A 52,504-nucleotide genomic window follows, 5' to 3' on the forward strand; every position below is an offset into this window, starting at 1 on the left:
CTCATTTGAGCTCACTGAGACAAAATTAAATCCATAAAATGCTCATGTGAAGAACGAGATCATTTGCTGTCTTCCATCCTGAGGCACAAACAGAAATGTAAGTGACAGCAGGGAGGCTGTCTAGAGCTAAATTTGTCTTCACTAAGTCATCAGCGACCTTGAACAAAAGATTTTGAAGGAAACAAGAGCCCAAGAAGAGATTCTGCTGAAAAGGATGGGGGAAGTAAATTGTGCTCTGACTCAGTTCCTGTTACTCAGGATCACATGGGCACAAACTACAAAAAATTTAAACAAGTGAAAAAGCTTATTTTGCTTTAAAGAATGGTCAGACCCTGGCATTTCTTGCCCATAGAGGCTGGGTATCCTCCACCCCGGGTAACACATAAAACTTGAGGAGACATCACTGTGGGCTAGCAGATCTGGGTGACCCTGCTCACCTTTCATGCCCTGGAGCCCTTTTCCTCCTATGCAGCCCTGCGAGTCATGGCTTGTGCTGTGGGCCTGATGGCTGGGCCCTGCAGCTTGACATGACTGGGTCAGTTTGGTGTGCTCAGTGCCCACTGTGGGGCACACACCAGGCACCCACACCAGCAGCACGGCTCAGCTACCCTGACATCTCAGGGCTGCAAGAACCATAGGTTTAGATTAGATATCAGGAAGAAAGTCTTTACTGTCAGGGTGGTGAAGCACTGGAACAGATTGCCCAGACAATGGATGGATGTGGATGTCCCAACCCTGGAAGTGTTCAAGGCCATCTTGGATGGGGCTCTGAGCAACTTGGTCTAGTGGAAGGTGTCTCTGCCCATGGCATGAGTGTTAAAGCTATATGATCTTTAAGGTCCCTTCCAACCTAACCCATCCAAGGACATTATCCTTTCCAACCCAAATAATTCAAGGACGTTGCCATGCTGGAGCATGTCCAGAGAAGGGCAGCAAGGCTTGTAAAGGGTCTAGAAACATGTCTTATGAGGAATGGCTGAAGGAGCTGGGTTTCTTTAGTCTAGAGAAAAGGTGGCCCAGAGGATACCTCATTGCCTTCTGCCTGAAAAGATGTAATGAGGTGGGGACTGGTCTCTTCTCCTGTGCCTGCACTGACAGGACATGGGGAAATGGCCTTAAGCTGAGACAGGAGAGATCCAGGTTAGATATTAGAAAAAAAATTTACTGTTAGGGTGGTCAGGCATTGGAATAGGTTGCCCAGGAAAGTGGTGGAATCAAGAGGCATCAGGATGTGGCTCTGGGTGACATGGTTTAGTGGTTTAGGGCTTACAGTGGTAGTGCTACTGGATGATCTGGTTGAGGGGGTTGAGTTTACACTTTGTAAATCCACAGGACAAAAAGTTGGGTGTGAGTGTTGAGTGCTGGGTTCTACACTTTGGCCACAACAATCCCATTCAGTGCTACAGGCTGGGGGAAAGGTGGATGGAAAGAGGCCCAGTGGCAGGGGACCTCTGGAAAGATGGAAAGAGGCCCAGTGGCAGGTGGTGCTGGTTGACAGCAGCAGAACACGAGCCAGTGTGTGCCCAGGTGGCCAAAAAGGCCGATGGCATCCTGCCTGTACCACTAATAGCGTGTTCAGCAGGACTGGGGCAGTGACTGCACCTCTGTACTTGGCACTGGTGAGGCTGCTCTTTGACTTCAGTGACCAGTTCTGAGCTTCTCTGTTCACAAAGGACATTGAGGTGCTGGAGTGTGTCCAGAGAAGGGTAGTGGAGCTGGTGAAGGGTCTGGAGCATAAGTCCTGGGAGGGGCAGCTGAGGGAGCTGGCAGTGTTTAGCCTGGAGGAGTCTCAGGGGGAACGCCACTACTCCTCTCCACAACTGCCTGAAAGGAGGCTGTAGCCAGGTGGGGTCAGCCTATTCTTCCAGGCAACCAGTGACAGGATGAGAGGAAATGGCCTCAATCTGCGCCAGGGAAAGTTTAGATTGGACATTTAAAGGATTTTCATCACAGGAAGGGTGCATGGACATTGGATTGGGCTGCCTAGGGAAGTGGTGGAGTCACTGTCTCTGGAGGCGTTTAAGAAAAGACTGGACGTGGCACTCAATGCCAGGACGTAAGTGCCATGGTGGCGTTCAGTCACAGGTTGGGCCCGATGGTCCCAGTGGCGTTTTCCAACCCATCCGCCCGCGTGGCTCCCGCTCGTCCCCGCAGAACCTGGGCACGCCGGCTCCGAGGGCCGCGCCCCACACGCCGCCCGCAGTGCCGCCCGGAGCCCTCCAGAGGGCGCTGCGGCGGCGGCCGCGCTCGGCGGTGCCGCGCTGGCCGAGGGGGCGGTGCGAGCGCCGGGCCTGGCATGGAGGCCAAGATGAACCTGCCGCGGGGCCCCGAGAACCTCTGCTTCGACAAGGACGAGTTCATGAAGGTGCGCGGGGACCGCCGGGGCCGCAGGGTTGTGGAGGGACGAGGGGCCTCCTGAGGATGGGCGTGGCGGGTTCCCTGCGGGAGAGAGCGGCCCGGAGCCTGGGTCGGGATTTTACGGCTCAGCCACGGCCGGGGGCTGGGAGAGGCGCCGTGTCCGTGACAGGGGGATCCGGGAGGCGGCCGTGTCCAGGTAGGGCCGGGCTCAGACTGGCCGGAGCGAGAGGCCTCGCTGCCTGGAGAGAGTGGAGTAGTTCTCAGTACTGAATTTCGACTCTTCGCAGTTGTTTCGTGGTTTGTTCGTTTTTTTAAGTCTCCTATATTTTGGCGAGCTGGTCTTTGGATATTCAGCCCCACGACGCTCTGTGCTTTTCAGCCTAAAACCCGAGAGTTTAACTACAGTGTTAAGAAGCCTTTTGCCCCCTAGGGCTTTAGTTTTATCAACTCACAGGCATATGGAGTACTTTATTTCGGGTGTGTTCCTTGTGTGAACTGTTTGCTTACATCCTTCTCTCCTGTTTCAGGCGGATTTTGATGTTGATCACTTTGTGTCAGACTGCAGGAAACGTGTGCAGCTGGAAGAGCTCAGAGAGGATCTGGAGCTCTATTACAAACTCCTTAAAACTGCCATGGTAGAACTCATAAATAAGGACTATGCAGATTTTGTTAATCTGTCAACAAATCTAGTAAGTGTTACTGGTTGTACTGTGTAGTTCACGCTTAGTGTGGTTCAGTGGGATTTTTATTTTTCATATGAAAAGTACATGGCTTTTATTTTGGCATTTTATGATTTAATGCATCGTAAACTGAGGTCTCTAATCCTTGCACTGAGACACCATTCCTGCAGAATTTACAGGATTGCTGTACAGAATTGCTGTTGGCCTGTAGTAAATGTTTTAGATGTACGCATTTTGTCTTGAAAAGCTGATTTGTTAGGGAGTTAGACTCAGGGCAAACTTTTTTTCAAACTGTCAGCACTTTTAAAATTGAAGGAAATAAATTATTAAAATAGAATAGCAATGATAAAAGTAAGGCTATTCTGAAGGATTCTTTTAGGAATCTTTAAACTATTTGTACAGTCAAAGTATCTTAAAAATCCCTAACTTTGTGTCTGAAAATTGTAATTTTTCCAATTATACTGATTCAAAGACTGAGACTTAACATTATTCTGAGAGGAAAACTTTCCATAGGAGGAAATTTTGTTTATTCTTCGGCTTTATATGAAAGCAGTCTTACATCTTTATGCTTGTATTTGAGATAACATATTTTTGTATTCAATTAAAAACTGGAAATTAAAAAGGAAGTTATGTTTACTCAGTTCTCTTTCACTATCTGTAAAATGATAGGTTTTGTCAGTATTTCACATATGATCTTATCAAAAAAGTAATAAATGTGTTTGTGGTAATTTCTTTAGGTTGGCATGGACAAGGCTCTCAATCAGCTTTCAGTACCCTTGGGACAGTTAAGGGAAGAAGTTATGGTAAGTTCAAAACAATCATTGTCAACAGCTTGGTAAATTCAGTTTGCTGTCATATGATGTACAGAATGTCTTCTACACAAGTTAATATTTGTTACAATCAAAAAATTGTAAAAATTTGTAATAAAAAAAAAAACTCTTTGAAAATTGATGACTTAGATTGCTAATAGGAGAAGCATTGTTTTCAGAAACTTGTATTGCAGTAAATTTATGTTTCTTATAGTGCATTTCAACCAAGAGATAAGGAGTTTCTAAAATTTGACAAGTGAATAGACTCTTGCAAGACGAGTCTATGGAGATATCTTGGAGCTGTTTAACTATTTGAATAACTTAAACATGATAGAAAAATTCAGATGAGACACAGTCCCTTTATGGACTTACTTTGCTCAGTGTGTGGTTTAACCATAAAACCTCACCCTCTTGGAGGTGGATCTTATTCTGGCTCCTCCACACTGACTTGGTATTTATAGGAAGTGGCAATTTTTTATCATCTTGGCAGCCAGTTCAAAGGGATGCTTGCTGCGTAAAGTGCCTTCAAAATGTCACACCCTTCTTGTCTAACAGAAAACAGAGTCAGCTAGTATAGAGAAATCTTTGTTACATGAAAAATATTATTTAAAACTGATTTATAACTTCAATTGCAAGACATAAAAACATAGTGGGTTGATAGCCTGTTTTTAGGCAAAGGTCATTTGTTCTCTTAAAGAGAGAGAATAAAAGAAGGGTTATGGTGGAAATAATTATATTTGCAGTGGCAATACTGAAGGAGCAGATTCTACTTTCAGTTATTTAGTTGTATTTATGGCTTTTTCACTTGATGTACTGTAGCTTTTATTAGTCCCATGATCTTATTAATCTGTGTCTTAAGTTTAGATTTATTTTTATTAGGTTTTTTCCAACCCTTAAATGGGAAGCAAGCTTTACATACTGACTTTTTCTCTCACAGAGTCTTAAGTCTTGTGTCAGTGAAGGAATTCAAGCAGTAGATGACCGAATGACTAAACAAGAAGACATTAGAAGAAAAAAGGTACAACAGATAAATTACTACCTTTAAAAGATCCATCCTTAGGATGACTTTGATTTTGCCATTAACCCAGAGAAAATGAAATTAAGGAAGTTCTATGCTGTCTAGATGCACACTGTGCAGGATTTTGTACTTGTAAAATGTATTGACATTTTGGTTGACAGACTTCATATTTTACACTGTCTAGTTGATCATAAATCTTTGTTTTACTGTAGTGCCCAAAAGATATGTTTGATTTAGTTGGAATTTTTTTTCAGTATAGTTGCTCTTGTTTCTGACTGTAGTAGCATATAAACTTATTATGAATGGAATTGAAGTACAGCAGTTTGATTTTTATGGGCAGGGGACACACTAACATTTGTCTTTGTGCTTGACTTTAAAAAACATCAGGGATAGGAACAGCTGTCCTACATCTGTGGCAAACATTTATTTGTGGTGTTTTATGGACAAATGTGAGCAATACTTTAACTGAGACATGACTCAAGTGTTAAGATAAAGGGAGAAAACTTAAACCAGAAAAAACCCAAAGAGCTAAGAAACCATCTAAAATATTTTCTTTAGGTGATGTCAGTTGGGATTGGGGTTAGACACGAAAAACATTTCTTTAATTACAGATGTGTGTCCTGAGACTTATTCATGTTATTCAGTCTGTTGAGAAAATTGAAAAGATTCTACATTCCCAAGGAACTAAAGAATTGTCCTCATTAGAGGGAAACAGGTAAGAAATTGTAATGTTTGGTTTTGTTTGTTGTTGATGGGACTAACTTAATTTCATGGTGTTGTTGAGGGTGAATTTACAAGCAGTGGGTTGTATCTTTAGAAATGTAACTCTGATGGAATAAATTACTATAATTTTAGTATTTTCTTGGTTTTAGTTTTCTACAAGCCAGTCATTCACAGAAATGTGTAACTCAGACTCCAAAGTTCCAAATTACTTGTGGTGCTTTCAGTAAGCAAGCTTTGTGAAGTTAGTGTGCAGTTATTTTATTTTACTTTATTTTATTAGAAGTCACTAATCCTCTCATGTCTGAAATACTCTCTATAGTTTATTCCAATGTCATTTGTAAGTGAAAAAAAATAGTTTTTCTTGTTTTCCCTGCTTATGTGTAAGTGGAAGGACTGCTGCAAGAATAGCTGAAGGCAGGCAAGGCAAACCTAGTACAAGTAAGGTTTGTGACAAATTCCAGTCAAACCTCTTCCTCTGCCTTTGCTGAGGATTGCAGGATGTCGTTCAGCCAGTTTTGGAACTGATGTACCAGTCATGCACTTGAAAGTCTTGATGCACTTGGGATGCAAGTACAATTTAAGCTGGAGGGAAGACACAGTGAGACTGTCTCTTCAGCTTAGTGTGCTGGATCACATGGTAGTGGGGGGTAGGTGTACCAGAAAGTAGGTTGATACCTAGAGGGACAAAAGCAGATGTTTTCAGTCAGGTGAGGCACTTTGCAGAATTACGTTTGCAGTTGAGGTCATACTTGAACAACTGAAAATTCGGCTCTTTATTGGGATTGCGTGGACTTGAGAAGGGCAGGACTGTTTCTCTAGAGATAACTATCATTAGTTTTACTCTATGACAGAGTAAGAAAGAAACAAATGTGGATGGTGAAGGTCACCTGGTGCAGTTTCTGAGCTCTCTTAAGACTGACTTTTTATGTGATGATAAAACTGCCATCTAGAAGAAAGTGCTTCATACTGCTGAGGCAAGAGCTTGTGTTCCTCTCAGCTTCTGCTTCACCCACTTCATGTTAGAGCTGCAAAGCAGCGCTAATCATGTAGCATGCTTCAGATCATTATTGCTTGATTGCAATAATTATAGTAGTACCTGTCAGAATTCAAAATATTTAAACTACAAAAAATTGAGGGAGAGCTCTGTCTATCTGTTACAGATGAGAGTGAGTTGGTTTAAAAGGATCTAACTGTGTATTCTCTTTTTGTATCATCTCTCTTCTAGTCCACTTCTAACTGGACAAGTTTTAGAGAGAATTGCCACAGAATTTAATCAACTACAATTTCATGCAGTACAAAGCAAAGGAATGCCCCTTTTAGACAAAGTGAGACCAGTAAGTATTGCATGACACTTAACACTTGCACAGTCAAGCAAAACCAGTATAATTGGAAGACAAATGCCTGTTTCCACAGTGTTTTATTGAAATAATTTATGGAGAAAAATGGGTTTTATGAGGTCATTTTTATCAGTTGACTAGAACTACTGCTTTTTCTGAGGATGTATGCCCTTTTTGCTTGCTTCTTTAGGATAAATTACTGAGAATAAGAGTAGGAAATACGACAGATGTTTTTGCCAGCCTAATGTATCTTGCAGTTCGTCTGCTTACTGATACTGAGGCCTCGTTCTAGAGATTTATGTTGGCTTTGTTAGCTGCAGTGTACAGACCAGAATATAAATGGAATGTGCCTACATAGTGGCTGACTTGAATATATTCAAGTTTTTCTTCTCATGAAATTATGCTGGCCATTACTAATCTCCCAGTATACTCTTTTATCTACTGTAAAAGATTAATTGATGTTTTGGTGGGACTTTTTTTCTTCTATTCATTCAGTGGGGAGAGGGAATAAATGAAAACTTGTGCTAAAAGAAAGCTGTGAATATAGAGATGGGGTAATGCTTTAAGCTGATTCTCATGAGGGGGGTCATTCTTAATGGCTTTCAAGCTATTAGGTAGTTCAGAGTTCCATTTTGTGCCTCTGCCTGTTGGCAATATAAACTTGTTTCGGCTCTGGATATCCATGGGATCATGTTGTTACATAGACAGTTTACAAGACTCGTCTGGCCACTGAGCTGGATATCAAACTTGGATACTAGCAGCAGTGAGCATAAACAGCGGAGTAGTGTATGGGGTGGGAGAACATTTGTCACGTGGCTTCCTTAATGGTGTTTGCCACATCTTTGTTCCTGTACCTGTTGTTCCTAAGGCTCATCAGAATGTAGCTTTCATGATTAGTCACCAGTTGGGTTCCTGACTTTGCATGTTCATTACAAATTCTGTGAATCATTTCAGGATGGATGGACACAATACAGCATGTAAAAAGGGACAGAAGAAATTTTCCTGGCAATATTCATGGTTCAGCTCTGAAAACCTTAATGTCTGTTGCTGAACTTCCTTCAAATGCAGAGTTATAGAGCCAGAAGTATATCTGCAGGTAGTGTAGCAATGGACTCATTGCTACACTAGTCAGATCTAGTAGAAAAGATGTCATGGGAGATCAGGAAAAATGGTTTGCAAAAGGTAGAATATATGTAGACTGAAGAAGCTGTTTGGCAGAAGCCAGAAGGAATCTAATTTCTTTGGTGTTTGCTAGTGTCACTCAGTGTCATTGGTTTGTGGTAATTTGACAAGTAGTGGTGGGTACATGCTGTTTGTTTAGTCTCTGACAGTGAGGGATAAATGCTACAATTGTTATCCCTGGTCACTTATTGTAAATCTTTTGTTTATTGTCACATACTGGTTCAGTTGAACAAGGAACAATTATTGAATTATTTCCTCAGGATAATGCAGACGTGATATAACTTACTATATAACTTACAACATATAGAAGATAATATTTGCCTTTAGCTTTATTATAGTAAATCCTGTGTTACATATCATTGGTAGCCCATTAAGTTTGTGTTAATGGTCGTTCAGCACTGGCAGTTATCAAATTGTACTTTTCAAGTCAGGATAGAAAGCTGAGTTAGGCACATCTGGGTGAATTTACTTTAACAATGATAACAGGCTTTGATTTTGGCTTTTTATGATTATATTTTTCTCTCTCTTTGTAGCGTATAGCTGGAATAACAGCCATGCTGCAGCAGTCTCTGGAAGGGCTGCTCTTGGAAGGCCTTCAAACGTCAAATGTTGACATAATACGCCACTGTCTACGCACTTATGCAACAATTGACAAAACACGAGATGCAGAGGCATTAGTCGGCCAAGTGCTTGTAAAACCTTATGTAGATGAGGTAAGACAACGTTAAAAAATTCCATTTGTTTTCCAAACATGCTTATTTTTCCTGTGAACCTCCAGCTTTTGTTAGCAGCTTCAAAATATCTTTGTGGAGAGAGCAGGAGAACTGAGATGCAGTAAAATATCAATTTGGTTGTTGTTGCTCTTTAAGAAAAAAGGATGGAGGAATTCTCTTACCTCCCTGTCACCAATTTCAGGTTATATCCAGTGTGGATTCTCTTTCTTACCTCCGTTTTTCTTGGGCTAAAGAATCAAAAAACCAAACCTCTCCCATTTAGGACAGGTTTTCATTGGGTGTCTGCTGAGTGCTGTAACAGCTGCTACAGTGTGGGATATGTCACTTTCCCCTCAGTTTTCTCAGGGTCTATTCTTTCACCACTTCTGCACCATTCCAGTTGTTTATGTAGCAAAAGGCAAATGTGTTCAGACATGTGGAAGAATACCAAGAAACAAGCTGCTGTTGTTTTTCTACTGTCTTCCTTCTCTTTATGGCAGAGATTTTCCCTTTTCACTGAGTATGAGGCACTGTCCAGACAAACTGATTTGCTAGCTGCATTAAAGGCTTAGCAATGTCATAGAAGATGCTTTGCTTTGGCTTGCCTGTATTTGGGATTGGACCAAGCACCTCAACTTTTAGAAGGAATTTTTACTTTATTCTGAGTTGGATTAGCTTTTACCAGTGGCCTGTTTAACTTGGCAGTCTGCTTCAAATGACAGTGACGTGGCAGTGGGTTGGGAGCCAGACACAGTGGCTCACATTTAAAAGAAAGGATCTCCTTCCCATTTTTGGGGCCAGTCTTGGCCATTAAGAGTGCTGCTTTAAAGGAAGTAATAATTCAAGCTAGCAAGTTATACTTGGAAAATATAATGAAAAAAAAGTAATATGCTGACTATCCCAGTATTTGAGGTTATAGTGTTAAGAGTTTTGTGAGTCTTGCATTACAGCATATTTTATATTCATTTATCTGGTATTTAACACTGAGCTGTTCCTGGCAGATGATGGTGGAGCAGTATGTGCAATCCCACCCCAATGGCCTCCAGGCTATGTACAATAGGCTGTTGGAGTTTGTTCCTCATCATTGCCGTCTCCTGCGGGAAGTAACAGGGGGAGCAATTTCCAGGTAAATATCTTGGGCTTCTCAGCTGCACTGAAGTTAAAACAGGTACCACATGCTTTGAAATCCTTTGCATTATCAGCTTTCATGCTCTAATGACTTACCTGGCATTTCCTGAAGATTCATAGTGAAATTTGATTTGTATCTCACGCCTCTGTTTTTCAAAACAAAACAGTGAACAGACTTTCCTGGTGTTGCTGCCTAGACCTTCAGAGGAAGCAAAGACAGTCCTGTATTTCAGTAGTAGAAGTGAGTCCTGTGCATAATACAATGTGTCAGATAACTTGCTTTTTTGAACCCATTAAATATGATTGTACACTTCATCCAAGGAGAAGAGCATAATAAAGCTATTAAAATATAAGTTCAGAAGTTATTGAGTTGTTAGCGCACATCAGAAAAGTGGGGATGGTCCTCAGAGGTTTGACTGATTTATTGCATGTACCAAAACTACAGGTTTAATTTATTTGTGCTTCCACTGTGTTCTAAAATAGTGCTTAATTCCTTTTGCAATTAAATTGCCAGTTTTTCAAACTTAAATAATTCAAGTCTGCTGAATTGTATCCATGTATTCATCTGTTTGCAGGATGGTTAATATAGGAGACTGCTGTAATTAACAGAACTATGGATGTAGCCCCTAGGGACTGCAGAATTACTTTTCTAATTAGTCATCCATTGCTGAGCTTTTTATGACTCCTAAGTTTTACTAATATTTTAATTCTTTTAATCCCTCAGCAAGTTTTAATCATTCTTCTTAATAATGGAATATTTCTACTTTGTAGTGTGGTGTACTAAATTGAAATTGAATGCTTTTATCTCTTCTGCTCTGAATTTTTAAGCTTTCAAAATCAAGGTAGCTTTTAATCTTTTGATCAAACACAATATGTATAAATACAGTTTGGCACAATTAGGAAAAGGTTCTCTTTTTCATTACATTAGTCACATTAGTCCTACTTGGTAGGTCTTGGAAGTTTGGAGCTATTAAAACTTGAATTATACCTAGGATTTCTCAGCTGAAATGCACTCATTTTCCTGTGCACACTTGCAAAATATGTATCTGATAAATTTTTAAAACACTTTGAGAGTTACAAAAAAATACCTTGGGTATGATGAGACTGTGGAATCAGATAAGGAATCTTCAAAAGAAGAACAGTTTAGGGAATCAGTATAAATATGTAAAAAAAATTCATTGCATTTTGTCTCGTGCATTGCATCTATTTTTTAGTGATTCCTGCTTCGAAATAGAAGCCTGGTGGTAAAATGTAACAATGGAATAATTGCAATTTTTTTTCAGTGAAAAAGCAGATATTGTTCCTGGATATGATTTCTTAGTGAATTCGGTGTGGCCAGAAATAGTACGTGGTTTGGAAGAGAAATTACCATCACTTTTTAACCCTGGTAACCCAGATGTGTTTCATGAGGTAATTAAATTTCATTTTTCCCATTTCTAATTTCTGTGACAGACACAAGAATTGAAAGAGTCTAGCTTCTTCCCCCCTGCTGCTTTTGTCTAAATTCATGTTGTTGCATGGCTTGAAAGGGGAGGTTATCTCAAACCGCTTGGTTCAGTTTTCATAGGAATTAATTCTCCCTCAGGTTTGTTAGGGGAGCTCATACAGAAGTTATTGGACACCATTTAGTCAGATGAATTAGTGTTTATTTTGGGAGTAGAATTGCAATGTTATTGAAGGTGGGAGTAGATGATTCCAGTGTTCACTCAAGTCTAGATCTTCTATATAGCAGGATTTAATTAAATTAAGTAATTTAAAATTAATATTAATTTAATTCAGTTAAATTATTCAGTTAAATTAATATTAATTTAATATTAATTAAATACCTCGGTTGCAACTTATTTTTTACTATGGAAAGATTTAAAAAATTCGTTGTTTCACTTGCTTGTTTTAGCTTTTGCTCTCTTGAAGTACTGCAGATTATGTTGTGATTATAAATACAAGTCAACTAAAACCTGAAAATATTTGGCAGTGCCATCAGGTTTAGAAAACAGAGATAATATTTCTCTGGTATCACAAGCTTGCATTAAATAATGAATTTAAAGTACTTGTCACTCTTGTATTTTCTTCATTGGTAGTGCTGCTCTGTCCATCTTTTACTAATGGTGAAATAGATTTCTTGGTCTAATACGAAGATTGGCTCTGGCAGTGCTTTACAGTATGTCACAAGTAGAAAATATGAACTCTGCTTTTCCTCATGTCCTGTCTACTTGTGTTTAACTATGATTACTGAAAAATTGGATTTCTTTCCCCTGGCAATTTGACTTGTGATTAGTGTGAAACATTTTATTTTCAAGATAGAGATGGGAGGCAGGGATAAATTGTCTGAAGGTAGGCCTTGTTGGTGTATCAGGACACATGACTTAAGGAAATCCTGGCATGCCAGTGGAGGTTTATAAGGCATGTGATTCTTCATGTGTTCCTGCAAAACTGCTTTTACTAAACACTTTGATTTTTTTTTTCTTGGAGTTTAAGATCTCTTTTGTACAGATAGATTGAATAAGTGAAAGCAGGTAGGCATGACTGAGCGTGTTTGCAGTGCTGTCTCTGAATAAGAAGCAAATTACATGCATGTTGAAGAAAGCTGTGGTAGTGCCATGCAAGTGACACTGTAATGTGTCCTCCCTCATAAGAATTCTTAGTTTACCATGAAGTTTTAGTCACTGTTCAAGCTTTCGCCATATGCCCTACATACTGCAGATTGTGAGCCTTGTTGGGCCTTTGCTGCACTGTGCTACATGATGTACAGGAGTGTATTGTGTCTTCAAAAAAGCTGGGTTTGCTTAAAAGGCCTGTCTTACGTTACACTGCTACTGGCCAACAAAGGTATTGCCTTTATTTAAAAAACACCCAGCAATCCAAAAAAACCCCATAAAAACCCAGCACTCACCCATGACTTCCAGCTAAATCACGTAGTAAGTCCAAAGTACTTTTCAGACTCACAGTCATTAAAATCATTAAAATATTTTGCTTTAAAATCAATACAAAGTTGAAATGCCAGGTGTAAAAATGCTATTACACTTATCTAAAGACTAATAGTTCTAATTGACAGGGAGGGAAAAACTCTTTAAAATTGTTTTGCACTGATGATGAGCCAAGTAGTGCTACACAAATTTTAGACAGTAATCTTTTGTCTCCATTTTCTTGATAGAAATGCAGAACAGTTTTTTTCTCCGTGTTTATTTGCATATGTACCTATGTATAGGCTTAACGCTGAAAAGTTTAAATATGCAGTGTTTTCTCGTAAGGGTTTTAAGGTGTAGAGGAGAGAGGGGGATTGAAAGATTTATTTTAAATCCTTTAAAAATCAGATTGGCAATGTTAAGTGTGTTAAAATAATAAGCGTTTGTGCGAGGTGGCTTTTTAAAATATTTTCAGTTTGATGTGCCTTTATTTGAGTGAGATGTGTAGATTTATGGGTATTTGAAAAGAATACTTCTTTTGTCCCTAAACATTTATTTAAGATTAAGTTTATATTTCTCTGTTTGAAAATTGCTCCATTTTGATTCCTGATTTTACTTCTCTTAAATAACTGTGCAGTCAACAATCCAATCTTAGAAGCTGAGATAGGAACCAGTCTTGCAGTTAATTCACTCTCCTGGATATAATGTTCTCAATATTGAGATAAATGTCTCTTGAGGTGCCTTCTATTTTGAAAGTGATAGGTCTTTACAGTGTGTTTGGTTTATATCTTTTACTTACACTTAGGGTAGCAGAGCATTAACAGCTTGTTTGCCTTTCTACAGTGCCGGGTTTATTATCTAAGAAAGGAGGCCTGAAAGAGAACTAATCTGTCATTCAGTCTGGGTCTAACTCCCATACCTTTTATGGGTTCATTGTGTTATAAATACAACCAGGTTAGGAGAAAAAGCTTTTGTATGCATTTTTCAGAATACTGTCTTGACACTGAAACTACTGCGTCACAATAAAGGTATTCCGTAATTATATCTTTAGCAGAAAGTTATGAACTTACTGAGATACACAATACAAAAACATCCCTGTGGCAGTTCGTGTCCTGTGTTCACAGGAGAGTTTTTGAGAGCAGGCCCTCTAGGCAGCAACACAGGGGCTTCTCCTGATAATGTTTTACTGCTTCACAAGAGGCAAAATCACATTGCTCCCACAGTGCTCTGGCTTGTGGATTGAACCCTAACCCTGCAGTGAAGTCAGAAGCACTAAGAGATTGTCGGGTTTATTTCATTAATTCAGTAGTGGATTTATGAGAATATATGATAGGTTTTATAGCTGTTTCCTAATATTTTTTTTTAATAGAAGAAACTTGCACAGACACCAAACTAGTTTTCAGTTCACAGAAGTAATTTTAACTGCAGCTGTGTTTTAATTTTAAATTTATTTACATAAGTTTTGTGATCTGTTAGCAAGGTCTACTTTGTATGAAATAACTTTTTTTGTACTGTTTTACTTCTGGTTTTCATCAAGTGTTTGGCTTTCTGCTTTGTGCATGATTTAATTTATTATTTCATTTTTTTCAGTGTTCTTATACTATTGAGACCAAATCCACAGTATGTTTAGGGATTAATGTAATTTTTTTTTGCTTGCAACCAGCTTTATCCTGTTCATAAACACCTTATTAGAAGTATACACTGGATGAAGTTAGTTTATCTGAAATTGTTTGAAGTTCTTCTGCATATATTTGATATTTACAAAACATTTTTAGGGAAACAGCTCTAGAAATTCTTATAATACAGGTCCTGTGTAACAGATAAAAACATTGTGCATACATTCTCGTGTGCAGTTGTCTATGTGTACTTCTGAGTTTCATTCCTCATTATTTCTCCTTGTTGTGTAGTTTTATCTGCTGCACCTGATTCTGTTAGTACTGTGCAGTACCACCCCAGTGACTGAGCTCAGAAATAGTCAGGAATCTCTGATCAGTTTTGCTTGATCAGCGTGCTTGGACAGTTTTATGCTTTTTAGAAGTGTCCTTACCACAGAGTAACACTTTCAGGTTAATTTGGTTTTGCTTTCTCTGCAGTCCAGGCTTCTAGCCTTGTGTGATTAGGTGATGAGGGGCAGTGTCAGCCCATCCTGAACCTCGAGCTTAGTTGTAGCATGATCCAAGGGTTCTGCTGAATGGGTGGTGGCCTTCCTTGTTTGCTGGGAGCCTGTGTGTGACCAGAATGTTCCTTCTCTTCCTTCAGAAATACACCACCAGTATGGATTTCGTACGGAAATTTGAACGGCAGTGTGGCTCCCAGGCCAGTGTGAAGAGGTTAAGAGCTCATCCCTCTTACCACAGCTTTAACAACAAATGGAATTTGCCTGTATATTTTCAAATAAGGTCAGAATGTCTTTTTCTGTTCACTCTTTCAAAAGTAGAGGTTAGTCATGGCAAGATGATCTGGCTTAAGGTCACACCTCCTCATTGTTCAAAGTCTCAATTATCAACAAATCGTATGGAAATCAAACTAAGAATTTAATTACATCAGGTAACTTTTATAACTCTTTCAAGAACTTAGCAAAAAACCACATAACTACTCTTCAGTATGTACTGTGTTTTTACACCAGATGTGATAAGCTACTCATAAGAGTTTCAGGAACAGATCTAAATAAGTCTTGAATTCTTGTTTAATATTATTTTTCTCTGGTGTCCCTGAAAATAAGCTGTATGTTGAATGCTGCTTATGCAAATCCAGAGGAATGCTTACTGTGAGGGAAGAAATCTTTTTTCTTAGAGGTATAGAACTAAAGGACTTAAGAACTTTCAGCTTTTCCAGACCTAGCTGTGTTTCTGACATTCTTTTTGTCTCACAGGATGTACTCTTAAATTGCAGTGTTGCCTTCCCAAAGATTGTCCTCCTATTCCCTGTTCCTGAGGAGCTAAGTAGTAACTTCTAGGATGTTTTAGTAGCAGGTCTGATGTATCTGTAATATTTTCTTTTATAGACTTGGCAGCTAGAAAAGAGAGACCCAATAAAGCCCTTTTTAAATTCTAGTAATGTTAGAATTTTAATGAACAAAATAGAATATAAAACTGTATTTTTAGAAAGGGCAGTGTACATGTCTCATTGTAGGGCTGGAGAGCAACCCTCCAAGCAAGGAACAGAACCATTGATGAAGTCTGCTATGACCCAGCTGTGCCATGCGTAAACTCTCTTGGTCCAAAGCCTTCTGAGAGCCTCTTAAAAAACCCCAAACAAACAAAAAGTGGAATTTCCAAAAGAGGGGGAAGAAAAAATGATGTTTATTTTTAACCTGTATCACTTAGTGGCCTTTCTTATTGCACAATTCTGTAATTTGCTATAATACCAGCACAGTCACATTTATACAGTTTCTTTAATCCAGGGTGAATCTACTCTTGTGCTGAAAAATTCAATCCAGGAATCTTGTGAGTGGTAGAGTTAATATAAGTGACAAGAACATGGGGCTGGGAGCTGCATATTCAGATTGTGGTGGTTCATGGTATTTTGTAAAACTATAGTCACAACATCTGATACCCTAATTTTAGGTTTTTTGCTTGCACATCTGTTCCTGCAGTTGTGTAATGAACTGATAAGGACCTGTTACTCGGGGCAGAAAAAAAACCTGATTTTCAGCTCCAGTCAATTTCCCCAAACCACTTAACTGTATAAATATTAATGCTGGCCTAAGGGAAGGGGCAGGAATATTCACTACATAGTGGTGCACAGACTAAGTGTCTGTGGAACTGCAGCCATTATGAACGTTTGAACAGAGATGTGTCATTAATTACCCTTTTTGTTTCAAGTCCAACTTCTCTAGTAGGAGACCAATTGATCAAACTTTGATCATCTTGCGCATAAAATTGAAATGTAGCTTCAGGAGATTTCTCTTCAAAAATGTTTCCCATTAGGTATTTTGAGCTCTGATTGATTAAAACACTTGGAAAATAATTTTGCTTTAATCCAAGATTACTGTAAGTCTAAGTAGTGTACTATTTTGAGAAATGTTTGTATAACAGCAGCTTATTCATCTTTAATGATGGTATTCCTTTATACGGAATAATCTAACTTTGGAAATGAATTCTTCAGTGCATAATTGTGAAAATAATACAACATATTAATTATATATATCAGGGAAGCTTTCTCTTGATGTGTGTTAATATCCTTTAAGTCATACAAGATTTTTTTGAACTATTATCTCACGCTTCGGCATTTTTAGTTAAGATTGTTTGGTGTTTTCTTTTTTCAATTTTAGAAATTCCCCTGAAAAATCAGCCATTACTAAAGCCTTTAGAAACGATCCTTTGAGGAACAGATGGATGCTCAGGCATTTCTTCTGTAGCAGTGCTGGCACAAACAGCACCAGTAACTCTTTCCCCTGTTTCATTCTTTCGGTTAGGTCAATACAATTGTGCTGTACACTGGGGAAATGATTTCCTATTAAGACATACTCAGCAAAAATTACATCGCCATTAAAAACCTTACTCTGTTCTCTAATCCTTTTCACCACAAGACTTAAAGACACTGCTCTGTTGATGAAAGCAGTGCAGAGGTAAAACTGAGGTTTTGAAGCCATTTCACAAACATGTTTAGTTGCTAAACTTCCATCTTAGTCCATTAGGAGTTTGAGCAAAAAAAGCTATGTGGGCTCCTGTCCTGATCTGGAAATGATAGTTAAGACTTTTAAGAGAAACCCTACAGGTTTATAATTAGTAAGTTTGATAGAAAGACTTACAGAGTTACTATGTTGTACATAAAAGCAAAAAAGAGGAAACCAGTGACAACAGAACTTCCTGCAGGGGAGCTTAAAGTGATGCAAGTATGGAAAAGTATCAGAGGTTTTAATAACTTCTGCTGTTATACCTAAAAAAATGGAACTATTGATTCTTATTAGGTACAGAATTGTTTGCAGAACCTTATGCTGCTGCTTATTAACAAACATGTAGAAAGCTGGAGCTCCAGTATCACGTGACATACCTGAAGGTTAAAGAAAGTATGTGTCAATTTGTTTGCTTTTAGTTTAAAAACAATAACAAAACACAAAACTTCCCTCCTCGAAAAGCTGAGGACTTGTCACTCTGTGAGCTATCATTTTGATAATGTTTGCAACTATGACTTTAATAATATCCCAAAGTATAAGCTTTGTATCTGCCTGCAAAATGTCAAAGGTTCTCCTTCAAGTTTTTGAATGCTGGTGTTAAGTTGGGCAAAAATAACCCCAGGTTTAAAATCTGTTTATGTCCATTGATAGCACATTGAAGTAATACTAAAGTAAACATTGAAAAATGTTTAGGCATCAATATAAGCAACTGTTGAATTGTGATATTCAAAATTTTTCTTTCAGATTCAGAGAAATAGCAGGGGCCTTAGAAGAAGCACTTTCAGATACACTAGAGGAAGCACCAGGTAAGCTTTTATTGCAAAAAATATTTCTTGCAAAGGAATCCATTGTATAAATAGCAGTGATCACTCTGTCTCTTGAGTATTCAGTAACATACATCCCGTGGTTCATATGAGCTTTTTATTTCTGATTAACTGTTCAAACAGTATAAAACATTGTTACAGAGATGGCAGTGTGACTTTGGTTACTAAAAACCCCCTCTTTACCAGCTGTCACTGACATACTTATGAAACCATCCCCTCAGTGCAAGAAGGAGTTGTTAGCATTTGACATCTTCTAAGTGACAACCAAAAGGCTATGCTGTGTTATTGGGGCATATTTTTCTTAATGTGGTAGCACTGTGTAGAGGTGAAAATGGCTGTCTGATGGCAGCATTTAGGCTTGCTGTCATTCATAGTGTTGGTGTCTGCTCCAAAAATATACATTGATTTATGAGGAGATGAGGAGGTATGCCCAGGAAGAATAAGAGTGGAAGAGTATAACCTGATACATGCGTTAGAAGCGTACTGTAATCAGAAGAACTAATTTCAGCTAACAGAGTGAATACTTATGAAGAAGGTATCTATGGGCCACCTAAATGTCCGTATGTATGTATCCAGACATGCCCTCTGAAGCAAACCAGGAGAAAAAAATCCTAATGGAGACAAAATATATAAATCTTACCACTTCAAGGTGTAGGCCTGGAACTTGCGGACACATTCCTTATCTTTCTAATTGTATTCTCTAAAATGTTAAAACTGTGTAAAGTATTTTGTTTAAATATGGATATTTGTACAGTGTTTTAAATAAATATTTATAGCAAATATCTCATATAACTGAGTGAGGAGCAATAGTTTAGTGCTAAGGGAGTATTATATTATGGCTGGCAGGAATATCTAATGTAACTTCTTCAAGAGACTGCCAAAATTATTTTGGATATGTTATTTCCTGAAGTGGAGTAATTGGCCAAGCTGTTTCTGCCTTTATTGCAGGCAAATTCTCATTTCTTGCTTTTGCCTGCACAGCTACAGCAAGACTTTAGTGGAATTTGAAATCTAAAGCATTGAGGAGATAGTATTTTTAGAGTTTGTTTCAGGTAATGCTTAATACATTTCTATCTGATTATTGTATATTTTAGGAAAGATCTTGGGTAAATCTTGGGTAATGCAATTACACTGATGTTGCATCTTTTAAAAACATGCTTAGAACTTGACCTTTGTTGCCTAATTGTAGCTGGGAGCTCGTTCTGTCTCTTGGCCACTCACATGGTCTGGACGAGTCTAGTGAAGTGCTGGTCAGATCAGATGTTTCTGCCGCTCTTAGCGCACCGCCTGTGGAAGCTCAGCCTGCAGATCTTGGCACGCTACTCCGTGTTCATCAGCGAGGTGAGAGAGCAGTCTACTTTAAGGGGTTGGTGATGGGGTATGTCCATCAAAAAGAGACTCTTCAAAGCAAAATATGTGACCCCTTTTTAAGAGTTCTTTTGTGAAGTTAATGATTTTAGCCTTCAAGCAGTTAATGAGTTTGGCTTATAAAAAGTATTACTGCAAAATACGTGATCAGTCACAAATACCAGTACTGTTGCAGTGCTGCTGTCTGGTGGTTGCCAAAGCTGTACTTCATGCTGCTTTTTTCTGCCTCTGCCACTGAAACAAGAAGCCAAAATCTTAGTTTTCTTCTGTTTTTGTGTTGTTGATTGAGTGAATGAAGTTGTGAAACAGCCAGGAAAAAAACAACCCTGCAGATAAGAAGGAGTGATATAATCTGGATCACTTGTTTAGTATTGAGAATGCAAAACCACTTTCCTGGACAGCTGACTCAGCATCAGTGATCACTGCTTCTGAGCAGAGAAACTGCTTTGCTATTTTACTGCCTGTTCCCAGCCGTACAAGTGAGCCCCTGTTTCTTGTGCCATAGAGAGACAGTACAATAGAATAATTTGAAGAGATTTCTCTGGTAGTCATTTGGTCCCAATTCCTACTCAAAATAGCTTATATGAGGTTGTGCAGAGCCTCTTAAGTTGAATTTTGAGTATATCCAAAGATGGTGATTGCACTCTTACCTGGGAACCCTGCTCCAATGACAGATTGCTTTTTCTTCCTGTTCGATCAGAATTTCTCTTGCTACAGTACATATCCATTGCCTATTACTCTGTCACTGTATCTCAGGGAAAAATCTGATTCTGTCTTCTCTGTGCATGCCCCTTCGGTAGTTGAAGACAGCAGTAAGATCTACCTTTATAATTTCTTTCGTGACTCAGTGACTTAGTTCTCTCAGCTAAATCAGCTCATTCAAAGTACTGATAAGTACCAGAGTTAAAACAGAGTAGTCAGGGGAAGCACTTGCCTGACAGCAGAGAGCTTGAGGAGGCACGGGAGAAAGTTGTTAGACAGCAGGACTGGACTGCCCTCTATTAACCTTGGTTAGACAAATTTGTTCTAAATCATCCAACTTTGTAGTGCACTCCAATTTTTTTAACATTTACTTTTTACGTGTTTTAGTAGTGGTATTTGGTAATAAACCTTGAAAAGTGTGGCATTCGAATGCTGAAGTCTTACAAGTCCTTTATATACTGTTTCAGTTTGTCTACCTTTTACTGCCTTCACTGTTGCTAGGGTTCACACTTCAATTTAATGTTTCAGGTTTATGTAAGGCCCATTTCCAGTGAGAGTACAAAGGAAAGCAAAAAACCTGTGCCAGTTGGTAGAAAGGAATCTTCTTTAAGCCTCAACCCCAGTGAGGACCAAGGGAGTGGATCTTCTCCAGAAAGTCTGCCATTGTCTTCTATATCTAGCACTCAACTGATATATGTTGCTGCAGATCTGGACAAACTGCAGGACCGGGTTTGTGCTTTTGATTTTACTTAGAAAGAATCTTCACTGATGTTTTTAGCATCTTGTAAGGGCATTCAATTGTTTAAAATAATGTACTATAATTTTTTTTAAATCTTAAATGCTAAAACTTGGGGTGTCTGATACCTGAAATACATGGCCTACTCTGTGCTTATTTGGAATGGCAGATTATGGGCAAACCACTTCAGGTATTTAAATTATTTTTATCAGTAGCTGCTGGAATTAACTCCTAAAATAATATATTTCTACCATTTTTGGTGTGAAGTGTCACTCTGCCAATCTTACCTTTTCTAGTGAAGTCTCTGTTGCAGTTTGGAGTGTGGTGCAACATTCAGCTTTAATGTTATCTTCTCTTTTAGGTGTTTGCTGGTTTTAGTCTTGGAGGTTGGAAAAGGTTTTATCATCATGATTATACTTGATTAATGATCCAGAATCTTGAGGAGATATGTGTATTGTTAATTGTCTCCCAGTAGAGATGATTCCTGTGTATTTATTTTCAGTAAGGCCGAATTTTCTGTTATTTGTGAAGTTGCAAATTGCAGGAGAGTTTTGTTAATTCTAAATTATTTCCTCTGAGTACAATAGTAAGGTAGAGGATTTAGTGTGTAAGCCTAAATTGCTATGCATATTGTTAAATTCTAGTATAGATTGCACAGAAATACAGTAAAACTATAGAAATTGAGGGTGTTTTGTGATGCACTGCAAACTTACAGGATGTAGGAAAAGTAATTAAATTTTTTATAACATGACTATATCTCTCTCGGTTTTGGGTTGTTTTTTTGCAGATTCCTGACATCTTAGACATGATTAAACCAAAGCTTGAAATGATTGGCTTCAAGAATATATCTTGCATTGCAGGTAAAGCTGAGAGGCTCCTTCCCCTTTCTCCCAAATCCCCTCTGCTAAAAAAATGAAATCAACTTTTACAGTTTCATTATTTAGGATGAAAATACTTAATGAAACTTGCCTTCTGTTTAAATAGTTAAATAGAAACAATCTTGAACAGACCTGTTGAGTCTGGAAAATGTTTAACAATTAAAATTGAATGAGTCTAAAGTGCTTTTAGGACTTTTTCCAGAAAGTGAGGACTTTATCCTAGAAGATTCATATCATTAAACTTTTGAAAGAACTGGGGAGGAAGACATAAGGAGAGGCTCCATTATCCAGTGGAAACTAAAGTGTTTTTCTAAAATGGCTGTTCTCTCTCAGGCCTGATGAGTCATTTGAGGCAGAGGGTTATCAAAGTATCATAGTTAAATACCTTAACCTGAGAAGGTAGAAGCAGTTCAGTATTTTACCCTCCTTTTTTCTTCCTGGGTTTTTGTTTTGGGTTGGTTTGGTTTTTAGATTTGTCTCTTTGGTTAATTTGATTGTATTTTTTCATCTGATGATTCTTTATGTGAAGTATGAAGTTTGATTTTAATAATTAAAGCTAGACATGTAGCTGCATGAGTGAACTAGTCCCTGTCTGCAAGCATAGCCAGGAGTTCTGCATCATGAATTCCACTGAAATCGCCAAATCAAAACTACTGGTAGATGTCCAAGTCTATTAGAGATGTAGGAACTTGTGCACATCCCCTGCTCAGTAGATGGTCTGTTGCCAATCACAGCTTTGAGATGAACATATTCCAGTCATTCCATAGGGAATTTATTTTTTTTTGGAAGGTGATTGAAGCCCTTGCTTCATTGGTAATACTAGAAAAACTTTGAACCTGAAGAATGCTCCTTTACTCCACTTGTCTCTCCTTGCCTCTGTCTGTGTTTCTGGCTGAGGAATGGTTGGTGTTACTGGCAGTGTTTTATAAGTGGCTGGTGTGTAATATCCTGTACTTGACACCAGGTAATGAGTGGGATTAGGAGGCTGAGGGGATTCACATAATTATGTTGTGTTTGGGCAGGGTAGCTCAGTTTAAACTTCAGCATTTTTACTTTAATAGGAGCCTTGGAAGATTCAAAGACTTCTCTATCAGCCTGTGTGCCTACCTTGAATAACAGGATTATCCAGGATCTCAGTGAGTCCTCCTTTGCATACCTGAAGAGTGCACTGGAAGTTCCAAGATTATATAGGAGAACCAACAAGGTCAGTGCTGCTCAAAAATGAAAAAATAAATCTCAGAAGGACCTCTGCTGAGACTATTGAGAGTTCTTCAAACCTGTCCATATCTGCTTGACAGAGCCCATAACAGTGTCTTCAACCTAGTGAAGTATAGTACAAAGCTGTAGGTATTTTAACAAAGGTGCAATAGTCTGTTTTGGGCACTGAGTCTGCTCAGCTTTGTCTGGAATCAGCATGAGCAGAAAGAGCACTCAGGATCATACCCTGGTAATAGGAATGCTGGCACATGCATCTCTGAAGAAGCTTTGGGCATTTTGAACCTTGTTGTATATTATATCACACTGTATAGTGCTACTGAATAATTTTGTGATGGTGTCTTTCCTGTGTATAATGATCTCTTCATTGACTTGTCCTAAGTGGCTTTATATATATCTCTTTGCTTAGGTACAAGATTAGCATTTTTTACACTTGCTAGATTGGGTGTTGATACTTTCAGTAAGTAAATGACTGGTTCCTTCTTCCCCTGCTTCCCTGTCATCTGCCAGGAGGTGCCAACTAAAGCTTCACCTTATGTTGACAGTGCTCTTAAGCCCTTCTACCGACTGCAGAATGACTACAGAGATGCCTTGAAGCAGCCCATGATTCATCAGTGGTTGGAAGGTGCTCTCTCTGAAAGCACACAGAAGTAAGAGAACCATACAGAACGTTATTTACCTTAGTTTAAAAACTCCATTGTCTGTTGAACAGGCACAGAAAAAAAACCAAAACGCTATAAATTAACACAACTGAAAAGAAAGCCAAAATACAGCACTCTTTAGGCGGGATATATTTCCTTGGATTTACTCTTGTGTTGCGTGTTCAGCAGATGAAGAGCTGGGCAGGGAATCCAAAGACCTGGCTCCTGCTCAGATCTGAAAACCATGACAAGGTGGATAGGGCATTTGAAAAATTGGTTAGTTCTGGGAATGCAGCAGTGAACTAAAGATGTGCATTTTGTATCAGAATTGATATAAGACCTTAATCTCATTGCTTTCAGGGAAAGTTACTAACCTTGTTACTTTCACCAAACAGTGGTTGAATTTTCAAGAACTTGCGTTCTACTGTCCTTTGACTTCTTTAATGTATGTAATGATTATCCAACTTTTTAGTGGTTTAAAAAAAAGCTTTGGGCCTTTTAAATGGCTGAAGAGCTAATTGTTCACAGTTTTAATAAGGCAGTCATAAAGCAATACTTTCTTTAGCAGATCTTCTGTTTCCTATTTAGCATCTTGACAGCTTTTGAACATGAGTAGTCATATGCATTAGGTTCCTTAATGGGTTTTTTTTCCATTTGTCTAGCTGTATTTTAAATTCTTTCTGGGCAGGGATGTTGCATTTTTGAGTTCGGCCAGTTAAAGCATGTAACGTGAGAGAGCGATACTTGCTTTTGTTTGAAAGTTCTGCCTGAATATTTCACAGGATACCCCATACTTTTTGTGTTGTGGACAATTTACTCTTCGTGTTAGCTGTATTTTTTTCTTATCTCAAACCTTGCCTAATACTAAAGAGTCACCTTAGCTTATTTGGATGTTTTTTTTTTTCTTTTCCCATCTTTATAGTTTTACTTTGTTCGTTTTCTTTGACCTTTCTGACCATAGATGATAATATCAGAAGAATCCATGCAGGTTAAAATATAATTTGTGCTTTCTGTCTGTCCTTACATGGTTTTTCCCAATAATTCTTTGCCTATTATATTTTCTGTTGGCTGTGGCTGAGCATAGATTGATTTTTATTTTTTTTTCCCCTGAGATTTAACCACATAGTAATACTGAGGTTTTAAATCACAGTCAGAACACGAGTTTTTCCTTGTCCTTTGCCTCCTTATGCCTCCCTAGTCTTCCCCTTCTGGTACCTTTCAGAATAGACTTAAAATTTTAAGACAATTTTACACCTTCACCAACCATTCTGAAAATTTTTCTTAAGTATTTTGGACTGGGCTAAGCTTAGGTTGATCTTGACTGCACGGGTCGTTTTCAGTTAGCACAAAACCTCTTTTTTCAAGCTCATTGTCTCTTTACCAATTTTTAGTGCATAGAAAGAAGCTTATTGTTATTTGTTAAGTAACATTGCTGAAGAACTGCAAAGATTCCTGGAATCTCAAGCCACTCAAGGTTATTGAGCTAAAATATCTTAGGGTGAATTCTTGTTTGTCTCTCTACATCTGTGTGGCTGGTTAGTCTTGCTTTTAAAGCTTCAGTAAATCTGGTGACACCATGCAAAGTAGCTGTTTTGTAGTTCCTTGGACCCAACCAGAGCTTTTTTGCCTCCCAAAAAGCAGTACTTCACTTTCCAAAAGTTAGGTTAAACATGGTGGCAGTGGTTAAACCAGTAGGACTGGCAGGTTCATTTCTTAATTCCTTAGAATTTTCTGTCCAATTCTGTTTTCGTGGTTTGTTGCTATTATTTTCATAATTTTATTTTAAAATATCTTATCCTCACTAACAAGTAACAAGTCAAAGGAACTGAATTTATTACACGGAGGAATATTGCAGTTTCTTTATTGAGAATACAGATGCAAATAATTAATTTCTTGCTGTGATAATACATTCTTGCATCCAAATGAAAAAAACAGAAAAGAGCATAAACTAGTTAAAAATCAATGGGGGCTAAATTTGCTTAAATGGCAGAAGGATTTAGGAGTACAACAGAAATAGGAGTTAATCACAAGTGAGTGGGACTAGGAAATACCAAGATATGAAAAGAGGACATGACTGACTTTTACTAGAATGCTTTTGCTTTTCATAGAATGCTATTGTGAAACAAGTTTCCATGGCATTGGCAAGCACTTTTTCTTTAGCCATCCCTATCTAATTACCCTTTTAAAAAGCTTGTCTGCTTTCTGTTGCCTCCTTGTTTAAAAGCAATCATCAGGAAGATTGTTTCAACTCTTAATTCTTAGAGTAATATTTTTCATAGAGAGGCTCTTTGAAAGTTAGGTATTTTAGCAAATTACAGAACATCGCTCAATCTGGTAATTTCTCTCATGGATCTTTTAATTTCCCATTGTTGCTCTGTTTTCTCTTCTTATTGTTAACTCACTGTCCTGGGCATCTGTTAATTTGTATTGTATGCTCTTCCCACTTATGCATGGGATTTCAGTCCATAAGGCTTTTTGAACTTTTGTTAGTAGTTGATGTTTGATTCTATGGTTTCTTTAATGTGGATTCTTTCTCCGTGGACAGTGGTGTTTTATTTTATCTCTGCCATTTCTAAATTAGGGTTAGGGTTCTTCTGTTTTTTCCTGCCAGCTTCCTGAGACTCCTGTTTAAATCACTTTCTTCATTTTAGAAATAGGCATTTCTGACTGGTGTGCACATGTGTGCTCTCATATACACTTTTATAACTTGCCTAAAAATATGTGGGTTTTAGTCTGTCAGGCTGTTATTCCTGTCCTGTTTGTAAAATTGAGTATTACTCAATAGTCTATTGATTGTAAAGAGGGGCTGATTTTGACTGTTTAAAGTTGATCAGTTGCATTCCTTGGTCACTATTGAGTACAGACGTCTTGAACAAGTCAAAAATGTTGTGATGAGGAGTCTTCAAGACTGAATAGCAATCTTTAGATTAACCTCTGGAACTAATAATGGACATACTGGTTAATTGATAGTGCTAATAAGTAGCTTCTTTGCAAGGGAAGCCATTCCTTCTGGCATTGTTCAGCAGGGCCAGTGATGTACCTCTGTGTATGAAGCAGGCTCTTCTGTAAAGTGGATTTTTTTTCTTTCTCATTCACCTTCCTTAATTCAGGTATTATGAAACTGTATCTGATGTACTCAGTTCTGTTAAGAAAATGGAAGAGAGTCTAAAAAGGTTGAAGCAAGCCAGAAGAAGTGCAACTTCAAACCCTGTTGGTACAAATGGGGGCATGAGTGATGATAACAAAATCCGACTGCAGCTGGCCTTAGACGTTGAGTATTTTGGAGAACAAGTAAGTTATTACAAATGAGTTTTTTTATTATTATTAATAGTTTTGGAAGGGAGATGGAAGAGGAAGGGGAAGCTTGACTCTGATTTTGGTCTTGAAAGCTTTGTTGGTGTGGGTTTGTGTTTTTGTTTTGTGTTTTCACATTTGTATAAAGGAGATGATTTCAGACCTTGGTGATTATAGATACCACTTCAGCAATGCATACTTTCCTGTCCTTTCTTACACAAATGCAAAGCTTGTATTTCTTACTACTCAAAATTCAAGTACTGCTCAATGCTTGGAAGCATTAAGAAGAAGCACTGTCTTTGCAGATGGGAGGGCAGGGACCTGACTTAGGTCTGATAGAAACTTCTTTATGGCCCTTCTTTTGTTTGTGTTCTGTCGGGGTGTTTCCAGCCCTGACTTTCTGCATGGTCAGGGTCTGTTCCCAAGAGCTGTGAGGATGTCAGCCTGATTTTTTGTGCTGCATAACTGTAAGTGCTTTTCAATGGAAAATACGAAATTTTAAATAGCAAAACATAGAAGAAAATATTCCAGGAAATGTACGCAGTAGCTGCATTAAATTGTATAAACATACTGTTTTGTACTCCTTTATTTCTAAGAATCATATCTCTTCCAGCTAAGAGTCAAATCATATCTATTCCAACTACGATATTCTATCATAGCTATTCCAATTACAAGTCTATATCATTATTTGCCAAGGAATTGTCTGATCTTGTTTATGAGCAGCTGCTGTTGATGCATTCTAACAGGTAGTTTAAGTCTGCTTGTGTGTGAGCAGATGCTTTTCTCAGATATGAGACTAATCACAATTGGGTGGAACTGTGGAAATCTTACTAACAAAAACTATTATTTGTCAGCTTTTGCCTGGGGTTGAGCTTTTGTTGTTCTTCTCCATCACTGCAGTGTGAATTTAAGCTGAACTGGGACAGATTATTCATAATCATTTGAGAGATGTTTTGGTACATGTGACTATTACAAAGAGGTCCAGCAGCAAACACCTTTTCAGAATCACTTCATTATGGTTTTACGTAGATCCAGATTTTTCTACTTCACTGCACTCAGTTTTTTCATGGCCATATTTTTCTTATTGTCAGAGCAAGAGATTTCCTGGCTAAGAAATTACTTGCAGCAACCTCTATAATTGTAGAGTTGTTTTTGTCTCCCAGGAAGTTCAAGGCTAGAGCCATAGGCTCTTGCAGCCTATTCAAATGCTTTCACCGTCATGCTGTTGGCTATTCTAGGATGTATTCACGTTGATCTTTAAGGTATTGCCCAGAAACTTCATTTGAAGTTGGAAAAAAAAGAATCAGTGGAAATCAATGCATTAAAACCAACTACTGCCTTCTCTTTCTGATTGCTTCACTGGGAAACTTCCAGTTTGCTTTAGTAACAAGTTGCCTAGAAGATGGTGAAGTATTTCCCTGCAAGACACTTCTGTAACTGGAGAGACTTAACTGAGCAAAGTTGGATGCAAATTTTATCATTTGCAGTATATGCAGTTGTGTTTTTTGCCACATGTCAGTGCAGGACAAAACATACGCTTCACTAAATGTCTTAACTAGAATAACTAGTGGGTTTTTAATGTTTTAAAGAAAATTAATGGGTTTTCTGTATATTTTTAGATACAAAAGATGGGACTGGAAACAAGCAGCATAAAAAGCTTTTCAGCCCTTGCAGAGCTGGTTCTAACTGCCAAGGATCAGGCTACATTGGAACCATCCTAGGTATTTTTGAAAGCATGTGATTGAAGATAAACAATGTCCCTAAAAGAAAGAGAGAGAATTCAACTCTTTGTTTTACCAAATAAATAGCAATGAAGTGCTTCCTAAAGTATCTCAAGCAGCAAATCAGTGTATCTTCTGCCTCAATGAACTTGCTTCACCAAAAGAATGAGACTTTATCAGTTATCCATTATATGGAAAGCAATCAAAGTTCTAAACTTTCTATTGTAGAATAAAAGCAGAAGAAAATGTTTTTCTTATTTTTGTTGTACAACTTGAAATGTACAAGAACAAAGTTCTATGTTAAAAATAATATGTAATAAATTGTCTTCCTAACTTCTGATGTCCCATATGTTTTTGAATTAAATGTATTGATTGATGGCTGTGTTGCAACCCACTCCAGAGGCAAAGTAACTGAGGTTGTTGTTAACAGAACCCTTGATTAGAGTGAAAGGACACTGTGTGACCACAGTTTATGTATCTATACACATAAATATATAGAGAGAACTCTATCTATCTATCTATCTATCTATCTATCTATCTATCTATCTATCTATCTCAGGTTTATTTTAGAGCAGTTTGGTTGCAATGGAAGAAAGGTATGTAGCTGTTTTGGTTATTGTCTATAGAAATAGAACTGTATGAAAGTATAAAGATATCACTTAAGAAAATATGTAGGGAAAAGAAAGAAAGAGAAAATATATGAGTACATAGTAGAGATGAAAGTTAGCACCATCCACAGATCCAAGATGACTTGATTGTTGCCATTTTAGATGTTTGTTGGTCAAAGTGATGGTTACAATCATGATCCATCAGGGGTGGGGGAAGCCCATGAAACAAAGAGGGTTCATACATGGGTTCAATGGGTTCATACATGTTTTGGTTCAGGTGGGAATGCCCTGGTACCTCCGCTGGAGGGGAGTTCTATGCTGTCTGATGTTAACACTGTGAATCACATGCACTCCTCTGGTGGGAGGCCCCAGAAATGAGTCTGGGGCACATCGGGGTTGGTGGTGATCACAGACTCCATCTCTCCCATAACTTAAGGGGATCTTGAGCAGTGATATGAGTATGAGCACTTGCTTTCTCTCCCACAGTTTGCCAGAGAATTTTTGTCTGGATGCATTAACCAGATCTCAGCACTGACAGGTCTGGAATCAGCACCTTCCTGTCACAAATTCCTCCCTTCTGTGCTTATCTCAAGTTCCTGCTGTGGTGGCTTATCTTACAGCATGTTCTGTCTGTGGCCTTGACAGCGTTTGAGAGAGGCAGCTGTCTGCTTTAACTCTTTACAGGGTGTCAAAAACTTCCAAATGTTATTCCAGCTCTCCTGGGATAAAGTACTCGCAGGAACAGGATTGTGCTATTTCTCATTACTGCTTTGCACTTATCAGCCCTCCTTCACCATGGATATGGTTAGCTCTTGTTTGGGTTTTGAATGTTTGCATTTAACTGATGTGGTTTTTTATCACAGACCATGTTGGTGCGAAGGGCTGTGTGACAAAAGCTTATAAAGTACTTTAAATGTTTAAAATAATTTCTAATACAAGTATCTGACTTAAAGCTTATTACATGCAGACTACCTTCTGCATGTTTTCCTTCCGCATGTTTTCCTTCAAATTAAAATTTAATTCACTAAGCTAGAATTTATTCAAGGCTGGTGTATTTCTGATGATCTGCCTACTGATGCATCTCTTTCACATGTGAAGGACAGGCAACATAGTCTGAGCACAGTAGGAGTTGAATTTAAGGCTTTAAAGTAAAAAAATGCCCTGGTTTTGTTTGTGTTTTGTTTTTTGATTTTTTTTAACCTTTTTATTTATTTTTTTTACCTTGTGAAAATTTAACACTGGCATTCTAGTTCCCGATTATTAATTAAAAATACCAATTTCTGCCTAAAATATTGTGAGAGCTTGGGGCTTAATGCCCAGATTATGCAGATTTTCCAAGTACTTAGAGACATGAAGTTTGTAGCACATGGCTGTAGTGTGAAGTAAAGCTGTAGTGAGCAAGCCTTTCACAGCTTGAGGGCTTTCATTCCTCACTGTTGGAAACTGATCACATTTTAGTTGAGAAGACACAACCATGTGATCATGGTGCTTTTGAAGCAATTAGGAAAGGTGGCTGTTATGACTTTTCTAATACCAATTTTTTTAAGGGAGGCAGTGAGGAAAGCCCTGCTGGTTAAAATCATGTGGTGATGCTTGCATTCAGTCTTGAGTAGTGGAGAACAGGATTTGGCTTTTCTAATTTGCTTAGCATCTCTCCGTTCATGGCACGTACACAATTGAAGGAGCACCCAAGTTGCTGAAGAAGGAAACAGCAAAGTGAACCAGCTTGTCAGATGACAGATCTGTTTTGTTTCCTTCAGGCACGTGGAAATCCTCAGCCTTAGGCACGCACCACTTAGTGGATGTAACTCTTTACTGCTTATGAACAAGAAGTTTGTGTACATATTACATTTTTCCAGGCTTCTAATAGATGAACACAGAAAGCTTGTTCTCCCCACACCTCTTAATTTTCTTAAGAGTCAGGAGTAGAAACATCTTCCTAGTTCTAGCTACTGTTGTTTTCAGCAATGTTTTCTTATTATAAAATGGATGTGTAAGTTGTAGCTTGAGACTGAGATTGTAGGATTTTAAATGCACTGTGCAACTGCTCACTTCAGCAGGTCTGCATCTCTATACCACTACATTTCTGCAACTGCTGTCACCAGAGAAGCAGATTGTGAGATCTGTGCAGACTAGTGGTTGAAAATAGAACAGCTTTGTTTGTATCCTCCAAAACTGAGGAAAAGGATGTAGTCTGTGTACCAAACCAAAAAGGCACGGAGAGAATGCACTTGAGTTGCAAGTGATTTTCCACATCTTCTTGCAATAACAACGCTTCCTACTTGTCTTCATCAACTTTCTGATGATTTATGCTGAATTCTGTTCTTTTCCATTGAAGACCAGCTTTAATTTCAGGGCAGGAAATAACAATGTGTAGCAAATCAAAATTACTGAATGGTCCAATGATTGCTTTAAATGTCTGTATCACTGGTTCTATGTCAATTCCCCATCTTTTATTTTTGTTCACTTGAATAGGGTTGAATTTTCTTTCAGTGGAATAATACATCAGTTAAGAATTTGTGTGATACGCCCATTGAAAGAAAGGTATGAATTAACTTCGGTAAACTGAATTTTAGCATTTTCAAACACTGTGGATCATTGAGGAGATGATCTACCATGTAAGTGTTCCAATGGGAGATGTCTTCTACTAATCCTATTTTTCTATTCCTTAATGCAGTTTTGATTTTGTGCCTTTTTCTTCTTCCATTCTAGAACCTTTAGAAAACTTGCTATGCCTTTCTAATCTTGGAAGGAATTTAGCTGGAAGAGGTTTTTACAATATTGAGGAGAGAAAGAGCAGTGGCATGTCTCCTCTAAAATGGTAACTGGGTTCTCAACTTGGTAGGTTATACCAGAAGTGGACCAGACTGTTCTAACCTCATTGTCTAAAGATAACTAGCACTATGTGCATTTGGCTGGTCCACTCGAGGAATATTTACTCTTTTTTCCATCAACCATTGTATTTTCAAGGTCAAACTGGAGGGATGAGGAAGCAAACTGCAGTTTTCTTAAAAGTTGTTGTGTTTTTTAAGCTGTCAGTAAATTATCTGCTATGCTCAGAGATAAACTGTGCTGTTTGATGAAACCTAAAGAGCTCATCCTTGCCTTTGTTCTCTTTCTCCAAATTCTCCACCTTTTAGAGCCTAAGTGCTTCATTCACTAGATTATTAGGCTGTAGATTGCATTTGAGATCTCAGTATGTAAGTGGTGTCTAGGATGCTTGGAATGTGCATCATGGTGTGTCTGACAGAGGAATTTGGTAAAATTGGAGGAGAGTGAAGAGTAAAAAATGCCATAAAATTTTTACATGTAAAATTGATGTCAGAAACAAGTCTCAGGACTTGTTGAGACATTGTTGAGGAAGCAGAGACTTAGTTGGGAATTGGGTGTGGGTGGGGTTTTTTTTTTTAGTTGTTTCTTACCATTTGAATATGTAGGAGAATGGATATCTGTACAGACAGCTTATCTTATTGGTATTGTAGCATTTGCTCCCGCACTTCTCTCTGTGCAGTCCTTATTCTGGTCAGTTTACTTTTAGTTAACTGTCTCTGCCCTTTCCTTCTTCCTTTTGTCTCCAGGGTGTCAGTGGAGAGGTGCTCTCCACCACAAAATTTCTTTTCTGAAAAGTTTGTTTGATGGGTTTGTTTTGTTTTTCTGCCTGTAACCACTGAAGAGGGATATGGAGTTCCATGGAGCATGTGGCCCCCCCTGTGAATAAAGGCATCTTTCCCTAAACTTTGTCTGTGTACCCAGAACTTATTTATGGACAAAATAAGCCAGAACTCATTTATGGACAAAAGCCCAACTGAACTGTGGCAAAGAAACTTGGAAGTGAGTTTATTTGCATCTTTCTATCTCTGCATGTTCATACTTAATTACGCCTGTATATAATACAAGTACAGTATTTAGATGTTAGAGCATCTGGAGTCCATACAGTATAAATGGATAAGTACATGGATCCTGTATCCTCGTATTCTTGAGGGTTATTTTATTTATGATGTTACAGCATTTTCCATGAAGCTACAGGGATGTGTCACACATCCACATCAGTGATATCAAGCTGCTGGCATTAGTGCATTTAGATTAGATACACATTTGGGCCACTGTGGATGCTAATGAGCTGCTGTGGACTGTAGGATACATGTCTTGCATGATCTGCCAAAGAGGTTGGCAGTTATTTTTAAGTGCCATCAGTGCTAACAATAAATCTAGAGATGAGAGGTGGAAATCCTTGTTCCAGGTTTTTCTTAGTGCCAAGGTTTGTCTCCCAATTCCTCACTTCAAAGAGTCATCTAATAATCTGTTGTTCCACTTTAATGTTTCAAATTTTTATGACTGTTAAGGGTTGGACTGGACTGTAATAATTTTATTCACAAGTAGCAGCACCACATCCACTATTTATACTAACATATATTATTGCCATTAATGCTATTTTTAAAGAACATATGGTTTAAAGTTTACAAAATTGAACTCTAACCAGTAATGTCCTTCTCTGCTATAAGGCTGTAAGAAATGCCTCATAAGTTATAAAGTAATCCAAGAAATGGAATTGTGTTGCAAGAGTAGACCTTGTGGGATCTTTTTCCTAAAAAAATTCAGAGACAATTCTGTCAGGCTCTGAGAATTTATCCATCACAGTTCATTAATACTACCAAACCCTATTTTTAGCATTTCCATAGAGTTAAGAAGTGAACATATCCATCTGGGCTGCAGAAAAAGAAACTTCCTCTAAGCATGTTTTTGCTTCCAAAGCAGAAAAATCCTGTCTCAGTGGGACAAGTGGAGCCTGCCTGTGCTGTTGGCAGCATTTTAGAGGGAAATGTTGCTGATGAAGCTAAAAATCTCTGTGGATAGTTGTAAAACCTTCACTGTAAAATAAAAGGGAGTCTCTCTTGCAAAACTACCATACAATTAAAAAAGCTTTTTAAAGAATGAAGAGGTCCTTTTCTATAGTAAATAAAAATACTATAGTAAAAGCTGCTTATCTATTTTTTCAAGTTGATGCTTTGCGTCGAAACACTGCCCTGCCCCACTGCATCCAAAAAGGGAACTAGGAGCAAAAGAGAGACAAAGAATAAAATGGAAGCTGGAGGAAGGATGTGAGTCACATGAAAAAGATGAACGAGGATGAAATGTTGCAAGGTGTTAGCTTTCAAAAAGCTGTATTTTGAACACTAACTGCTTCATCTCAAAGCTAAGTAGAGCACTCAACGACATCACAAAAATATCTGATGAATAAGAAAAAGGTGATGGAAAATGTGCATAATTCCACTCCTTTCTTATCCTCTATGTTTGCATTTAATCCTCGTGCAGAGGGTTTACTACTCTGCCAAGAAAAAGCATTGCCCTTGACTGCTTTTCAAAAACAGCAAAAAGGAATGGCTTATTTAGTGTTACATCCAGGTACACCCCATCTTCCTTCTGTGCTGCAGGATCTTCTGGCTGATCTGTTCCATCACTGGCCAGTTTGAAAAAGGCTTTATTTATTACCTGTAAGGAAAAACATATGAGTAACTCTGGAGTCATCAGAGCACAATCATGATGGGACAAATGAGAGTCTGAGTAAATGATGAAGCACATTGTACTCCATAGATGTTTAAAAAAGATGTTGGAGTACTTGTCCATAATGTGTAAAAGCTGTGTAACTGCTTTTACACTGGGCTGGTCTGTAATCCTGTTACCCTTGTGTCATGGTTTAACCCCAGCCAGCAGCTAGGTACCACACAGCTGCTCGCTCATTCCTCCCATGGCTTGCCAACAACTAAAACTCTGTGTTACCAGCATTATTCTCCTACTGAATCCAAAACATACACTGTATGTAATACTCAGTCCCTAATAAGCATATCCCCAACATGGCTCTGACTGCTTAGTTCTAGGTAAATTTATTCTGTTTAGGAGGCTGAAATTGTACCGGAAACTTTTTTTTTTTTTTTTAATGCCAGTGATATGTACTGTACCTTTCCAAGTGTTAGGCTGGCATTGCTTATCTTACTGAAGTCTGCTCCCTTCCCCAGCAGTGCAGGCAGTTCCATATCTGCAAGAAGCTCCTGTAGATCACAGCTGTCTTCTAGTGTTAATGCTGGCAGTGTTAATTTAATTTCTCTGCAGAGAGAGGGAGAGAGAGAGGCAAGTGAGTGCGTGTTCACTGCGAAAGCATCATGGTTGGGCAGTCCTGGGGAATGGGCATGTGAAAACAACTGCAACAAGTGCTTGGTGTGGGCACAAACAGAGTGGGTGCCTGTTACTGTTTCCAAGTGTGAACTCACCCAGACTTCACGCAGGGTCTACTGCTAAACCCGAGATCATCCCACTTAATGGGTGGAATGCTCGTTTTCTTGAAATGCCCCCAGATAAAAAGCTGATCCCACCAAAGTGGAGCTCCTTTGAAGTGAGTCCCCTGGCTGTGCAGGGGTTTCTCTTTGTGCAGGGCAGTAAAGCCTCTCTGGCAGAATCTGAGCCCAGGTGAGGGGCAGGCCCGTGTGGCTCACCCCATCCCATCCATCCCTTCTATGGGAGGGTGCACATGCCCCTTCCCTACCTTGGGGACAGCCGCTGGAGCCAGGCTGAGGACTGCCACGGCAGCTGGGACTCCAGGCGCTCCAGGTCGCTGCCGTTGATGGGCTGCAGCAGCACCAGCAGCGCCGTCTGGCTGATGGGGACTTCCATAATGGAAAAAGTGCCACTGGCATCAGTCTTGTACTTGAATGTCCCCATGATAGACAACATAGGGACCAAGACCTTTGTGTTTGAATCCACCCAGAACTCCTGAGGCTCTTTGAGTGGGAAGGCTTGCTTAACATTCACTGAAAAACAGATCAAGAAAGGAGAAATTGATTCTTCTCTTCCCTCCTCCCCTCTGCCCCTTAGCTGGTTGTTTTAAGAACACACTGTGCCTTAGAGAAGGACTGCTTGTATAAAATCACATTTAGCTACTGAAGTCATATGTCTCCTCTTTTAATCTGCCTTCTGGTGGCATTGAGATCACAGCATGGAGATCGTGACCATCAGGACTGTGACTAAAGCTGCTGTGTTTCTGTTGGCTTTGTGGCCTTTCCTGGGGATAGGAAAGTCTCTGCTTCCTTGGTTGCCTGCTTCCTCCCAGGCTGCCACACAGTCCCCAGGGGCTCACAGGCCTGTGCAGAGGGTCTGCTTGGTTTCCTCTCTGTCCCTCGAGTACAGTGATGTTTGGAAGCACATCCATCAGGGCCAGCCCTTGCTGCAGGAGCACTCTTAGGCAGCCAGGAGGGCTCAGGAGAGGGAAGGCAGCACAAGCTCTGCCTGAGGTCTCACCTTTCACCATCTCACAAACCAAAGCAATGGGGAAAACTGTAAGCATAACACTGCAAGTGTTGGTTGAGCCAAAGAGGTTAAAAAGGACATACTCAAACACTTCCTAGACCTTAGAATCACTTTCTTTCCCAGTTCACAACTATGAGAGGCCTTGCTCTCACCTTGCACTACTTCTGTGCAGCTTTGCATTTCAACATGTTATCTTCTCACTGCCACAGATCAATGCTGCTGCCCAGCTGGGCAGATAATCCTCTTCAGCATTAAAGAAACTACTGCCCTCAGTGAAACTTGCACCTGGTGTTCTGCATTGAATTCTAAATGGCAGGCCCAGCTTGGCAGCCAGTCTACAAATAGGAAGAAAACTGTGCAAGTGAACAATGCTTGAGACCACTGGAACATTTTGCTGTAGTTTTCTACAGATTTCTGTCATTTTATCAATGCTATGGCTGTTAATAGCATCTCAGAGCTTATGTAATGTGTTTCAGAGAAAAAAAATGTACTTTTTCCTTTCTCCAGCTATAGGGACAGACATGGAGCATGACAGCATCAGCTGGTGTGGATGCCCCTTCACAACCAAATGGCAAACCAAATGCTAAAGTCATCTTCTGTGTTTATGAGAAGATAATTGCTTGTGCAATTCATTTGCTCTTGAGCCAATTTTGTCCATCCCATGTGTGGGGACTGTAACATTTAAAATGCACCTTCTGAGAGAGAAGGTAGTAGACCTGACCCAGTGAAGCAGACCCTTGGACGTGTGTTTCTAAGGTTATACAAATTACAAGTTTCCAATACAGAAGAAGAGGAAAAAATGGTTCTTCTAAAGAAAAACTGCTTTTGTGACCATTCCCAAGTGTGTAACATAATTACTTTTGTAGTATCATATCTATGGTAGATCTTACAATGAAGAGAAAGATGAGAGAATGACAGCACCCATGAAAGGCAAAGAAAACCTGACATCCAGTTTTGAGGTGGGAAGATGGAGGCATATAAAGGTTTCCTGGGCACCACAACTCCACCTTTAGCAGTAGAGGCCCACTCAGGAACTTGGGGCTCACATCAAGTGTTCTGAAATACATTCTCAAGTAGCAAGCTGTCTGAAGTGTGCAGTCTTTGATATTGCATTCAGTCACAAGGATCTAGGAAAGCAGCTACCCTCAGAAGAGAAGGCTTGGTCATAGTGCAGGGGATTTCTGGGACAGCAGCATGGAATGACCCTAAGCAATGAAGGAATTGCCTTATTCTAGGTTTGTATAAGTTGCCCTGTTTCCCTAACTGATGATGTTCAGTTGCTTTCTGAGCCAGATGTCACCTCCAGAATTCTGTGTTTAATAGCCACAAGAGGAGTCATGTCCCTTGTATCTTTTACCCTTTTTTGTATCTGTACCTCTGCCCTGCTACCCCCAGCTCCTTTGGCTTCAAAGCCACACCCTGATCAATCTTGCCGGAGGCCCCTCATGACTTTTAGCTCCTTTGCAGCCAGAAATGCTGCACAAGTCTTTCTCAGGCACCTTTCCACACCTTTCCTGGACGAGAAAAATTTCTCGGAGGCCATCTGCCTCCTCCTCACTCCCCGTTGCCCTTGCTGGCTCATGGCAGAGTGCAGGCAGGATCCCTGGCACAGTGGTGGGGAGCAGAGGTCCAGCCTTTCATCTGAGCCCTTCCCTTTCCCCACTGGCCAGGTGTGACCTCGCTTCCTCCCCAGAAGCAGGGATGTTGCCCATCCTTCCCTAAGGCTGTTCCCAAAAGGAGCAGTGCTGCCTCATACCTGCCAAGCGGACGTCCACCGCAAACAGCAGCTCGGCGGATGGGTCCATGTCTGCCAGAAAGCCCTTGCTCTGGCCCTCGCTTTTGGCCTCCACAAAGGCATTTATTTGTTTTGCTGCCTTGCCTGGATTTGCAAAGTCAACAGCTCGGGCGTAGAACGCATCAGCACTGGGGAGCAAGTGCTCCATGAACAGCTGGAAGAGGGCTATGCCAGGGGCAGAGAACAGGCTCAGTGTCTTGGAAAAGAGCAGCTCCTCGTCCCCGCTCTTCACAAGCCTTTCGATCGTCCTCAGGCTGGAAAGGAAATTGCTTCCCACTGCCGTGGAAGTGCAGTCAGGGTTTCCAGAGGGGGGAACAAATCCCAGCAAACCCTGCAAATCAAGTGCTGTCTGGTTTGAGGCCCCCAGGTAGAATGACACCAAGGAGCTGTAGAGGCTGGTTGGGGACAGGAGCACGTTTTGGCCCCTCTGTGCTTTCTGCAGCGCGCTGTAAAACCGCATGCCCAGGACAACTACCAAGTCGCTCAGGTAGCTCCGTTCCTCCTTCCCCCAGGTGCTGAGGCTTGGGGCTTCCAACTTGTCATTCATGCCATCTTCATATTCAGGAGTGGTTTGGGACTCAATGGAGACAGGGACAATAGTCTTTCCCTCCTGAACCAATTTTTCCAGCTTGTCACAGTCACTCTCATTGAAAGAAAACAAATTGAAAGGGTGGACGTAGACCCGGTCACAAGTCACCACAGTAAGGCAAGCCAGCAAGCAGAGAAAATCTGCTACCACATTCATGTTGGAAAATTGCCTCCACCGTGTCTGCTGAAAGAAAAAATTAGGAGGAAAGGAGACTGGTCAGTCTGTTTCAAGTACAGTTTCTCTTCATCAGAGGGTGAGATGCCAGTGCTGTGTTGAAGTTACAAAGGTGGGAATTTCAGTATTTAGTGGTGTTTGGTCTGACTCTGCCCCCAAAAAGCCCCGGGTGAGACAGACACCAGTTGCAATGGCAGCAGATGGGAAATGGTAAGCACTCCATTACCCACTGCACTACCCTAAGGATTTTTCATGGGAATGGTTGTGGATGCTGGTTATGCCTGCAAACTAGAGCATGGTACTTCTGCAAAATCTTGTTTTGCAACAAATGCAACAACATTTGTTCCTGGGACCTGCTCAGAGCCATCTCTGCAAACTGCTGCACGGAGCCTTGCTGGCACACAGACAAGCTAAGCAATGTGCCTGCTGTTATGCAGGAAGTAGGTTTGGAAACCAGTTCTCTTAAGGTCCCAGCATAGAATGGTCCTGCTTTGTATGTCTAGTCAGCAAAATACTTGGCACTAGCAGAGCATGTTATGTTTTCACAGCCCAGTGCAAACATTCATTCCAGCTTCTAGGCAAACACAATCCAGGCTCCCTTATACAAATGTGCTCACACTGAAATAATTTTTCATTGCACCTTCTATGTCTGAATACAGAGTTAGAAGGGGAAGGCTGAGTTTTACTCAGCTGTGCAAGCAGTCATCTCCTGAGGTAAAAGACCACTTGCTGCTCTTGTTTTTCCTGACAAGAAGCAGAGAATTTTACTGTATGTGGATGTCACTGGTGTTTTAGCACAAAGGATGTAATGCATATTGGGAGTGAGAATCTCATGGACACACACACACAGAGACAAATTATACCCACAGACAAATTTTATATTTTTAGAATTCTCTCTTTTCTTATATCAAACTTTTTGATAACTAATAGCTCTGCTGTATCTTTCTTGGATTTCTAGTCTATAACGTTTTATCTGTGTATTTGAAATCCAAATTGAAATGTGTTGAAAATTATGCATCTGTAACACGTATCATCAGCTAAAATGCTGTTATTCAGAGCCGTAATTTTATTCTACTAGTAATTCCTTGTTTATTGTAGCTTTGTTCACCCTCTTTTACCCATTTCAAGTTCTGCAGAGCTCATTGGATGGGCAAAATGCTATCAGCCTTGCCAGTACCCAAGCCCTGCTCTCTGCTTTCTTCCTCCAAGGCTTTTTGAGTCACACAGTCTGTCAGGTATTGTAATTCTGACAGCCTGAACCTTTTGAGAGGACACAATGTCTGTCTCACCAACACTTTACACAGGGTGGAAGCACTTGTATTTAAATCCAGCTATTCAAGACTTGGCCCCTTCCCAGCCTAATTTACAATGTATAACCATATTCTTTCCCCTGAGGGGTCCCCAAGAATTGCATGCCTAATAATATCCCAGTTTGCAGTACCACCACTCTATTGCACATACAAAAACTGATATGTGCAGATGCTTGGTAACTAGACATACCCTGCTAACTATGTGTGTCTGCTAACATGGATATCTGCATTCCCAGGCTGCAGGCTCCTATCTAACAGCTGGGTTCGCAAATGGAATTTATGGTTCTGTGATGGTCACTCAGAATGTCTAAGTGTCTTCCTACTGAATGCCTGTGGGTCAAGCCTGAAGCTGTTTGCTCCCCAGAGGCATGCAGGGGAAGATCTGCTGTAGGATCTGTCCCTGTGCCTTCACCCAAGAATTGTTCTTTCCTATTAACTCCCACTTCATCCTCTAAATTACCGTATGGGCAGCACAGTCGTGCTGCTGTCCCCTCTGCTCCCAGCCCCTCTTCACCTCCCCAGCCCTGCTGGTTGCATGTGACATGCACGACAGAGCACATTCATTGCTTGTGACTGGTTAAAAAATTATCCTGGGAGGCGCCTTCCCAACTTCACTTTTACAGTTATCCTAGCTACTGTGCTAGTGGATTTCTAGACTCCTCGATGCATTTTTCACATTGGCATGCTCAGGAAAACAAACCAAAAAGCCACAAATTAGAAGGAATGCCCTTCCCACACTGTTCTCTCCATCACAGAATTCTTTTGAGGCATTACTTAATCTGTCCTGCACAGCAGGGAGGGTGACCCTGTGCCACCCAGGCAGGCTGTGCCATTAGGCACCACTGGCACCCAGTGGTCACTTCTCTCTGGCTTGCAGAGCCCCCAGCTCTGTTCATCTTTTGTTCCATGAGCAGAAGCAAGAGGAGCAGTTCTCACTGCCAAGCGCTTACCCTAAGCCCCATCTGTGGAAAGTCAACATGGTTTATCTGGCTAAAGAAGAGAGTCCCGAGCCCTTTGGAAAAGCACGAAAGCCTGCGTTGAAAAAGCAGAATTCAAAGCAAATCCAGTAAGAGCCGTACTCGCCTCTGTCCCGCGGGTGTTGCCCCTTTGTTGCCCCTCCGGCGCTGTTGTCCCTCAGGCGAGCTCCTCACGACACCTGTCCCCCTGGTGCTGGGCCTGCGGGTGGAATTCTGCCCTTTCTACACGGCTGAGGCATTGCGCAAAGCTGCTTTACATCACAGCCTGGGGGCTGAGAGGAGTTACCTCGGGCCAATGAGTCCTGAGCCCGACTTAACACCGGCTGCATAGAAACTTCCAGGGATGGACACACAACCTTTAGCCAGACCCAGCACAGCTGGGTAGCCTGCAGTTACACATTTACCAAGGCAGACGCTGGTGGTTTCACTACGCAGAATAACTGATTATAGGAAAGACCTTATTTGTGCCAGACTGAAAGGAATGCAGATTTCTTTGTACTTACATTTGTTGTACAGTTGGATCAGATTTTTGACTTCACAGATAAATTGCCTTTAATCTCTACCTTGCAGCCTGGTGACCCACCAGAGTGTGAGATGTGTATGCTACTCCAGAATAAAGTGATTAAGCTCTCAATTTTTACCCCTTCTTTCCCCCTCAAACTGTTCAGAATGTCAAGGCTTTATTCTCTCTCCTCTTGAGCAAGATGTATTGAAATGGAGAAGATGAAAGCCAGATAGCCAGACCTGGATCACAAAGAATTCATCCCTCCCAGTGTCAGCCTCTCAAGTCTTGTTTGGGAAAAAAGGTTGGGATTCACAGATCTTTGTGCTGCTTTTGAAACAATCTTTCAATTTTGGTGTGCCCCTTCTTCCTATTTAAGCACTTAAACAGTGAATCAAACTAGGGAAAAATGCAATTGGTTTGACTGCGTCTTGTTCAGTGCCCTTTATTCTTAGTAATCAAAATCCCATAGCTCTAACAGAAGTAGGGCTGATTTATCATCTGTGCTTTGATTTTAGAGTGCCAGTCAGGCATGATTTGTACTGCAGTGCCCAGCTACGTGTTGGGTTCAAGGAGAGAGCTGAGAGAGAGGGATGTTTTCAGTGTGGCTGGGCAGCTGGAGCTGGTGGAGATGAAGGTGGAGACAGGGACAGCTGAGTCCTGCCAGCACAAGGGCTGTGTGCCAGGTGCCTAATGCCAAAGAGATGAGAAATTTCTGTCTCTGCAGTCCTGCTTTTCATTTAAACAATCTGATTACCTTCACTATAATGAAGTCCAAAAGTGGTTCTGAGCCCAGGCTTGTGTAACATGCTGTCATGCACCGAAGGCTTAAACAAACAGCTTGAAACATTCAAGGTATTTTGTCCTCTTGCTGCCTTAGCATCTCAGCTGAGGAAGCATCTGCCCACAGAACAATCCCTGAGCATTTGTACCACCTCCAGACAGCTTTAAAATGCTTCAAGCTGAGTAAAGAATACAGGCAAAGGGAGAAGGATGAGAAATGAAAAATGCATATTGTTCAGCCAAATGCTAAGAGATCAAGTTAGGTTTCAAGTCCCCCTTCTTTCCCCACTACCCTGGAGACTCCTTCCCACAGGCAGACCAGGGGAACCAGCTGGTCCCTTAGAGGTCAGTGGAGCTTCAGTGGGAGCTGAGCCAAATCTGTTTCTCCTGCACCACCACCCATGTGGGTCCACCTGAGGCACTAGGCAGGCATCAGCAGTGCACACAAATGGCCAGACCCCACCAAGCCTATGAGATAGAGCTGTCTGCTGCATCCCCCTAGATGAAGCTTGAACACAGGTAAGAAGAAAACCCATCCCAGTACTCTCTGTATCTAGGATACACAAATGAAAGTTCTTTCATGGAAGGACACTTTGTTTTCTGTAAACTCTGAAAAGTGTCCTTATTAAAAATAATTACTGGCTTCGGCTAATAAGCTACAAGTGATGCTAACAATATGCAGTACAGCTGTCAGACTTACATGTTTGCAGTGGACAATAAACAGTGAAAAGGGAAAACACAAACCTCTCACCCACTGTACTTTTTTTCCTTAGATCATTATGCCTTTGTTCTGTAGCATCCAGACAATGTTGTTTGGCTGTCTCCTGCTTCCAGCTCCCCTGAAGGTCATGACCAAGCCTTGCTGCAGCTGCTGGTCTCCTTTTGCTGTAAGTACCAGTCCTAAACAGACAGCCCTGGCTGCAGGGGATGCTGCCCTGAAGAAGAGAAGGAGCAGGAGTCACCCGAACAACAAATCTAGCATGAGGTCTGGGGGCCCTGCCACATAAAGGAAGTTGAATATTCTCAGGGTTTTCAGCTAAGTTGATCCTTGGGTGTCTTTTGGTGCTTGTGCACTCAGTTCTATTGTTTTCTCTCAATAAAAAAATGGTCTTTTGCCCCCACCCTTGCCCCCACATCAATATAGTAATCAAATTAAAATGCCTAGCTTTCTTCAGAAAAAGAAGTTTCACCAGGTAATGTTCAATGTCCTGTTTTCACCACACTCCTCCTCTTGCTTCGCACCACTGGGAATTTAGCTGGCCCCCGTAATGAGGAAGACCCTTTGATTTCACCTTATGTTCATGCACTATTACAAACCTCAGATACAGCTCCCTCCCTCATTTGCCAGTCACTTGTGCTCACTCAATTAATATTCCCCTATTAAGATGCATCACACACCAGTGCACTTCTTAGATCTTTGTCTTTTATCTTTTAACACTTTCTTCTAAAGGAGAAGGTTTCAGATTATAAAGAACATATCCTGCCACACCTGCAACATGTTTTACCCTAGTAGTACTTAACTACAGTTAGTCTTTAATTTTACTTCTGAGACATTTTTAAGCAGGAGTGCCTGAACATTATTCCAATTACTATATGTGGACTCTGTTGTCAGGCTTTTTTTGTTGGGTTGCCATGGTTTTAGGAGTAAGAGTGTGCTTAACGATAGAGCTTCAACTTTGAAAAGCAGAGTCTCTATCCTGCCCTTCAGTTCTGGTGTCCAAGGATTTTGCCCCTTAAAGCGAGCTGTGCCAGAGAACTTGCACTGGGCCAAATTTGGGCAAAAAGCTTTCTGGCAACAAGGAACCCAAGAAGGTGAAAGCAAGGCTGTTCTACAAGCATCCCCTATCCAAAACAAGCCTGTGGCCCACACACATTTTCTAATGAACCTCTCCCTGCAACAGCCACAGTAAAGGTACAAAGAAACACAGAGCTCTCAAACCTGTTCTTCAGCGGTGAGGTGTGCTCTCCTTTTGCCCCACTCTCCGATTTTGGAGGGGTATTCAGCTCCCCCTTTTATACCCACTCTTGCATAAGCTGGGCCCGCCCCCTCTCCCCCACTGTTGCCCTCATTTCTCTTCAAAACCTGCCTCTGTTTTTCCTGCTTGTTATTCATGGTAGCTGCTGAGAGGGAGCAAAGAGGGGTGGAAAAACACTGGTGCTGCAGTTATGGGTTTCCTTGTAGCCATCCCAGGGATCAGATCTCCTAGTCAGACTCACTGTTGTGAAGTGCTAATGTGGAAGCACTCCCCTGCCCCAGGAAAAAATTCTCGGTGACGGTGCTCCAGCACTGCATCATGCAAATACTGCCAAAAAGGCTCCAGAAATTTTTACATTGGCAGAGGAACACCAACCCTACAGACAGCAGCATGTAATTCAGCCTTGAATGGGAAAATGTTTTTGTCCAAGCTAGAGTTTTGACTGATCGACCAGGCAGCTATTCTTTTGCCGAAGAACATTGCGTCTCCACTTTGTCAAAAAGTGTTTTCATTGATCTGAATTGTTCTGGGAAAAGCTGTATAAAATTCAGCACTCTATGTGGAGACAATAGTAAATATTTTATTCTGTTTTGTTCCATTTGTTTTCCAACTTTCCCAAATTTTGCTCCAAGACCTGAACTCAAAAAGGCCAGATGTACTCCTGTGTTGATGCTCTTGTCTCCTGTGAGACGGCAGAGCTGGAGGAGGGATAATAAATTACCCTGCTCACAAGCTCAGACTACAGACCTTCACATGGCATCTTCCTAACCTGACTTGGCACGTCGGACATACACAGATTATTAATTAATATATAGCTACTTTAGACATAATAGCATGTACATGGTATATATAATTCATTACTACATTTGAGGGTTTCTCTTATTAAGCCTAAAAGTTTCTTGAGTGAGAAACAGACCACAAACAGTTTGTTTATACAGCCTGTGAGTTGACATTGATAATCGTGAACCTCTACATCCCATCAACATTCACAATGCTCCCTCTCTCATCCATTTTGGTAAGGGAACACAGCCTGGAGCCTTAACAAGGCTCCAAATGGAGAGAGCAAACAGGCACTGGGAAAAGGACAGGGAGGAAAGGCAAAAGAGAATGCCTGTGTGGGAGGATCTGACAAAAGGAAGACTGAGTACTATTGCTTCATCGGCTGCTGCAGTGGTCACCCCAGGTGTGGCAGTCGGTCCGTGGGGATGGAATGGAAGAATGATTGATTGTGAGACAGCCAAGAGAAAAACTTTGTGGAGCAGTAGAGTGCCTACAGAGACCAAGACATTTCAATTTGGAAGAGAATCCACTGGTATGGGAAGTATAAACATAAAATGCTAAAGGTGAACAGAAAGTCTTGAATCACTCTTTTGTAATATTGCAAGAATCAGTGCATTCCCGGTAAAATTATCAGTCAACAAGTATAAAGGAAGAACCCTTTTGCATGCTTGCATTGCAGGAGACACTGCCACAGGATGCTGCAGAGACCAAAGGTCTTGGTACAAAAAGCAATTAAATGAAATAACAGAGGGTGTGCCCATTGGCTTCTGCAGAACATGATGGTCCAGGTATGATTGCTAACTCAGGAAATCCCCAGACAGACAGCTGTCATGAATTTTGCTTGTTCCAGCATTCTCATGCTTCTCTCCAAGGGATTGTCTTCAACTTGCTGTGGAAATAGAGATGTCTGAGCTGAGACCAGCTTATGCCAGCTTATTTTGCAGCACAGACTGAGAATACTCTTTCAGTAGTGCTGTACTAAAGAAACACTGCACTCAGCAAACCCGACCCTCAGCCTCCCCATTGTTCCTGTGCACAGAGCATTTAGGAACACGCTGCTATCTCTTCAAAATCAACATAAACCCTGGAAAACATGAACAATTTTCAAAAACTGTGGGTAGGCTCTTCATATTAATTAGCCATGTTTGAGGTTTTTTCTCTTTTAATCAGGGTATGTGCACAAACTGCGGCAGAGTTACTGCATTGGGGTCTAGAACGTGTCTCTGTCTCCTGCCAGACCTATGGGCTCTGTTCTAACTTCAGCTTCACACAGAGTATTTGGTGACGTTTTCCAGATGAGTAAGTAGGAAAGGAGTACCACTCGGGCAAATGTCTATACTTTAGTAAACCAATTTTCCTCCCATTCTGTGAGAATTGTGGCAAGCTGCCATGGGCCTGATTTTATTTGTTTAATTTTGCTGTCTCTAGTGGGGAAAGGCATTGCAAAGTAATATGTTTTAGCTGTTTTAATAAAACAGGAATAAGTTTGCATGTGATTTTTTCTGTGTTTTCTCTGTATGCCTGACCTCTGTCCATGCTGGCTGAAACCACTTTTCTGTGAAAACTTCTGGTGAGCATGAGGGATGTACTCAGCTTGCCCAATTTTTCGTGTAAAGAGGATTGCAAAAATGCTTTTAAATAATAACATTCAAAGTACAGATGATGAAAGAGAGGGATTACCTTGCTTCTGCCATGGGTTCTCACAGCAAGGAGCAATGGAAAACTTGGTAACTTGGCTCCCATAAACCCCAAGGATCACGTGTGCTGTTCCTGTGCTGGGGTGGAGGGAAACAGAGTGTCTGCCTGGATGATACCAAAATGCACAGGATGAGTGGGCAGCCTGAGAGCTGACTTGGGTGGAAGGGCTGGTGTGGCACGGTGCTCCCTCCCCACGGGAGAGGTGCCCTGGATCTGAGCCAGTGCCTGGCCTGGCCTCGCCCTGGCAGTGCCACAAATCCTCCCTTTTGGAGAAGGGAGCATCACCATCTTGCCATCTCTCAGCTTCCCAGGGAAGCTTGTATTAACACTAAGTACAATCAGCCTACAATTACATTTGGTTTGTCACAGCTTGTGTTTGCAGGCCCTGAGAGTAAAGATGGCTTCAAATTTTTGTAGCCCTATTTTTTATCTGTCCCAGTGGAAGATGCAGTTTTTAAGAGCATTTTAAGAATGGTCTGTGCACAGCCTGCACATGCACACAGAGGCATGACTGTGGGCCCATTGTCATGACTGTGGACCCTGTTGTGCATGGGCAGAGGAAACCTCCTTCCCTGAGGATCTCAAAATACTTTGCAGTCTAACAGTCACATCAGCAACATATAATTGATTTTGGGTCCTTTCCTGCGGCATAGGCTGTGCCTGTGAGGAGCAAGAGACAATCCCGGACCGAAGCAGCCAGGACAGAGCAGCCTGTCCTGAGAGTGAAAGGGGACACAAAGAGGTGACATGAATCACCTTCAGTCATGCAACAGGTTGGCACCATCTCAAGGACAAACAGCCTGGTTTCTCTGCTCCCAGCCCAGTGTGTTTACCTTTTTGATCTCACTCTATCTTCATACAGTCCTGTGGATAAGGCAGAGCAGCAGGGATAGCAGCACCAGCACAGCAAAATGCCTGCCTGAAAGAGCTGGTGCCGGCTTTGCTATCAGAACTCTGGCAGATGGTGTTGGGGAGAGATTTTGCATTGTGCCAATATTTGCCAGCTGGGTCAGCCACTGAAGTCTTCAAGCTGTTACACCCAGGTTGAGCAAGGGAAGCAGCCAGGTGACCACTGTCTGGGAAATGCCACAATATTCAGCTCAAAAGCTTCCACCACCAAACATCTGGCTGCCCTCACTATTGCAAGGATGCTGCAATAAGCTCAGTGATTTACTCCCTGGGGATCTTCTAAGTGATATCTCTGGCGGCTGATCTTTTCTGCCACTACTGAGGTTTTGAAACTCTGGTTGTCATTTTTGTATCCCAGCCAAATTGTCCACAGAGCACTATGCACAATTGTTGTTGTTTCCTAGCCTGGAAATTCAAAGCATAGCCACAGAAAGACCTTTAGAACATGGGATATCCGTGCTCCCTGCATAAACTCGGGTTCCCCTTTATCTTTTGCCAAGCCCCTCCCAAGACACCTCCACCCCTCCTCCTGCTCCTGTGTCTGGGTGGGCAAATAGTTGCAACCAGTAGGACTCCGCTATTTTGGGCACTATGTGGTGTTCCTCTGAGCAGACTTGTCTGTGGTGGTCTTCTGCCTCACTCGAGGAGTGTTTTTAATGACATGCCGTTTGTGCAGTTCATTAGTGAGAAATAGACTGGCTCCTTCCTCACTCAAGGCATTACAGGACTCTTCTATCTTCTGGAGCCGCAGCAGCTCCCACTCAGCCAGCTACAGGGCCAAAACTGCAACTCTCTTGGGACAGCAATTTTCAGTGCTCCAAACACAATCTACAGACCCTTTTGCGACCTGAGATGATGGCGGGGCTTTCAGATTGGCGTTAATTTGAGGGGTGCGCAATTAACGAGTGTTTGGCTACGCTGGACTCCCTCCTGCTCTCGGATCCTGCTAGAAAGCAGAGAGACCGGGCCGGGCAGCATTGGGGCTGCCCAGTTTGCAGGAGCCGCGCAGGATCTCCCGGCTCGGGGTGCTAAACCCACCCACGCACTCCTTCTGCACCAGCTCCAGCCCTGCCACGCAGAAGTGGGAATCAACTTCTCCGGTGTGGAAGTGTTGGCAGGTCTGAGGTCTGCCGGGAAGGGAGGGCAGTGTGCATCCCGCCGCTGATCCCGGCGGAGATCCCGCGGCACATCCCCTCCTTCCCTTCCTTGTCTCCTTAGCCGAAGCTGCCGCCGTGCGGAGGCTCCGCCGCATCACTGCTCCCGGCGCGGCCGGGGCTGTCCCGGCCAGGAACATTTGGAAATGTCATTACGTTACTGCCCTTTGAGGAGCGGAAAGTTAAATTTATTTCCTTTTTTTTTTTTTTTTTTTTTTTTTTTTTTTTTTTTTTTTTTTTTTTGTTGTTGTTGTTGTTTTTTGGTTGGGTTTTGTTTTTGTTTTTGTTTTTGTTGGGGTTTTTGTTGTTCTTGTTTTTTGGTTTTTGGGTTGTTTTGTTTTGTTTTGTTTTTGTTTTGTTTTTTGTTTGTTTGTTTGTTTGTTTTAGTTTTGGGGATTTTTGCTACAGGAAATAAAGAGCTCCTAACTTAAAGTTTCTGGGGTTTCAATAGAGTGGCAAAAGTCAATCTCCAGGCAGACCAGAACTTCCTGCTCTTTTGTTTTTGCTGGATGCTTTTTAAGCAAAGGCTTAAATGCTGCAGTTTTGGGTTCATTTTTAATTTTACTTTTCTTTCTTTTTCTACCTTTTCTGTTTTAACTGTAAAAACATGAAATAACAATTTAGCTTACTGCTTGAGGGATAAATCAGAGGAACAGTATCATTGAGCCCAGAATATTCATGATGAAAAAAGGATTAAGATTGCCTTCTGGCAACATACCCTTATAAAAGCCTTTGAAAACCATAACTCCTGTCATTAAAAAAAAAAGAAAAAAAAAAGTGTGTGCTCTTGCAGCCATTCTCTTAGTCCCAGGAAAAGCTGAGCTCCCTTAGGGACTGCCTCTGACTCAGGGAGCTGAAGACATAGTGCAACTTGGCTCCTTTCCCATACTGCCACTTGGTGTTTCACAGTCTTAAGAAAAAGAATAAAAATAATCTTAAAAGCCCTCTTTTGTTTGTAAAGCTGCCACTCCCCCAAAGTGATGAATTAATGCAGCATTCTGTGCTTAGCTCTGACACAAGCCTGGAACAGCAGCTTAGAAAGCTGTGCTGTTTGGCTGGGTAAAGCACTTAGATGCCTGTCTAATGATGATACTTCAGCAGCCAGCACAGATAATGTTGTCCTTACTTACCCAAGCATACAAATAGATGTTTCACATTTCTGGGTGTGTAAAAGGGGTGGCAGCCCATCAGAGAGGCTGAGCAAAAAGGGGACAGGCAGAGCAGAGCTGCCTCCTGGCACTGCAGTGCTGTCAGCATCACAGTAAGCTGGGCAAGGTGGGCTGTGGTGGGGCAGCCAGCCCATGGTGACAGCTCAGCACCCAGCTTTTCATAGCCAGCCACAGCAGTGGCAAAGCTGCAGCTGGTGTGAGCACACATGAATCCTAAGATCACATCTGAGACTGATGCCTCTTTAGGAGAAGAACCTATTGCTTTTGCACAGCACAGTGAAAGCAACCAGACTTCTTACATTCACTGTTATTTTAGGATCCTCTCTTGAATGAGATTTTGATATCCTACAATTCCTCCAAGGTATTTTTTTTTTCCTTAATCGGCAAGATTTTTAAAGGGCACTTCTTAAAAGCCCTCCCTTTGATTTTCTGTATTCTTTTTCTCATTGGTCTCTAGCCTTTTTCACTAGGCTAGTGACAACATTTTGTAGGGCTGTCCAGTCCTCAGGTTGTCTTGCAGAACCTGTAAAGCTGTCCTTTCTCACCTTCCTTCCCTCTGCTTCACTTCTGCCTGGAAATGAGGGAGAGTAGGATACTCCAGCCCCTCTGTAACAAGCGCTATGTCTTCTCCAGAGAAAGTATTACTCTACTGCCAGAAGACAACACAAAATTCCTTAAAAAAAACCAGCTCCAAGCTGGGCTTAATTTTATCTGGTCTCCGCTGTTGTTGGAGTAATAGAAGATGTCCCCAGTTAGCAAAGATGTGTGCAGGAGCATGTGCGAAGCCTGCCAGGCTGTAAGCCACTGGGCAAAAGTCCATGCACTACACTGAGCCAAAGTAATGGAAAGTATCAGAAACAGCGTGGTTTCATGTGACTGTGACTGTGGCATTTGGATTCAAATCAAGGCCAGGATCAGAGGGTGCCAAGCAGTACAAAATGAGACTAATCTCAGAGACAGGACAAAGTTGTTTTATATAACTTCCTACAAATCTGGAGGAGAAATGACAGAGAGCTGCTCAGTTTCACAGGTGGTACATCAGTCCACATATCTCCCCTTAAATCTTGCAAATATAAGGAAAACAGTAAAGAGACCTAGACAAAACCAGTCATACCTCTCAAACACCTGGAGAAAGAGTACAAAAATGAAATATTCTAGCCTAAAACCAGTCCCTTAGACAAGGTCAGAAGACACTGAAGGGGCTTAGCCAGCAGGCAACAAGCACTGGAGAACATAGGGCCAGTCATGCCAAAAGCTGTGGATAAACTCTCCAATGTCAAACTGTTGACAGGGCAGGAGGTGTAATGACAACAGGGTTATGAAGGACTAAGTCAAGTTGCTGTTATTTGAATAACAAACTTTATATCCTGAATGACCAGTCTACCTGATGTTAATGGGGAAGGAATTACATAAGTGTGACTCAGAAAAAGCATATGTCAAATGCTGGACAGCAGAGGATGAAAGCCAGAGCTGTAGCATGATGCTAAGCAAGGAGGCCAAGAAATGGAAACCATAGTTTCCTACATCAAGCCTTTGTGTCACCTTCTATCCCATTAATTATGCTGGAAAGTGAATAAGGGTCCCTTTTAGAGTAAAAAATTGCTCTAGAAAAAAAATTACTCTGTTCCTGTTAGCAGTAAATGTGCCTGAGCCTCTGCTCTTGGCAGAGGATGCTCACCCTGTGCCAGAGCTGTGCTTCTTCTGCACCATGCCCATCTGGCCCCCTCTCTTGGTGTCATGGGATGAGCAGTGTGTCTCCGCAGGAGGGCAGTGCCTGTGGGCAGCTGCAATTGCACTGGTGTTCACACTCCCCGAGTGCTTTGCTCCCATGGCTGAAGGTAATGGATAAAACTCCTGATGTTTCAGGAACAGGCATTTAATGATGGTACCTGGAAGAAAATGGCGTTGAGCTTTAACATATGTTGCCAGCCTG

General features: G+C 40.9%; 2 protein-coding genes across 3 annotated transcripts; one reads left to right on the forward strand and one right to left on the reverse strand.

Annotated features, from left to right (window-relative positions):
• The first annotated feature begins 2,284 nt into the window (after window positions 1–2,284).
• COG2 (component of oligomeric golgi complex 2) lies at window positions 2,285–29,181 on the forward strand. 2 transcript variants are annotated; one of them, XM_041468843.1, is made up of 18 exons: window positions 2,285–2,365; window positions 2,886–3,047; window positions 3,776–3,841; window positions 4,785–4,865; window positions 5,477–5,580; window positions 6,814–6,922; window positions 8,641–8,820; window positions 9,822–9,946; window positions 11,232–11,358; window positions 15,111–15,250; window positions 18,214–18,275; window positions 19,483–19,634; window positions 20,892–21,092; window positions 21,887–21,959; window positions 23,039–23,181; window positions 23,703–23,842; window positions 26,944–27,124; window positions 28,747–29,181. In XM_041468843.1, the coding sequence occupies exons 1-18, from the start codon at window positions 2,297–2,299 to the stop codon at window positions 28,846–28,848; spliced, it is 2,217 nt and encodes a 738-aa protein (XP_041324777.1). In that variant the 5' UTR covers window positions 2,285–2,296; the 3' UTR covers window positions 28,849–29,181. The 2 variants fall into 2 exon arrangements, with proteins under 2 accessions (XP_041324777.1, XP_041324786.1); XM_041468852.1 differs by lacking the exons at window positions 23,703–23,842; window positions 28,747–29,181 and having other exon boundaries at window positions 26,944–27,078.
• A 5,468-nt stretch (window positions 29,182–34,649) lies between these two features.
• AGT (angiotensinogen) lies at window positions 34,650–39,377 on the reverse strand. The gene is made up of 4 exons (XM_041468643.1): window positions 38,512–39,377; window positions 35,995–36,259; window positions 35,414–35,558; window positions 34,650–34,946 (listed from the first exon to the last, which is right to left on the reverse strand). Exons 1-4 carry the CDS (start codon window positions 39,293–39,295, stop codon window positions 34,755–34,757), a joined length of 1,386 nt encoding a protein of 461 aa, XP_041324577.1. The 5' UTR covers window positions 39,296–39,377; the 3' UTR covers window positions 34,650–34,754.
• Between the last annotated feature and the right edge of the window lie 13,127 nt (window positions 39,378–52,504).

This window comes from Pyrgilauda ruficollis, unplaced genomic scaffold (assembly GCF_017590135.1).
Source record: "Pyrgilauda ruficollis isolate IOZ18807 unplaced genomic scaffold, ASM1759013v1 scaffold101, whole genome shotgun sequence".
NCBI classification, from domain to species: domain Eukaryota; kingdom Metazoa; phylum Chordata; class Aves; order Passeriformes; family Passeridae; genus Pyrgilauda; species Pyrgilauda ruficollis.

Coding starts and splice junctions, on each gene's coding strand:
- COG2 (XM_041468843.1), top strand. CDS start 2,297: ATGGAGGCCAAGATGAACCTGCCGCGGGGCCCCGAGAACCTCTGCTTC. Junction 21,960..23,038: donor GAATATATCTTGCATTGCAG/GTAAAGCTGAGA, acceptor TTACTTTAATAG/GAGCCTTGGAAGATTCAAAG. Junction 23,182..23,702: donor TATATAGGAGAACCAACAAG/GTCAGTGCTGCT, acceptor GTCATCTGCCAG/GAGGTGCCAACTAAAGCTTC.
- AGT (XM_041468643.1), bottom strand. CDS start 39,295: ATGAATGTGGTAGCAGATTTTCTCTGCTTGCTGGCTTGCCTTACTGTG. Junction 36,260..38,511: donor GGTGGACGTCCGCTTGGCAG/GTATGAGGCAGC, acceptor TCTGTTTTTCAG/TGAATGTTAAGCAAGCCTTC. Junction 34,947..35,413: donor CCAGCCTAACACTTGGAAAG/GTACAGTACATA, acceptor TTTTCCTTACAG/GTAATAAATAAAGCCTTTTT.